Below are 60,948 nucleotides of genomic sequence, written 5' to 3' on the forward strand. Positions count from 1 at the left end.
GTTTGATCATTCCGGCCATTGGCCTCAATGGGATCATCCGGCCATTGGCCTTCACTTGATCGCTAGAACAATGCACCACCCGGAAAGAAGATGTTCTCTTTGACGAATTCACCCCAAATGGGCGTCGTTGGACGCCTGCTGGAGCAGATGAATTGTTTTATTTTAATAAGATCATCCGGCCATTGGCCTTCGCTTGATCGCTAGAACAATGTACCACCCGGAAGGGAGATGTTCTCTTCGACGAATTCACCCCAAATGGGCATCGCCGGATGCTTGTTGGAGCAGACGAATTGTTTTATTTTAATAAGATCATCCGGCCATTGGCCTTCGCTTGATCATTCCGGCCATTGGCCTCAATTTGGTTGTTCTTAAAAGAAACAACACAGCTGCTAAGTTGTTTAGACTTAGCTTTCATCCACTCATGTTAAAGCAGATGATTGGATTTAAATTTTGCCGCCTGCACATTACACAGGTGGTGGTTCTACTTTAAGCCTGTTCAACATACTTTTAGACCTTTTTCGGCCAGTATGCTGCCCTTGAGGGAGACTTGAACTAATATTAACTTCCGATGGAGAGTCTGTCAATGTGCTGGAGGATATTGAGATGCCTCCGGCTTAATTCATAATACCAAGCTCTTCAAATGGAAATAGGCGGCCATGGGACGACATTGAGACGCCTCCTGCCTGATTCATGAGAATGAGCTCTTCAAATGGAGACAGGCAGCCATGAGACGCCAAGCAACTGAGCTCAAGAAACGAATTTGCTCTCGGCTTATACAGACGGCTCTCCATTGAGATGCCTCCTGCCTTGGACACTACTCAATGCCGGGGGCTATACTAGGCGGTTATTCTACCATGCCGCATGGTTTCAGATTCAAATTCAGGAGCCGAAGGGTTGTCAGCCCATATACATGCGACAAGACTTCAAGCAACATACACACGGAAAGAGAACAAGAAATTATTGAGGTACCCAAGCGGCACCATCTCTACCTTTTTCCTTGAAGATTCTTTAGAAATGAAAGAGGTTAGCTAGCCGCATCAGCAGGCAGAAGTCAATCAGTTGCTTGCTAGGTACCCAGGCATTTCCCTAAAGCCTTGCTTGACGATACCCTAGATGGTTGAGCGACTGTTATAGTTTAAAATCAAGGGAGCTTTCTGAAGTATGCCCAGGAGCGGTGATGGCACAGACGGTTGAATCAGGCGGAAATTCCTTAACCCAATTTGGCTAGGCTTCAACCCATATACATGCAACCGGTTTTATTGGAGTATAATCATGTCATTGTAGAGTATGCAACCACAGGCGGTTGGAATGGTGAGACACATGCGACCCTCATCCAGTTTCTCCATGACTCATCTTGATGAACAACACTTGTGCTTGCAACACTTATACATGAGGCAACACTTATACAGGAGGCAAGACTTATATAGGAGGCAAGACTTATACAGGAGGCAAAACTTCAAACTCTACCAACGCAGAAAGGCGTCCAGCCCTATACTCGGCCATTACCCTTGGCATCTCATGAGGTTGCAATGACCCATATACATACGGCCAATCTGTTTGCTTCGAAGCAACGCTTGTGCTTACACTCGGAGGCCGCCTCATGATAAGGCTGACTGTTTCATGAGCTCCGCTTCAAAGACGTGATAACGCCATTAAGGGTCAGCTGATTATTGATCATTGTACCCACAGCTGGTTTCCATGGTGTGGCAAGAGTATCACCCAACCGGACAACTCATGGCTCAGACCTCATACATACAGCCGGCTCCTCAAGGATGCACCCACAAGCGATTTTTTTTTATTAAAATAATCATAATAATGATTTAATCAATGGTAAAAATAATTTTAATAATGACCCACTATTTTTGAAATAATGATTTGATCATATTATTTTTTCTTTAATCAACATGTGATTATATCTCATGATAGCCAAGCTACAAACGCAGCTCACAATCCGGTCTCACGAGCTAGACTTCAACCATATACACACAGCTGGAGGTGCGGTTAGGATTGGCCGGCTGCTATGCTACTACCTGAACGCTCCTGACGCTAGTTGAGAATTATACCCACGAACCTACGACTACGCACATACAGCCATTTATTCATGGCTTTACTCACATATGTACAACCGGTTTCCATGGTGCCACATATGTGGATACCCATTCAGATAGCTCGTGGCTTGGTTAGCGCATACACATCCGGTTTTGGTTGGTGAAGCTTAGAGCGGCAACAACTAATTAGGGCTGAGCAAAACTATCAGAAAATCCGATGATCCGCATCCGCATCCGATCCGAAAATTATGGATATCCGATCCAAAAATGATTTCGAATCGGATATTTGATCAGAAAAAATCGGATATCGGATATCCAAATTTTGGATTTCGGATATCCGATATCCGAAAAAAAGTCGAATATCGGATATCGAATATCGGATATCGAATCCGATATTCGAAGAAATTACTCATTAATAATACCAAACCCTAAATTTGAGACCCCAATATAAATACCAAACCCTAAAGTTTGACAGACACCCCCCAACCCGCCTCTCTTTCTCTCTCCTCTTCTCTATCATCAACCTTAGATCCACCTCCTTATCTGATTCTCTATCTTCTCTCTCCTCTCTTTCCTCTTACTCTCTTGGATATCCCTCAGTTCAGTAGTTCACCTCCATCAACATCTGCAACCAGTTTTTTTCCTTAAATTTTTCGATCACTTTTTTTCAATTTATTTCGATATCTGTTAATCAGTTTTTTTTTTCGATCAATTTTTTTGTTTTAATTTTTTTTTTATTATATCCCATTCGGTATAATCTAAGAAAGAGGAAGTTGTTGAGAAGGTGATTTACTGGTTGGTTTTCGGTTTTTGAAGAGATATATTCTGGGCAAAAAGAGGATTTCAAGGAGGATACTTTGGGAGTTTGGGGGGAAATATTCTAGGCTAAGCTGAGTAATAGTGGCGGTGAAGAACCGGAAGAAAAGCAGAAGAGAACAGCAAGACGGAGGAACCGAGGTGGCCTCTGGTTTGCAGATCCGAAGAGAAGAAGCTTTAAGGGACTGTTTCTGGGTTGACGAAGGAACTGAGGTGAAGCAACAACGTTTTTGAAGCACATACAAAGGACGACTTGGGGAAGAAGGCTAATCCATTGAATTGCTGCGAAATTGTGCTTTTACATTTGGGGAATTATGGAATTTATTATTTTATTCTTGCCCTTATCAGCTTAGTTTTTGGTTTTGGAGTTTAGTTAGTAACTAGATTTAGTTCATACGTTTTCCTTATTTTTCAATTATATGAGTATCTTTCTTTTACTTTATAATTTCGATTCCAATTATTGGTGAAATTAGTTGTTGGATTTAAAAAATTTCTAGTCTATTTGATCTTCTCATTTTAGCACAATTTCAATATACAAGTACTCCAATTTATCAATTTTCCTTAACAAAAAGTTAATTTTGCCATTAAATGAATTTGTAAACAACAATTTGAAAAATTTGGATATTGGATATCCGAGCTATCCGATCCGAAATTTTCAGGTATCCGGATATCGGATATCCGAAGCTTTCGGATCGGATATCAGATATCAGATATCCTAATTTTTGGATACGGATATCCGATCCGAAAGTGGATTTCGGATCGGATATCCAATCCGTGCTCACCCCTACAGCTAATGCATTCACAGCCAGCTACTCAGTTATTAGCTGGCCGGTTGATCGGTTATTAGATGGCTAAATGCTTCACAACTTAAACACCCTCAGCCAGCGTCGAAGGTGTAACACAGGCGCCCCCCATCCGGGCTATTCAAGGTTGTTTTCACATTCATACAGCCGGCTCTTGAGGCTACCCTTCACTAAACCTTTGACCCTCTTGATAACCACAACATGAGCATCTTATTGAAGAACAAAAATGTCGTATGGCCCTTGTAAATATATACTTAAGTCATTGACCCTTCACATGTATAATATATACTTAGTTAGTGTTGCATGCATTAAGGTTGACCGTATCTTCTTGTACCATAGCACAATCATGCAACCAATTAAGCTGGAGTTGCCACTATTCGCTGACCGTCTCATGAGAACTCAAGCAAGCTCTCGGCATGGTACTCAAGCAAGCTGTTGTTCTTGACAGTTGGCTTGATGACGTCTACATTATTCGGCGGTCTAACGCTTTCACACCAGAAGGTTATTTCTTTTAGAACACAGAAGGTTGTTCCCTAGACAGAGCTGCTAGTCCTAATAGACATTTTTGCCGCCTGACCCCTGAAAAGGGGCCGGGTGCATACATGACTGTCCACACGGCATGTATGGCTGTTGGAGCGCATACTGTGCCGAATGGATTATCTGAGGGCCAGAAGGGACGGCCAAGCCGCCTGACTGACCCCCTCGGTTTGCTTGTGAATGCCTCATTGAGGTATTCTATAAGCTATCTGGGTAGATCGATGTTTAAGCCGACTCAGACATTTAGGATAGGGAGGAGGCACTCGGTCTTTGACCTCGGCCGTAGGCCGCCTCCTATCAGCAAGCGGTACAGACTGCTGTGAAGCCATCTCAGTAGTACTCTCCCCACAGACGGTGCCAATGTTTTGGGGTTTTTTGATGTGTCTTGCGGGAAAGTTACAACACAGAGACTGACCTCCGACTGCCTGTACCTGCAAAACAACAGAGACTCCCGAGGGAGTTCCGCCTCCGTCGATCAAGTTAGAACGTGTATGAGGAGTATAGTGCGGAATGTAAATACTTCTCTCTGATTCAGAGAGAATTCTTCAATGAAGATTGCTCGGTTTTTGTGTGGATTGAATGTGTATTCAATGTGTGTTGTTTATAAATGAGGATGGTTCCTCTATTTATAGGGAAGGGGATCAGTTCCCCTTCTAAGGTTTTGGTGACACGTGTCAGTAGAGGGTTGGATCCCTTTGGGCCTCTCTAAGACTGACGCGTGTTAGCAGGCTATTGGGACACGTGTTGCATTAATAGTGGTCCATGTGTTAGGGGTATTTTTACCCCCAAACAAAAATCGTAAACTCAAATTGTAATATAAGACTCAATACAACACAAAATCATACAATTAGACTCAAACTTAAAATATATATATATATATATATATATATATATATATATATATATAACCCAAATCGTAATATAAAACCTTAAAACGTAGTAAGTAATTCAAAAAAATCCCCAAATCGTAGTATATGAACCCTAAATCGTAGAAAGTACTTCGAAAAATACAAAATCACAAGAAAAGAACACTAAATAAAACAGAAATAAGCTGAAAAAATCGAACGAAAAAACAGAAAATCTCAAATCGAATAAAACAGATCGCACATCGATAAATAAATTCACAAAATCGCAAAAAGTATAATAAGTAAAAAAGAATTACCTCAAACAATGACGAAAATCAAAGAATCACAACAAAAAAACTGATGAGCGAAGAAGAAAATCCCAATTTCGATACAAGAGAAACGAAAATACAGAGAAAGTTGAGGGTAGAGAGAGAAAGTGCAAAAGAGGAGATAGAAACAAAAGAACTGCAAAAAGAACAGAAGAAAGGTCATTTAATTGGAAAAATTACCAAAATGCCCTTAATGAAACTGAAAAAGGCGGGTGAAACACAAGCCGTTGGATTGAGAACGATCGATGGTTATATGTAAATATATATATTTATATATATATATATATATATATATATATATATATATATATATATATATATATATATATATATATATATATATATATATATATATATATATATATAGTTTACTTATTTAATCACTTATTTTTATTTTTATTTTGCTATTATTATGATTAGATTGATTTTGATGCTTTGATTGAGATTAAAATATTTATGTTGCTTCCAATATTTAAGCTATATTATTTTATTTATTTTTATCACTCTTTTACTTGTTTAAACAAGAATCTGTAATTGAAATGATGCATAATAAGATAATTTGGACAACCAGTTTAGGTTCCCTTTAATCCTGTGGACTTAATAAATCATTACAACGTTTAGAATTATGTGTGCATTAATATTCAACCAGCTTAGTAATATTAGATTTGAGTACATTGAATATTGTTTGTATGTCAATTGAATCGCAAATTGATATTTGTCGCAGGAAGAATTAAGTAGAGGCTAATACAGGCAAATTGTCTTCTTGACTCAATTTCGTACCATCATCCACGATCCTGCAGTCGTAGTTCGTTGACCATAGAGTTAGCAATGTCGTGAATTGTAAATGAGGTGTAACCTTCATGGATTAATATTCATGGTTGCCTTTGTCCCTTTCGTAGAATCCATGAAAGGTTTACAAGTTTCTTAAAGTTGGTGGCTCCCTCCTTTATTACTTGTCCCTAATGGTTATATTGTCAATTCCAACTTCCTATGATTGCCAAGCATATTACTTATACTTAAGTAGGCGCACTTCGCCCGATGCCTACAACAAGTAATAAAATGCGACCGCAGAAGGAAGTAGATCAAGTAATAAAATACGGAGGAAAAAATGGTAATATTAATCCCAACTTTGGGCCATATACTTTTATTAATTCCAACTATAGATCATTTTCTAATAATCCCAACTTTAGAAGGGGTTTTCTTCTATCAAGTCATGACCGGTCAACAAAAGTCAACAACTGATAATAACAGGTTACTTGACACATGTCAAGCCCTAATTAATCTGGAAAATATAATACAAAAATTAATTTTAAAAAATAAAAAAATGAAAAAAATTTAACAAACCACCAGCCCCCACCTCCCCTCTCCTTCCCCCCGCCGGAAAACACTCCCACCCAAACCCTTAGCCTGTCGAAACCCATCCCCAACCATTCCTGCCCTTTTCCAGTTCCCGGAAACCACCTAGGGGGTTAATTTTGGGGGTGATGTAAGGGAGGGGTGTTTTACGGGGTGGGGGAAGGGAGGGGGGAGTTTTCGAGGGTGGTGTTTGGCCGGTACTCCCAAGAAGCCAAAAGGTTTAGGGATGCCACTAGAATACCTAAGCATGAAGCCAAATGAAGAAAGAATTAAGCTAACGGCTTGATTGATACAAATATGAAAAGAGAATCAATTAGCAAATCTTTAAGGCAATCATACCAAAAATACACGAAGCCATGAAGGCAAGAAGATTAAATCACGAAGATTTCTCCCTTTGAATGGATTATGCAATATTTGTACAAAGCCTAGAGATTCCTAAGTATAAATAGCTAGAAACATATATACAGAATCATTCATACACTAGTACTTGTGCTATTTTACTAAACACTTAATATTAATCGAGCTATTCTAATCAACGAAGTTGTCCTTACTCAGTATTGTCGTTCTTTACTCTCGTTTCTCTATTAAGTCTTATCTCTTTATCGTATTATTGGTCTTTGTTATTGTTGATTGTTCTTGTATGATTGATTATTAATACCCCTAAAACCTTAAGAAAATTCCTAGAACCACCCCTCTAAGATTTGTCCTTAAAAGGTGGGGGATTAATTTTGGGGGTGGGGTAAGGGAAGGGGGTTTTGAGGGTTAAAGTTAGAGGATGGGGTGTTTTACAAGGTAGGGGAACGGAGGGGGAGTTTTCAGGGTAAAGGAACGCCAATCGGCGGTTTTTAGAGACGAGGAAAGGGTAGGGTAGGGTTTCGAAAGGGGAAAGGGAGGGGTGGAGGTGTTTTCTTGAGGGGAAAGATAGGGTGGGGGTTTTCTGGTGGGGATTAATACCATTTTCTAATCCCAACTTTCACCAATTTAGTTTCATTAATCCCAACTTTGGATTATTCCTCAATAATCCCAACTTTAAGGTGGCCTATCATTCTTCATACCCACCGGTAACTAAACCTGTTATATCAGGTCACTTGACACGTGTCAAGTCCTGATTGGTCTAAAAATTAAAAAAAAAAAAAAAACCCAGCTAACCTCCCTTCCCCCACCGTCCCACCCTAACCTCCACTACCACTACCCATTCCGCCGACTCTCCCCTCGCCGGAACGCCGCGTCGAAACCCCAAAATCGCAGCCTCGAAACCCACAATCACAGCCACGAATCTCTAAAATTGCAACCACCGGGTGTAAGGGAAGAGGAGGGTTGGAATAGCATAGGGACGGGGTAGGGATTAGGGGCCGTAATTGAGGACGGGGAAGGAAGGGGGGTCGAAATTGGGGACGAGGACGGAAGGGGGTAGAAATCGGGGACGGGAAAGGGAGGGTGGCTTGAAACGGAAAGGGGAAGGGAAGAAGGGGTGGGGTTGAAAACACGAACTGGAAGGGGATGGGGCACCAAAAACATGGACGGGAAGGGGAATAGGGTCGGAAACAAGGATAGGGGCTGGGGAGGGGGTTTCCGGTGGGGGTGGTCTGGTGGAGGGGGGCATGTGGTTTCCGGTGAAAGAGGGCTGGGTAAAGGGATTTTTTATTTTAATTTTAAGATTTTTGTTTGAATTAAAATCATCATCATTATTTAAAAAAATGTTCAAACAAAAAAATAAAATCTTAACTAATGACAACGCAAGACGTGGCAAATGTAACCTGTAAAACAAATTTTGGTTTTTTTTAAATAATTTTTAACCAATTAATTTGTGACACGTGTCACTTTGACAAAAAAAAAAAAAAAAACCATTCAACCGGTAACCGGTTTTTGGGATTGAAGAATGATAGGCCACCTTAAAGTTTGGATTGTTGAGGAATAATCTAAAGTTGGGATTAATGAAACTAAATTGGTAAAAGTTGAGATTAAAAAACAGTATTAATCCTTTCTGGTGGAGGGGGGGCTAGGTAGGTTTCAGTTTTTTTTAAATTTTGTTATTTTTTAATTGTTTTTAATTTTATGACTAATGAATTGCGATACTAGTTATTTTTTAAGAAAAAAATTTAAAAGAATAACCTTTTAATTAGGACACTGGTCATTTGACCTAGTAAAAATAAGTTGGGAATATTAATAGTAAATGGCCTAAAGTTGGGATTAATAAAATATATTTTTTCAAATACAAAGGGAGTATCTTTATTTCTTAGAGGTTAAGCATACCAGAAAGCTTCGTTTGGTAGTTTTGTTTTTAACTAATTTTTTCTACTTCATTATAATGAATTATGCTTTTATTTGTTTTATTAATACTTTTTTGATTATCTTTTAAATATGATATTTCCCTTCGACGGCAGAGTAATGTTAGACGATTTAATTCAAATCTGTATCATCTAAAAGATAAAGAAATCCTCCTTCAAATCACATTTTTATCTATTTTATAGAAATAATTATTAGAGGTGTGTTTTTATTGCAAATCTATAATTCAGAACATGCAACAACAAATATAAGAATACAAGCTTATATTATGCAGGTTGATTTTTTTTTTTTTGGAAAATCTATTTCTTATCTTTATAATTTCTTCCTTTGAAATATGAGCTTGTTATTTTATGTCAAAGCATGTAAGATCTTTTATTTTCATTTGGACGAAGCTTCCAGATTGTTTCCATTTAAATCACTCACGTGTAAAATATGCAAACATATGAAGATGAGAAGGTGGTTTTTTATACGAAAAAGATTGTAAAATGGTTAAAAATAATCATGTTTATTTACTAATGGAAAGATATGGACACGTGAAATTCAAGTTTACTATAGAAGCACAAGAATATATTAAGATAGTAAAATGTGTTGATGTTGTTTAGAGATTTCATAAGAGATTGCTATTTTGTGTAACAAATTCATGAATTAACAAATTACTTGAAAATGTTTACATAAAAAAAATTATGTAAAATCATTTACGATCGAATTGCAAATTTTATGATTTATAAATAATAGAATTATAATACATTTATTATAAACTATATTTTGTTTCTTACTTATAATTATTGAAAATTTATCATAGAAAAAAACACTAAAATACATTTTTTACCTTAAAAATTTGGAATTCGAATCTGAAACTCTAAGGGTATTTGTCAATCAACTCACATAATTTATGAGCCTCAATTAGACATTCTTTGACTCGGAAGAAATCTAGTACTTCTTTCAAAGGAGAAGAAACCATATTTTCACTTTGAAAGATTCAAAAGAACTAAGGGTTGAAGAAATGGACGATCAGAGAGTGAATGGTGACAAGATTGTTTGAAGGATGTTTCGAAAGGTTTTTATACTTTACCCAAGCAGTGAAGAGTTAGTTAAATTGTACCGTTTGATTTTCGTTTAGACATAAAATGATGCAAATGGTTTGTAAGAGTCAAATTTATTGAGTAACATCTTAGGAAAATTTTGAAAGGGGTTTGAAGCAATTTTCGGAATTATTTCCTTAATTAAAAATTCCAGAGTTTCCAAGACATTAATTGCAATCTTTAATATAGGTTGATATCATAAATTACTTCTCATTAACACGCAAAAGTGTATCTACTTTCCCCTCTCTCTAAAATGTTTCTTGTGAAGAATTTATTTCAACACGTTCTCCAAAAACCTTTTCTACTCTATAATGGAAGGTTCAACCTCAAGCACTACTGAGTCTCATCGAAAGGGGACCGAAAAAAATCAACTGGAGCAAAATTAACAAACAACTTGCTGAGTTGCCTCTAAAGCGCCAGGAGAAAGAGAGGCAATGCTTGGAGGAAAAAGAACGCCAAGAGCTCGAAAGATGGCAAAGTGAGGAAGAAGTAGCTCATACAATGGAGGGAAGAGCGCTAGCGCCAACTGAGAATGGGTTATGGGTATTCTCATCATGATCCTAAAGAGGACGAGGATGCACCACCTGATAGAAGAAGGAGGAACCGCCAGCACTAGAGAGACGAGGATGAGCCTGTTGTGAGAAGGCGACGAAAGAGGTTAAGAAGATCGCCACCAAGGAGTTTAGGAAGAATGGTGCTCGTAGAGTAAGGCGACAACTCTATATCTTCTGGCCAATATCAACCAAAGTTAAGAAGTCCCAAAAGCCCCAATTATAACTGGGATAATTAAGGTTAGGGTTTGTTTGGTTTGTTCTCTTTTGACTAAATTGATTTTCTTTGATGAATGTGTTAAGAACACAAACATGATGTACTACATGTCCTTAGTTTACACTTAAACTAAGTTTCACTAACATGTTTTTGGAATCATGTCTTAACTTTGTAAAAGGTTTGTCTTTATTTTGTTCAAATTGCCAGCATTTAATTAACATCTGATTTAATGCAATTATCAATAATATTTTGGTAAATGATCAGGTGATACATTAGATTTTATTACTATATTCCCACACAAATATATTATTAACTTTCAAACTATAATATATGGGTATCAACCATAATTATTATCACGGTTTACCAAGTGACGCAGACAATGATATTTATTAACATTTAATTGAAAAGGCATTGCCAATGTAAATTAAATGTTTAGTAATTATTATTTAACTTAAAAGTTAAATTATTTCGTGACGATTTAATGAAATACATCCCTCTAAATTAAGAAGTTGAAAGGGCATGTAACGACGTGTTGGATGTGGGTAATGTTACACCCTAGAAATCTCTTTCCTTTAAAATGCCTATTTTTCCCTTTTCAAAGACGAAATAGGAAATTCTAAGAAATTACCGCCAACGTGATAACAACTAAGGAAATTATCAAAGACACACAACGGAAGACTTGTTTTAAAAATCATTCAAAATAAAACTAACTTCAAAAGTAAAACTAAACGAAAGTAAATTCAAACCAAAGTCAAACATAATTAACCTACAACTTGAAACCATTATAGGCCCTTTCAAAACCCAAACCAATAATTAAATCTGTGTGTTAGTCCAACATGCAAATAAATAATATTCTAAGCAAATAAAGCACAACATATCCTTATAAGAGCTAAACAAGATTCGCTCTTCACTCGTGTCCCAACGTGAATATGCTGCATCACCTGAAATGCTTCTCTTTACTTTGTCCCCACTACTCGCCATAAGAAATGGGTCGTCATAGGACAAAGCACAAGACAAGGTCAAATAAACATGCAAGCACACAATCAGCAATGCTAAATACATAAGCATAAACAAAACACACTAACATGCTTACAATCTAATCGAGTAGGCATAAATGTCACGTGTGAATGACGGAAGTCCTACGCATAAAATAATAAAAGGAAAATACAGCGCCCTGTACTCCCATTAGAAGTTATGGTTAAATATAAAACCCCATAACTACCCCCATATGCGTAATCTCTTTCACTTTACGTTGTTTACATATTTTAGACTTGGTGATGAATCTCAATCTGCAACACAACCCATCAACATGAAACATCCAAGTAATCAAACATTCCAATTCAATTCTTGAATATTTAGTGATTAAAGTTAATTTAATGTTGAACCCTTTTTAAACTACCTCAGTGTAGAAACACCTTAAGCACATAAAGCACCACAAATCCTATCATTCGATGAATAAACACCTTAAGTGCACTTAGGCACCGCAATATATTTTATTCCTGTGTACTAGGACACTTAATAGCTCAATTCTCATGCTTCTAGTATCAATAAAATTATATGAACCATAATAAAAATTCCCTTTTAATATTCCAAACCAAATTAAACATATAGTTTAATTAATCATGCCTAGCTTTAATCATGCCCATAATAAAAGTGTGGTTCATACATAATATACCAATCATCATCAATTCCAACAATAAATCATTTCACAATATCCATGGCTCATAAATAATTCACCAAATCAATACAAATCCATATAATCAACCTAATCCAACACTTTCAACCAATTCATAGCATGAGACTAACTTGGAATCAATAAAAAAAAAATCCTAGCATGCTTCTATATGTTAAATAAATACCGAGTATGCATACGTACCTCGAATATGATCTCAAAATCGCCACGACTACACGAAATCACTCACTTGGAAGTTTCCTACAACCCACAAACACTAAGAGACATTTATACTTACTCTAATTAAATTTCAATCAATATAAATACACTTTAAAACACTTTTAAACCTCTCAAAACATGCTGAAAATTATTTATAATTGCTTAGTTTTAATCCCGGCCAATTGATGGGTAATTAAAATTCCCTAAAAAAAACCTTAGTTTAGCCTCTATATAAAAATTCCAGCAATCTAAAACCCTTAAAACTTGTTGTAATTTGTTTCAAAACCATTTATTTCAATAATATAGATCAACCACAATTAATTTCCTTCAATAAACATCAATTTAAAAACCTGGGGTATACTCAATTTGGGGCTTTTTCATATAAAATAAAATTTGAGAATTATATATATTAAACATCATTAAAAACATCATAATTCCATCTCACAATACCCAAAATTATTAATAATCAAAGCTTGATTAAAAGAAAGAAAGCAATAACAATTTTTTTTTTTAAAACACACTGCACGCACAAGAGGAGGTGGCTGCTGCCGCCCCCTCTTGTCAGTGGCTACTGCCGCCAGTGATTACTGGTGGTGGCCGTCGGCCAGTGGAACGTGGTGGTGGTGGCCGGTCACCGTGTGGTGTGCGTGTGTGGTGCGTGTGATGTGAGGGAGTGGAGAAAAATTAAGGAGAGAAAATAAGAGGAAAGAGAGAGGGTTTGCCTTTAGGGATTCTCCACCTTGGCAAAGTCTAGATTTGCTCTTAGGTGGGTATTTATACTCCCTCTCGAAAACCCTCCTACTCTAAATTTTCCTTTTTACCCTTAATGATTCCCACTTCCACTTAAAGTAGTCATTTGACTTTATTTAAAGTTCATTTGACTTTAAAATTCTTTTATAAATTAAGTATGCCCCAAAGTTTATAAATATAGAAATAAAATATTTCCAAAACCATTTTAATAATTAATTTTATGGGTTTTTATTTAAATACACCTTTTAAAATATTAAAATACCATAAATAATTCATTTCAAATTATTTAAATATAATTATAAAATATTATTTTAATTTATAAACCATATAAAAATACGAGGTATTACAGGTAATTATGTGGTTTCACCACGACGTTCTAACTTCTCGGAGTAAATAAAATGTCAAAAGTGACTATAAATAGTTGTAGTCATTTCACTTAATTTCCTTCACCAATAAGCCATTTTAATAAGTTAATTTGTCTCTTTAAATCGACTGCCACAATTTTTGTTTCTATTTTCTAACACTTGAATTCTTTTCCAAAAATCCAAATATCACTCAATGGTTGAAGATTTGGTTCCTATGAAGGCCCCAAATGCTAATGATGAAGAAGAAATTCTAAAGGTTAATCAAGAAAATCAAGATCAGGATGTAGTGATCGAACCTTACCCAGCACCTTATCAAGCGCTAACAAATCCTGACTACTTGATGCGACAATATGGTTCCATTAAAGTATCCAGGTGAATTCCTAACTCATTATATGGCCATCAACAGATGTTATAATGGATACGAAACTATAGGAAGAGGAAGAGAGGCATGTTAAATAGAAGGATTAACAAGCAATGGGGAGAGAGACCAATAATATCAAAAGACCTAGAGGGTCCTACTGTCGCCAACGCCTTTGCTATAGGGGCAAATGTCGACCTTCTCAGGAATCATATTATATTCTTTCCAAAATTGGTGTAGACGTACGATAAGGCAAATGTTGCTCTAGTTTGCAAAGGCTGGGCAAAAGAAGTCAGAGCTGTGTATCCTCCTACTTGCAACAAATTACCAATTAAAAGATTAGTCGTTTGTTCACTGTTGACTGTTGCATAATTTCAATTGGTACTTTTCAGATTTTTCTTAATTTAATTTTAATTTTGATAATTTCAATTGAATTCCCAATTTTCTTATTCTGATTTTTGTAAATTTGATGATTTAAAACCATCTCGTTCGAATTTTGATGAATTCAAATCAACTTGTTCAAATTTTGATAAATTCAAATAATCTTGTTCGAATTTCTCTTAATTTGTCCCAAAATAGTATTTTCGTCATAATTTACAAATTTGATTTTCTAATTTTCGATTTTTGTATTATGAAATTTTACGAATTTGATAGCTCTTAATTTTGGTTATTCGAATTTAACATTCTAAGTTTTACTAGATTTTTTGAGTTTAGTGTTTCCAATTTAGGATTTTCGTATTGCATGAGCAAACAGGATTAAAATGAGAAAACAGAATTTAAAATGAGCAAACACAATTCCGTTCGATTTTTGTCATATTTCAGCAGCAACAAGAATCAACAAGCTTCATAGATTATACAGGTAAATAATCAACAAAATTTATGTTAGTTTTTTTCGAATATAATTTTCTTAATTTTTGTCAGTATTTTCGAATTTACGCAGTGTTGTTTTTTATCATTATCTTGTTTATATTGACATAATCCTTTTACTTAGTTGATTAATTTTTGTTATGATTCTGTAATTGTGTTGCAATTAAAACTTGGTTTATAGTGGGTTATTAGTGCATTTTTATGATACTTATGAATATCCTGATAGTACATACACGGTGTTTGATATAATGCTTGTTAGAAATCTTGTGACTTGGTACTCTATTATCAATGAGTTTGTTTTGAATGAGTTCGTAGGTAATACTTCGGATACTTTGATGCGGAAAAAATGAACTGCCCTTTGAAAGAAGCTTTCAGACTATTCCATCATGAGCTTTCTAGCACTATTGGCGCCTGAAATATTGATTTGCATCTTCTATTTTATTGCTACAATGAGCATCATCTGTCATGAAATGTGTGGCTTTACGAATCAGAGGTGAAGTTTGTATACAACACTGTAGCCCATTGGAGTTCATTAGTATAATTGTGATTTTACCTATTAGTTACATTTTTTTCTAGGAGAAGAGGTTCTTGAGAGTGTATGAGTGATCAAAGAAGTTTTATTTTACCTCTCACCTGATAGCATGACATCACTTTTGTTTGGAGGGTTGAATGGAGGAAATTGGGTGGCTTGGGTTGTTATTATAGGATCGTGATTGGTGGTAATTTGTTATAGGATGCTATTGGTGTGCTGCAATGTGTGGCGTGATTGTGAGGACTGTAGCAACAACTTAGTGTTGGCTGGGAATGATGGCTGCAAAATTGCTGGTAGCAGGGCATGGTTGGTGGCGCAGATATTAGGATGTGTGGCCTGTTGTGGTGTTATTGCTGTTGTTGTGCGTGTGATTGGGTAAGGTGAGGGTGGACTTGTGGTATAAGGTGAGGGTGGAGTTATGGTGTAAGATAAGAGCTTTGGTCAAATGATCAAACTAATTCTTGGTTGTATGTACAAATAAGCAAAAGCAAAGAATAAATTGGTGCATAATATTTATCTTATTATTTAGCCCTCAAGTATTACAAGATTTTCTTATAAGAGATGATGCATAATATTTGTCTTATTTGGCTTGTGTATGATGTCAAATGAGCAAGCAATTATTTGCTCATTTTTCAAATGAGCAAATTATTCTTTGCTCATTTTGTCAAATGAGCAAATAATTCTTGCTCATTTGTCAAATGAGCAAATAATTCTTGCTCATTTGTCAAATGAGAAAATAATTGCTCATTTTCTTATTATTTGTTGTGGCCTTGGGCGTTGTGTGAATGAAGTGGGCTATCTGTGGCCAGGGAGGATGGGTGTGATGCTGTGTCACTAGCTGTTGTTGAGTGCCTTAGGCAGTTGGGCATGTGGTGTATTGCAGGGTAGCTGAGGCTAGCATCAAGTGGGGTGGTAAAATGAGCAACCATTAGTTTGCTCATTTGTCAAATAAGCAAATAATTAGTTACTCATTTGTAAAATAAGCAAACATTTCTTTGATCATTTGGAAATGAGCAATCGATTTTTTGCTCATTTAGCAAATGAGCAAATAGTTAGTTGCTAATTTAATAAATGAGCAAAAACTTAGTTTCTCATTTGTCAAATGAGCAAACATTTCTTGAATTATTCATTAAATCAACAAGCATTTCTTTGCTCATTTGTGAAATGAGCAACCATTAGTTTGCTCATTTGTCAAATAAGCAAATAATTAGTTACTTATTTGTAAAATAAGCAAACATTTCTTTGATCATTTGGGAAATGAGCAATCAATTTTTTTGATCATTTGGGAGTTGAGCAATCAATTTTTTAGTCATTTAGCAAATGAGCAAATAGTTAGTTGCTCATTTGTCAAATGAGCAAATAGTTAGTTGCTCATTTGTCAAATGAGCAAACATTTCTTTAATCATTCATTAAATCAACAAGTTTTTCTTTGCTCATTTGTGAAATGAGCAATCAATTATTTGCTCACTTGACAAATGAGCAAATATTTCTTTACTCATTAAATTAGAATGGCAATCGAAGTATTGTGTGATCTTCTGTTGGTTGGTTGTAAAGGAAAGGTGATATCAGAGACGCTATAATAGATGAAGCTAGATACGCACTAAATCTGAACCATGTTAATATATTTTTGCTTATGTAATTTACTTTTGAGTTTATGTCATTTACTTCTGAGTTGATGGAAGTGGTTAAGTATTATTTGGTTGTGTGGTTTTGATTTTAATGGCTGCGTGAAGAGTTGCTGCGTGGGGGGTTATGTTTGGCAGAAGCAGCAAGATTTATTTGTTATGGCCTTGGGCGTTGTGTGAATGGTGTGGGCTATCTGTGGCCAGGGAGAATGGGTGTGATGCTGTGTCACTAGTTGTTGTTGAGTGCGTTAGGCAGTTGGGCATGTGGTGTATTGCAGGATAGCTAAGGCTAGCATCAAGTAGGTGGTAAAGAAATGGTGTTATTACTATTTGATAAACGAGCAAACAATTCTTTGTTCATTTATCAAACGAGCAAATAATTCTTTGCTCATTTGATAAATGAGCAACAATTCTTTGTTCATTTTGTCAAATGAGCAAAATTCATTGTCCATAAACAAAATAAGCAAACAATTCTTTGCTCATTTATCAAATGAGCACATAATTCTTTGCTCATTTATCAGACGAGCAAAAATCTTTGCTCATTTATCAAATGAGCAACAATTCTTTGTTCATTTTATCAAATGAGCAAACAATTCTTTGTTGATTTATCAAATGAGCTGATTAAAATATATGATAAACCTATTAACTCAATTGGTAGAGCACTATGCAAATGCATAGGGGATGTAGGTTCAATTCCTATATAGGTTATCTCTATAAACAAAATTAATTTAAAAAAAAAAAATCAAATTCGTACTAAATTATATGAGCAAAAAAATGGTTTGAAATGATTTATAACTATATAAACTTTGTTACAATTAAACTCTCATACAAACTTGTGTCTCCACATTACATAAAAGAACCTACGTGGGATTCGAACCCACATCTTTTGTGCATTTGCACAATGCTCTACCCTTGAGCTAGTAGGCTAACGTATTTAAAACATTCAAACACACTCACAAATGAGCATTAATTTGACAAAATGAACAAGAATCTAATATATCTGTTTGATCAAAATGAACGCCAGAAGGAGGAAATAATGCTATTTCCAACACAAGGTAATCAAATTCAGTTTCTATCATTGAACTAACCAAGCATATTTTTGTAACAAAGGAACCAATAGTAGTATTTAGATCTCCATCCAAAAAGTCATAGTAAACCAAATTTTCTAGATTAGAAAAGTTAAAAGATAGAAAGACCAGACGAGCAAGATAGGGACGTCTACAATCAGATCCTGTTAAATCTGTAAAGCAAGATAGAGAAACACAATGCACTTCAGGTATAAACTTTGAAGCCTTCAATGGTTTGCTATTCTTGCAGATTCCTATTGCTTCTTGACTTTTGCAGAATAGGTTGTCATCAAGTCTGCCACAAATTACATGGGTTCTTAATTATTCCAGCAATAAAATGATCATATAGATACCAACAAACAACTGAATTAATTCAAGATTAAGACAGACCAAAAGCAATGTATACAGTAGTACTTACAGAATGCTGTGACTATATCCTCCTAAAATAAGTTCTTCAATGAAATTATTTCTATAAAGGCGAAGCTCACTACTGAAGTCGGTCCCAATATTGACAGTGCCATTGAGTAGGTTGTTTCTTAGTAACCCGTTGTCAGACACATAGAATTAATTTATTAGTAAAATTACAATCACTTTGTTAATTAATTTCACATTTAGCTTCTAAGACAAAATCACCAAAGTAAGGTAAAAAAGAAGAAGCAAAAGGTTAAAAAAAAAATGAGAGGGATAACCAATAAATTGAATCTACACAAAAGGGTGAGAAAGAAACAGAAACATTATACAAAATACAATCTACATATCCAGTCTTTGATCATGATATTCTTGAATTTTGTGAAATGGAAAGAAAAATGAGAAAGCAATTCAGAATCAGCATAAGCTTGCACTTAACACTTTTTGTCCTTTATCAATAGATTTATTGTTCTAATGACATATGAACTTATTTAGTATTTTCCCTTGGAAAATCAATCATTTCTCTTTGAAGCTCATAATTTCATCTTCTTTAGACTGAAGTTGCAAAAGACGACCCGTGTGCAAATCCTATAAACACCATCTGGTAAAATATTGTATTGGATGAAACAATTCTTGTCTGTATGATTTATAAATCCCAATAAACTAGAATTAAGAGTTTATAATATAATTCCACTTGGCTTTTAAAAGGAAGATGTTGTGTTTTGTATAAACTTCTAGAAAGGAGTATGTGCTAAGCATTCCACCAAAAGAATTTCTAATATGCAAATATTATAGTATTCAGTATCATAGTATGGAGGTGTTAACCTAAGAAACCTCATATCCAGAGACAAGTAATTTCACTAACAACAAGGATAGACTCAAGCTAGTCTATCCCAAGGATCTTATATCTACCATTGTCACTGGTCAACATGAATTGCAAATATATATTTTTGGCAATGTCTTTTCTCTGCTGATCATCTCTGCTGAATATGACTAACATAGCAATCACACGCGAACCAAAATTCAATAACAAAATTTAAACAAAGAAACAACACCACCAATGAAACTCACCTCCCCTACTAATCCCCTGTTCCACTATTCACACCAATATACCTCCCCTGCTCCTCTCAATTACCCACGTAGCACCACTTCACGCCCCCACAGCGCCACCACCATTTCAATTAACCAGCAGCTTGCCACCTCACCGCATCACCAGCTCCAACTCCCACGCATTCCCACACCCAATTAACAAAACCAACCAGCTTAAACCATACTAAATAAAACAACAAAGGACTAACTAATGTATATTCATTACATTGAAACTCAAATATTGCTAAGTAAAATTGAAAAACACAGCTTAAACCAAAGTCATTAAGTTAAGACATACAAATCAGTAATCCTTAGCTTAACCTCAATAAAAAAAATCGATTATCAATTATGTATAATTGATACTTACCTTCTTCGTTCGTCGTTAACATATTGAAGAATGAGTTTAACAACCCACATTACATCCTCTTCTCTACAACCACTCACAAAATTCTGTGAAAACTAATAATTGACAAAGTTAACAATCATTAGTTATCAAGGGTATATGGTGTATTTCTGTGAAAACTCGGGGGGTATATGATGAATTTTTAAAAGTTCATGGGTATATGGTGAATAAACAAAAAACTCAGGGGTTTATGGTGAAAAACCCGTTTATTGATTGATTGATTTTACTATTAATGAATAGATTTGTTTAATAAAAAAAAGGAAAAATTGCATTTATTAATCCCAACTTTGCACAATTTCATTTTATTAATCCCAACTTTGGAATATTCTGCAATAATCCCAACTTTGATATGGGCTTTTATTCCTCATACCCAATCGGTTTCTTAACCTGTTGCACCAGGTCACTTGACACATGTCAAGTCCTGATTGGTCCAAATTATTTTTTTTTTTAAAAAAAAAAAAAAAAAAAACAAAACCCACAAAAACCAGCCAGCCACCTCCATCCCACCGCAGCCCCACCGCCTCCTCCCTAGCCCCCACCGGAAACCACCATCTCCCTCTCCAATCCCACCGAAAACCACCAAATTCCCCCAAAACCACTCGCAGCCTCACTCTCTTTCCCCAAAACCACTCACAGCCCCCACCTTCTTCTCTTGAAACCACCATCAAGCCACCATTTTCACCCCTAACTTCTCCCGCAACCATTGAAACTCCAGCCCCCTTCGCCACCAAAACCACCAACGACTACAAATCTAGGTGGAAAAGAAGATAAGGAGGGAGGTTGGGGTGGTTTCGCGAGCGGGGAGGCAGGTGGGAGGGTGGTGGTTTCGCGCATGCTTGGGGGTTGGTTTGAGGCGATTTCGGGGGTGGGGGGGAAGAGAGGGGGTAGTTTTGGGGGTGGGGGAAGGAAGGTGGTTGTTTTCGTCGGAGAGGAAGGGGGAAAGGGGAGGTTTCTGCGAAGTGGCGGCGGATTCTAGCTGGGCTAGGGGGATGGGGGTGGTTGGCAGGGAGGAGAGGATTTTTTTTTTTAATTTTAATTTTTCAGTTTTTTAATTTTTAATTTTAATTATTGATTTTTTTGTTTTTTCTTAATTTATTTAATTTAATTTATTTATTTTAATTTTTTGAAGCAATTAACAAGTGACACGTGTCTAAAAAAAAAATTTAACCATTTCATCAGGTTACCGGTTTTTGGGATTGAAGAATGAAAGCCCATATCAAAGTTGGGATTATTGAATATTTCAAAGTTGGGATTAATAAAATGAAATTGTGCAAAGTTGGGATTAATAAATGCAATTTTTCCCAAAAAAAATAGATTAGATCAGAAATTAACACTTAATAAACAAAATTTCTTTATTATTATTAGTATAAGATAAAATTGTATTTTCTACGTAGTACATAAATTCGAAAAATAAAAAAAAAATACTGTAAAACCCAAGTCCTAAAACTACACACATAAACACAACCCAACCAAAACAACAAAACAGAAAGAGAGGACAAAAAGAGGGGGAGAGACGAAGAGTCTATAACGGCAGAAGCTACTGCTGTATTCGACGGGAGCCCAACCACCACCGCCGCAACCACCATCAACACCCACCACTGCACGGCCAGCCACACGCAGTCACAAGGCCGCATCAACCTAACACGGCCCTAGCTTATTTCAATTCGGATGTGCACGGGAGAAGCTCCGGTGGCGAAGCCGAAAGTAGAAATTGAAGATCAATGAGGGGCGAAGACGTGACAACGAAGACGAAGACGAAGACGAAGACGAGGAAGAGTTTGAGTTTTTCTCTCTTCGATGGTGGTTGTTGTCATATTGTTATTAGATGGCTGGCTTGCAAATGAGTTGGCAGCCAAGTCTTGTTCACCAAAAACGCAAAAATGGCGGCCCTTTAGGGTTAAAGAATCTCGGCAATTCCTGTTACCTTAATTCTGTTCTTCAGTGTCTTACTTATACCCCTCCTCTTGCCAATTTTTGCCTCAAGAATCAACATTCTTCTCATTGTATGTCTTTCTATATCTCTCGTTTCGATTTTTGTTGTGGTTAATTTTTGAATTTGTTGTGTTGATTGTTTTCATCGATTTTTGATTAATTGTTGAGTTTGGTATGATTGCATCAGTTAATTTTTCTGTTTTTTATGTATTAATTTGATATTGTTTTATTAGGTTTATTATTTGCCACCATTAGTTTATTGGATTTGTTTTATGCTTGTGTTAAATTCTCTGTTATTGTCTAATTGAGCTTATCTAGAGTATTATTTGGCAAATTCCTGTTCTTGAACACAATTCGAAATCGATTGTTTAAGTTATATGGTGGGTGATTTCTCATATTAGGTAATTCAATGAACATCTTTTTGTGTTAATTGGACTTGTTGATTTGTAATTTAGCTAATTATTAGAATTTTTGAATGTTTTTCTGTGATATTTTTCAATATAAGCTTTAGCAAGGGTTAAAGTTGCTACAATTTATTGTTTAGTTCATTGGATTTAGTCGAATTAGCTGCTGGAATTCTTTATGGAATTGATGGGTTACATATCATATGTGCAGGTGATTCTTCATCTGAGCCTGATAGAAAACGAGACTGCCCATTCTGTATATTAGAGAAAAGGATTGTTCGGTCATTGAGCCTTGATTTAGCACTTGACACACCATCAAAGATTGTCAGCTGCCTCAGGTTGTTTGCAGAGCACTTTAAGTGCGGTAGGCAGGAAGATGCTCATGAGTTCCTCCGCTATGTCATTGATGCTTGCCACAACACGTGCCTTCGCTTGAAGAAATTGCAACAGCAGCGTGCTAGGAAAGTTTCCAATGGAAGCGGAGGAGAGAGTTTTGTTGGTGGTTCCATTGTGAAGGAGATATTTGGGGGTTCTCTGCAAAGTCAGGTGAAATGCCTTTCTTGTGGAACTGAGTCAAATAAGGTCGATGAGATCATGGATATTTGCCTTGAAATATCCAACTGCAGTTCACTTAAAGATGCCATGAAAAGATTTTTTCAGGCTGAAATTTTAGATGGTAATAATAAATACAAATGCGAGAGGTGAGCTATTTCCTTCACTTAACTTATATTCATACATATCATCCACTTCTACTCTGTTTATGTGATTAACTTTTGCCTGTTTAGATGCAAGAAACTAGTGGCTGCTAAGAAACAAATGTCCATTCTTCAGGCACCAAATGTACTTGTAGTCCAGCTTAAGGTGGGTTGATTATGCTTCATTTCCCTTTTCACTTCAAATGTTTATTTGGATACTAGTAAATGAGAATGAGCTGTGCTGTGTTTTGAATGGGCAGAGATTTGAGGGAATTTTTGGCGGAAAGATAGATAGGGTGATTGCATTTGAAGAAATTTTGGTTCTTTCAAGCTTCATGTGCAAAGCAAGTCAGGTGAGCTTATATCCTTTGCTTTTTCTACTAAATACGACTTAGTTTTGTCACCTCTTTTGTAGAATAGGCTAGTAAAGGTATTAAATTCTTGTCACCTGCATGCCTATTGCTTAGTGTTTCAGACTTTGGAGATTGGTTTGGTGTTAATTAATTTCAAAGTAGGTCAATGATTTGGAGCATTAAAATATGTATTTCGGTTGCGATTGTGGGAGCACATGCCTATCAAAAAGATGTTTGTGTGTACAAAATTTGGAGTATTCAAATACATTATTCGGTTGCGATTGTGGGAATAGTTGTGATGTCACGGGAGTTGTGTTGATCATATCATGGTTGTCGTGATGCTAATTTCATTTCCATGTCTGTTTAAGATTTCATAGTAGTTGTATGTTGTTGGATAGAGTAGAAAAGTGGAGGATTGTAGTCATTAGTGGGGTGACATAGGGAATCATTTACTACATCAAAAGTAACTTTTGAGGGAAACATGGTGTGTACTATGTGGCATTCAATGCGGGGTGATCTGGTTAGGCAAGTAGGAGGTGAGTCACATAAAATTTCTTTTTAAGTTTCACTATTTCTCCTAATAATAATCAAACAAAAAGTAGCCCATGGCGCACATTTTGTGTCTCCCCAAAAGTGACCCGAGCACTACTTACAACACCTTTTGTAAGTCGCTTTGCCTGGTTACTTTGACGCGTTTTTCCTTTCGCTTTGGGAACGCGTTACATGTAATGATGCATAAAATGAAAAGATGGAACATGTTTCATAAGAGTCAAACTTAAGAGTAGGCCAAATAAGTTGTTATTGAAAACAAAGGGCCAACCCATCCAAGGCAAGTTAGTTATAGTTAGATGCAACAAATACTTTATAAATGTTTTAATTTGCTTGCCCGTAATTTACTCATGGACATGAAGGAGCTAGTTAGAAGTCTTCCAATCTTAGCTATCCTTTTTTAGTCCACACAAATATATCCAAGTTGGAATTAGTGAGTATTTATTTTGTACAAATTTACTTCTTTCTGAATATTTCTTATCTTATTTGCTAATTACCACTAGGTATTGATTGCAAGACATTATTTTTAAATGACACAACACACAAGCCAATCTGAATTACATATAGATCTATACAATGGTTATAACAAAATAATTAACAGCCAAATGCTACAATACAATGTTTAATATGATCATTGGGATATTGCTAGGCCACATATTAGCCGTTTCTTGAAAACATGAGCTCTAACATATGTGATTTCTTAAAGCTTTTTAATATTAAGAATTGCAAGCCGTTTCTTGCAAGCGTATTCCTTACCTATTTTTTTTTTTTTTTTTTTTTTTTTTTTTTATAATTATAAGTATTTAACTATCATCCTTATTTTAGTACCGTATCTTTATATACCTAGGCCCTGCCTGGATTGAGGGGAATGGAGGGTAAAATTTAAAGGGGTATGGGCTTGTAACCTTGGCCTAGATTGAGTTTAATCTTTTGGCCCTGTAAAAATTTCCCCTCAAATGAGGGTAATATATACCCCCCCTCCCCCGGTATCAGTTACCCGGTTAAATTCTAACTTACCCATTTTCTTTGTTTCCCCCGTTTTCCAACCTGTTCCCAGATTCTCTTTCTCCTCCCATAGCCATGAAATTGCAATATGAAATCATTTTGTTTTCAGATCTGGAATGTATAGTGATTTTTTTTAATTCAATAATTTATTAATTTCAATTTTCATTTATTACAAGTTTACTTCAATTTTGACCTTGATTTTCAGTTATAAAAAAATTATTGTCTTGATTTTCAATATTTTCAAAAAATTTAACTTCAATTTTTAACTTGATTTCTTCAAATTTTTTTTACTTATGAATTTTGATGACGGACCGAATTGAATTTTGAACTACTTCTCTTTTTACGCTTTTTTCTTCCTTTTTTTTTTCTTTTGATGAGATTTTTCTGTGAGATTTTTTTTTTGTTTTTCAGATTACTATGTTATAACTGTACCATAAATTTATCATACTTTTAATTTTTGGACGAGAATTTTTTAAGTGATTTTGTTGAAAAAATGTAAAAATGTGATTTGTTTGTTTTGACTTCTCAATAATATTGTGATAAATTTCATGTTTGTAAATCAGATTTTAATTTTATGATTTTATTGGATTAATAAAATTTAAATGATTTTTAAGGGAAAAAAAAAATTATAGAAGAAGAATGTGCAGGAGGCAGTAGCAGGACTAGCAGCTAGTGACTGCTCCATGTAATGCCAAACACAAGAATAAGTTTCCCTAGTAATAAGTTATCTTGTGCCAAACTTACTATAAATGAGTCCTCTTAACAGTTTCCCTCCATTAATTACTCCCCCTAACAAATCCCCTCCTAATCATTATCCCTCTAACAACTCCCTTAAATCCAGGCAAGCCCCTAACCTCATACAATTAACCCCCAACCATATTGTTGTCCACACTTACACTCCACGTTCGTCTTCTCCAACCCTTCACTATCATGCTCATGTTTTCCATCCTTCCATTCAAACTTCAACCTTAAAAAAGGAATAAAAAAAATCAGGCAACCATCTATATTATCTCCACCTGAACCTCTCTTCACCACCCCCTCTTCTATAGCACCACAGCAATGATGTCGAAATAAGTAGGGATGAGCAAAAGGCAGGGTACCAGGAATGGGAAGGAACCAAAACCATCAAACTTGGTTATGGCCTTTATGGGTATGGGCAATGTTTCGGGGTTTTCTGATGTCCCGCGGGAGAGTTACAATTCCGAGACTGAACCGGACGCCTGTATCTGCAAAACAACGGAGACTCCTGGTGGTGGGAGCTCCGCCTCCAACGGTCAAGTTAGTACTTGATTAAGGAGTAATTAATGCGGAAATTAAAGTGATTGGGTCTCTCTAGGTGAGAGTGTTTAATGTAGGTAATCTGCTTTTTTAGCGTGATTAGCCTGTTATTCATGTAATCTCCCTTAATGAGGATTAAGGGAGGTATTTATAACCTTGGGAAACGTGCTAATCCTAGGTTTAGGTTAACCTAGGGCTGATTGGGCTTCCCTCGGAAGTTGGGCCTGGTGGCCGGTTTCTCCATTAGGCATGGAGTATGCCACGTGTCATGACATAATAGGTCCAAGGTGGACAAATAAGCGGGTGCCACGTGGAAAGCCCTGACAGTTCCACTGAGGGACACTTGGCAGGACCTGATTGGCCCACGTGGCGCATTCCGATTGGTGGGAGCAAAATCCCCTAATCATTTGCCCCTCACAGGTGGCACGTGACTGGTCATGTGTTACCTGTGACAGGTGTCGCACTGTAACAGGCGACGGCCTGCTACAGGTGTCACTCGGCGAAAGGCCGAGAGATTCTCCCGCCCAAATTATGAATTCTGGAAGTGACCCTTCGCCTTCTCACTTCGCCTATATATAAGGGAGTGTTGACTTCAGTCATTCACACTTGAGAACTTTGTGAGAGAACATTCGGACCCCTGAACTTGCTCTGACATTTTGGACTCTTTCTGCCTACCGCCTGCTCTGACAAGCCGACTGCAAAGGATTTTCAGAACTTCATCAACCGTCACTCGTTCAGGTAACCGTCGGTTCTCTTACTCTTAATTTTCTCTTTATTCTTTTTTGAAATGGCACCACGGAAGCACACGACACGACCTAGGTTAGTGATCAGTCGGTCACCGGGGACGGCTGAATCTAGGACTAGGAGTGCCGCCTGCCCTTTTCTGGACCCATCTTTGCCCTTTATACAAAGTCCAACTGTATCTGTGTCTATGCAGAGCATGATGGCCAGAACAAAAAAGACTGTCAGGATCTCAAATTCAGACGGCTCCTCCCACAGGGTGCCGATTAGTGAAACATCTGACCAGGCGCCAGATGCGGAAGTGAAACAAAGCGGCTTGAAAGCCGGCAGTTCTGAGGGAGGAGTCAAAGTGACCCCTTCCCTTTTTACATTTGACAATTCTTCATTCTCTCCTGCTCCTTTTAAAGGAGAGGAGGCGGGCCCCTCCGGGAGAGGGGAGGAGTCGTCCTCTTCGGACTCGTCAGAGGACGATTCCGAGTCTAGCTCTTCTGGCCATGCTTCTTTGGACACAGAAGAGAAAAACAGTCGCCTGCAAGAGGCGAGGCTTTCTCACGCAGTTGAGAAGGGGGACGATTGGGCGGAGCCATCCGCCTCTTACCGAGAGCAAAATACCCCCTACTACAGCACGGTACCTCGGGGCCGGATCACGGCCATGCAAGAGAAAGTGGAGAGCTTTATCGCAAACCACACAATGGGCCCCGGCTTTTTAGTGTTTGTGCCGGATCCAGAAGACACAGTCGTCTGGCCGGCTTGTACCAGTTATGATAGCGCCTGCTTTGGCTGCTACGAGGCGGCCATCAAGGCTGGGCTGCGCTTCCCACTACATCCGGCTGTTCAGCGGATCTTGGATGGGTATGAGTTGGGGTTATGGCAGTTAGCCCCGAACTCCTGGGTCAATGTACTCGGCTATGTGGCCGGGTGCGAACTGCACGGGGTGGAGCCGAGCTTCGAGGCTTTCGCCCACATGAACTACCTCAGCCGGACCCCTAAGGCAGGCGGTACCGGCTGGTATCAATTGACGAGCCACAGGGGCTACCTCATGACGAGAGGTAAAGCAAACAAATGGAAGGACTGGCGGAGCACCTTCCTCATCATTGAGAGTTCAGACACAGCCGAACAAGCGCTTCAACAGGTGGAACAGGAATCCGCCCCTTCTTGCAGGCGGCCGCAGCATGCCGCCTGTTCCCCCCAAGGCTAAGAAAGAGATCCTAGTTAAAGGACTCTTCAAAGTAGAGTCGAAGGTGAACTCTACTTCAGGGGTACGAGAGCAAGTACCCCTGCACTACATCCTGAGCTTCAAATGGCTCTACGACGAGTACTTTTTGGCCGCCTGTGGCCTCAGCAGTCGGTGCTCAAGAGGTAGCCGGCCTGTCGAATACTCTGTTGTTCCATGCATTTCTTGTTATGACTTTTATTAACTTTGCTATTTGTTTTTGCAGCGGACGCCATGAGCAAAATTACCGCCTCCAAGACTGCGGCGACCATGTTGCGGGCCTCCATCATGCAACAAGCTTCAACCGACTCCCCCAACAAGGGGGCACCCTTGGTGGGCTTCGAACCTTTCACCCTCTTTTTGGAGTTGTTTATGCATATACTGACTTCTTCTTTTTTAGACGGGCGCTCCAAGAGCTTCTTCTTCCCAACAGCCGGACCCCAAGGCCCAGAGGACGACTGTTGCGAGCTCTCCTGGTTCTGCCAGGAAACATGCGGCGGCTGAGAAACAGCCGGCCACTTCTTCTAAAACTCCAGCTGGGCCGCCTAGAAGTATGAAGTTGTCCTTGTAAATTTTAGACTTGCTCCCTTTTTTACTAGGTCTAATCCGTTTGTTTATGCTTGATGCAGCCGGCCCTCAAGGGCCTGACTTGGTCGAGGTGGCCAAGTCTATGATCAAGGCCGTTCCTCCAGCTGAAAGGGAGGCGGTCAGGGGTGTCGGCACCCTTGACCTAGACGGGATTGCAGGGGTCCTTGCTGAGGTATACTTAGCATATTTTTGAGTATTTGAATTCCAGGACGCCTGTTTTCTTTTTTGTTTGGAAACTGACGCCTGTTCCCCTTTTTACTTAGGCCCTGCTCCGAGTGAACGGCCTTCGCAAGCCGCTTGACCGGAAGAACAAAGAGGTAATGGCTGCAAAAGCTATGGCCGCCTCTGACTGTGATAAGGCAATGTTTCAAATTGCCCAAAATGAAGTTATGACCATTGATATTCTTTATTATCAGGCGTAGGCTACCGCCGCTATCCGGGCTTAGTTAGAGGCGGCCCAGAAGAGGAATAGCGAGCTGGAGGCGACCATCAACAATCTTAAGACCGAGCTGAGACCTCTTCGCCAAAAGATGTCCTCATACGAAACCTTGGAGAAATCCTTGGCGAGCGTAAAGGTACGCCCGGTGACCCAGGAGAAGAGTCTTACTCAGGAGCTCTCGAAAAAGGCCGAGCAAGAAAAGAAAGAGCTGGTCCGGGAGATGATGGAAGACTCTGCTCAAATCCAGCGCATGACTTGGGGCCGCCTCTTCCCCAATGCCGACTTTGCCTCATGGGAAAAAACGTACCGCCAGTGTTCTGATATATATAATCAAGAGATCCTGGCGGCTGCTGAGGAAGAGGCGTTGGAGGAGGCGTTGGAGGAGGAGGAGCCGGTAGTGGCGCTTGTGCCGCTTGGGGGTAATGCATCAAAAGAGGATGCAGCTGAAGCCGAGTCCAGCAAGAAGAGTGCTGACCAGGCGGCAGCTGCTAATATTGAAGATCTGCCCCCTTCTTAAGTTTTATGTCTTCTTTCCACGACCTGCGTGCCGTTTGTTTTGTATTTACCCGGCCGGGGGCCGGGGCTCTGAATATTTTGCCGGTCTTTAATGACCGGCTTCTTTTTAATGAATTTTTTGTTTTGCTTCAAATTTGTTCAAGTATTCTGATATCCAATTGTACACTATACCGACTGTTTTACATGGCCGATAGTTGCAGACAGGTACGGATAGTTAGTCACGCCGCCTATGCCCCTGGACGACTGGTTGTCTGTTTCGATCAGTCGGCCATTTATCTAATCAGTATTCGAACCATTTTAAAGACTGGATCCCCTTTAGGCAGGCGGTCCTGTCATTTGTAAAATTAACCAAGTAGGAAAGTGGTTTGACCAAGTAAACATGATTGTTACCTAGTCGCCAAGTAACTGAGTAGTAGAGGTATCAAGCGGTGGGTACCGGTTGTTCCCCTTTATTCGCCAATGTTTGTTGGCTTTTAACTCATAGGTTGTTAACCTAGCAGGAGTAGTGGTTGAGAGCCCCTGTTTGCTAAAAACAGGCGAACGACTCATACCTTTTAGGCCCCATACTAAGTTTGAGAGAGTGACTATGAGTTAACTTTGGTGTTACTCAGTCGCTGTCACTCCTGCTTAAGTAGTAAAGGTACCAGGCGGCGGAGGCCGGATGAACCTTTTGATTCGCCAATGTTTGTTGGCTATTAACTCAAGAGGTACCCCTGCATTTATCCCAAGTAATACAGGCGGTCATCTGACTCAGATGTCAACTGCTACCACTGGTTTGGTTAGTGATAGAGTTATCCTTGTCTCATAAACGGCTACCTGGTTGCCCTTGGGGACAGTCGTATAGGTGCCGTGTAATTAGTTTATAGAGCAATGTTCCACCCAAAAGGGAGCTGCTCTCTGCGACGAATTTCATCCGGAGGGATGCCGCCGGGCGCCTGCTATGATGTTGGGACAGGTCGTATTAGTTTTGAAGATTTGATCAGTTGGCTTGGCGCCTGGTCTGATCATTCGGCCTGTGGCCTTGGTTAGTTCTTGGTGAACGTAGGTGCTAAGTAGAAGGAGGGTAGCCGCCTGTTAGGCACAGGGTCGGCCAGATCATTTTTAGTTAAGGGGGGTGGACGTGTGTTTGGAACCAGTCGGCCCTCTTTTATGGAGAGTAGCCGACTATTTGTCCAGACGGCATGCCCCTATGGAGAGTAAAAAACTCAATGGAGAGTAGCCGACTGTAAAGGTACAGACGGCATGCCCCTCTAAAGATAGAGTAAAATACTCTATGGAGAGTAGCCGACTGTAAAGGTACAGACGGCATGCCCCTCTGAAGATAGAGTAAAATACTCTATGGAGAGTAGCCGACTATAAAGGTACAGACGGCATGCCCCTCTGAAGAGAAAATTAAACATGGAGAGTAGCCGACTGTTTGTTAGTAGGCGTGCCCCTCTTAGTACAAAATTGAATATTAAGTACGCAAACTTTTATTAAGTAGCCCTTGACTATTTACATCATTCAAAAGAAATATTTCTTAAGATTATCTACATTCCAAGTTCGAGGCAACGGTTGTCCGTCTGGTGTTCCCAGACGGTAGGTACCGTCCCTGACCTCTTCACAGATTCGGTAGGGTCCTTCCCAGTTGGGAGTTAGTTTGCCAGACTCATTAGCCCTACCAACTGCTTCCATTTTTCTAAGTACAAAGTCCCCCACTTTGAGTGGACGCCTGTGTACTTTTTTGTTGTATGATCTAGTCATTCTCAGGCGGTAAATTTCATGGCGCAAGACAGCATTGCCCCTCCTTTCAGGAAGTGAGTCTAATGCCAGACGCATGGCTTCCCAGTTTGCCTCTTCGTCATATAGCATTACTCGAAGAGTCGGCTCGTAGTGTTCTATTGGAAGAACAGCTTCCGCACCATAAGTTAGGAGGAATGGAGTTTCTCCAGTTGCCCCTTTTTTAGTCGTCCTAATGGCCCAGAGAACATGTGGTAATTCATCCGCCCATAGGCCGCATGCTCGTTCAATCTTTTTCTTGAGACCGTCTGAGATGATTTTATTAAAGGCTTCTACCTGGCCGTTTGCTTGTGGACGGCCCACAGATGCAAAGTAGTGTGCAATTCCTTGGTCACCCAACCAGCTTTTGAGAACAGGCGTCTCAAATTGGGGACCATTATCAAAAACCATAGACATGGGAACCCCGAACCGAGTGATGACATTTTTCCAAATGAATGAAATTACATCCTTCGTCTTGATTCCCTTTACAGCCTCCGCCTCTACCCATTTAGTGAAGTAGTCGACGACAACAAGTATGTACCTCCTTCCGCCTGTAGCAGGCGTATATGGACCCAGAATATCCATGCCCCACTTAGCAAACGGTAGTGGGCTATGAATGGTAGTGAGGTCAGTAGCCGGACGGTGAATTAGCTTGCCAAAGCTTTGGCACTTGTCACATTTTTTCACCATCTCCATTGCATCTGCTTCTAAAGTAGGCCAAAAGTAGCCCTGCCGCCTTGCCCGTTGAGCAAGCGTCCTACCGCCTATATGGGAAGCACAGTAACCAGAGTGAAGATCGTCTAGTATCTCTCGTCCCTTTTCTGGAGTAACATACTTTAAGAAGGGTTGAAGGTACCCCCTTTTGTGAAGTTCTCCCTTTATTATTTCAAAACTGGTTGCTCGTTTTTTCAGTGCTGCCGCCTGTTGATGATCATCCGGCAGGGTACCATTTGCCAGATATGCCCTGATTGGATCCATCCAGGAGCTTCTGTCTAGGATTCCAATAGGGTCTTCCTCGATGCTTCTCTTCTCCATTACTTCCCAAAAAACAGTTCGAGGAGTATCAGAGGAGGCGAATGATGCTAATTTTGACAGTGCATCCGCCTGGTTGTTTTCTGATCTCGACACTTGGATCAGATGGAAATCCTCAAGGGAGCCGACTGCTTGTCGGACCGCCTGTAAATACTTGATCATGGCCGGATGGGTTGCTTCGTATTCGCCATTGTACTGACTCACTATCAATTGTGAATCGGAACAGGCGTCTATTTTTCTTGCCCCTGCCGCCTTACACATGCGGATCCCGGCTAGTAAAGCTTCATATTCTGCCTCATTGTTTGAAGCCTGAAAACTGAAGCGTAGAGCATACTCGTACCTGTCGCCCTCACATATGACGCCTGCTCCACAACCATTTGAAGTAGAGCTTCTGTCCACATATACCTTCCATACTTGGTCTGGAACTTGAGAGTCAGGGGGACGAGTCATCTCAACAATAAATTCAGCAAAGGCTTGCCCCTTCACTGCTTTTCTAGGCTCGAAAGTAACTTCGAGGCTCTGAATTTCTATGGCCCATTTGATCTTTCGGCCTGACGACTCCATGATGGTCAGTGGCCGCTTGATAGGTTGGTCTGTATACACGACGACTGCATGTGCCAAAAAGTAGGGCTTCAATTTTTTAACAGCCATGAAGAGTGCAAGACCAAATTTCTCCACTAAGGGATACCTCAACTCGGCATTTTTCAGTACGTGACTGACAAAGTAGACCGGGAGCTGACAACCGTCTCTTTCAGCAAGGAGAACAACGCTTAACGCATGATCAGAGACGGCCAGGTACATGTAGAGTACTTCTTTGGGCAAAGGGCTGACCAGCCTCGGCAAGGAATGCAAGTGAACTTTCAATTTCTGGAAGGCGGTCTCAGCATCCGGCCCCCATTCAAACCTTGCCTTTTTCTTAATTGCCTGGAAAAAGTATAGGCATTTGTCGCCTGATCGGCTTAGAAATCTTCCCAAGGCCGCCGGACAACTTGTTAACTTCTGAACCTCTCGGATGGTACGAGGCGACTGCATGTCAATGACCGCCTGCACCTTCTCAGGGTTCGCCTCTATTCCTCTCTGATTGATAAGGAATCCGAGAAATTTCCCAGACTCAACTCCAAATACACATTTCTTGGGATTGAGCATGACATGGTGCCGCCTGAGTGTGGCGAAAGTTTCTCGGAGGTCCGACAGATGATCTATCTGAAGCTTAGTCTTGACAATCATATCATCAATGTATGCCTCGACGTTTCTCCCAATCTGATCAAAGAACACAGTGTTTATCATTCGTTGGAAGGTAGCCGGGGCATTCTTAAGACCAAACGACATGACCGTGTAACAGTAACCCCTGATCAGTGACGAAGGCCGTCTTCTCCTGATCTTTCTTCCATAAAGGAATTTGATGGAAACCAGAGTAGGCGTCCATAAAGCTCATCAAAGCATGGCCGGCTGTTGAGTTGACCAGGTTATCAATTTTAGGCAGAGGGTAACTGTCTTTGGGGCACGCCTTGTTTAAGTCTGTGTAGTCTACACACATTCGCCAGGTGCCATTCGGCTTTTTAACAAGCACCACATTTGCAACCCAGTCTGGGAAGTAACATTGCCGAATGAACCCTGCATCAAGTAATTTTTTAACTTCGGCGGCTGCCGCCTGACTTCTTTCTTCGCCATGGTTCCGCTTCTTCTGCCGTACCGGCTTCTTTTTCGGATCCACAGCCAGTTTATGTACCGCCAGATCAGGACTAATGCCTGGCATTTCATGGACTTCGAATGCAAATATGTCCTTGTATTCTTTCAATAGTTTGTGAAAGTCGTCACCTAGGACTCTCAGAGCAGTCGTCCCAACTTTGACTGTTCGGTCAGGACGCGAGTCGTCTAGGATCAGGTCCGTATGCTCACCAGCCGGCTGAGGGCGGAATTCATCCGACCGCTCCTCTGCCAATGATTGCTATTTTCTGTCCTTTCGTGCGGCCCCTGTCTGGGATGCCTTTCTCTTCTTGCCGCCTGCTTCTTGAACAGGCGCACTCTCCTTGACATTGTCAAGGTCTGTTTTTCCACCACTTGACCCAGTGGCCATAACAGTGGGCTTGACATCCGAGAGATAGCACTCTCGGGCCATCCTCTGATCTCCCCTTAGGGACCCGACTGTTCCATTATCCCTCTCAAACTTGAGCAACATAAGAGATGGGATTATAACAGCCTTGGAATTATTCAGGGTTGGTCGTCCCAGAATCATGTTGTAGGCCGAGAGTTCTTTTACTACCAGGAACCGGACTACCATGTGTCGTCCTTCCCCTTTTTCGCCCAGACGGATGGGTAAATCCACTCGTCCCACTGGGTGGACGACTCCTCCTCCAAACCCTACTAAAGGGTGGGAGGCCGGATGTATGCAATCAGTCTGATATTTTAGTTTCGACAGACATTTGCTACTGATGAGATCTGAGGAGCTTCCGGTATCTATGAGGATTCGGCCAATTCTCTGGTTGGCCACTTTACATTCAATAACGATAGGGTCGTCATGCGGCCCTCTTACCCCTCCTAGATCTTCTTCAGTGATGACAATCTCAGGAAATGAATATTTGGAGGGCCGTTCTTGGTGAACGGAATTTACATCTAACCGCCTGATATTGTCTTTGTTGCCCCTAATAGTGGGGCCGCCTCCTGAGAAGCCGCCTGCAATGGTGTAGACGACTGCATCATCTGTATCGGAGCTGTCGGCCTGTTGATTCTTTTTGGCCGACTGCTTTTTTGAGGAAGTGTTCCCCGTAGATTTCTTGACATAAGTGTCAAGATTACCTTGCTCAGCCAGGCGGTCCAGATACCGCATGAGACTGATGCATTCATTGGTGTGATGACCAACATCTTCATGATAATCACAGAATTTTTCTTGGTTCCGATAGTTTGCAGAACCCTTCATGGGGACCGGCTTCTCAATTGAGATTCGTCCCTTGATTTCCTTTAGGATAAATTGGCTATCCTTGTTAAACGCATACTTTGGGGAGTATGGTTTGAATTCTTTTTTCTTTTTCTGGGCCGGCTGTTTAGAGGAATCAGCCGCCCAGACCTCTTTTCTTTTCTCGTCTTTGTTTGACGACTGTTTCTGTCGTCCTTCTCTTTTGTCGAACCTTTTCCCGTCCGACTGTTTTCCCGTACTACAAAGATCAGTCGCCTGTATATAGGCTTCCGCTTCAATCAAGGCCTCTTGAAGAGTCGCCACCTTCTTTCGGACCAAATCAAATTTGAAGGTCGACCCGTCTTTGAGACCTCTGAAAAAGTCAGTATAGGCTACTTCATCCGGTAACCCTTGAATCTGTATTCTCATCAGGTTAAACCGCCTGATGTAAGAACGAAGCCCCTCCTTCTCGCCCTGCTGAATTGTTCCTAAATCAAGGGTCGTCTTCTTCGCAGGGATGTTCATGGCGAAGTTGGAGGTGAATAAGTAAGCAAGCGTCCTGAAGTTATTTACACAACCAGTCGGCAGGTTGCCGAACCATTGTTGTGCGATTCCTTTGAGAGTCGCTGGGAAACACTTGCACCAGGTGGGATCATCCAACCCTTGAAGGTACATCAGGTTGGTGATGGTCTTCTGGGTTAGTAGTGCCGTCATAGGCGCCTACTAATACATTTTTCACTTTGGCCGGCTGAGCGGCTTCAGTAATTTCCTTGGAGAAGGCCGACGGCTGTTCACCAAGTCTAAGCAACCGTAGCTGCCAGTCCATAGGTTGGACATTTTTTGCTGCATGTCCACCAAACAGAGGTGGTTGTAAGAAATACTGTTGTTGCGGTACAAACGGTAAGTTTGGTACCGCCTGGTCGCTATGATAGCCGGACTGACGGGAGGTGCCGCCTGACTGACTCTCATGATACGACTGAGTATGCCTCATCGACGTATTTCGCAGACTGTCTTTGAAGTTTGAAGTAGAGGCCGACTCTGACAATCGGTCACTCTTCTTCTGCTCTAGCAGTAGCCGAGCGTCTGTGTATGTTTTCCTCGACCCGTCCGCCTGAATATGACGAACAGGTTTCCTAGTTCCTGGAGTAGGAAAACGGTATTTTGTGAAATCAAGGGCAGTCGGCTCCCGCTTCCTAGATTTAGGATGAGGAGTCCCCTCTCGCCCTTAAACTGGCTTCCTCTTCTGTGAAGTGGAGGGTTTCTTAGCCGACTGCTCCTTGTCCAGAGCAGGCGGCTTCTGTTTGATCAACTCTTGAATTTCTCCCTTGAAGTCCCTCATGAAGGTCATGAGTTCGTTCCTTGTGATGGGAGCAGACCCATCAGTCGGCTGCTGCCGAACAGGCGGTGCGCCTGCTGGCTCGCTTCCTGGATGAAGATGTTCCCGTTCCCTCCTTTCGGTATGACGGGTACGTCGGGCCCTTAGGGTCCCGTCTGAAGCTGTGTGAGCTTCAACTTCAAATTCATTCTTAGTATCGTGGTCCGACTGAACTTGAGGGTCGTCTAGGGGACGCCTCTCTTCAGGAGTCGGTACAAACGTGGATGCCATCTCAGAAGTACTCTCCCCACAGACGGCGCCAAATGTTTCGGGGTTTTCTGATGTCCTGTGGGAGAGTTACAATTCCGAGACTGGAACCGGACGCCTGTACCTGCAAAACAACGGAGACTCCTGGTGGTGGGAGCTCCGCCTCCAACGGTCAAGTTAGTACTTGATTAAGGAGTAATTAATGCGGAAATTAAAGTGATTGGGTCTCTCTAGGTGAGAGTGTTTAATGTAGGTAATCTGCTTTTTTAGCGTGATCAGCCTGTTATTCATGTAATCTCCCTTAATGAGGATTAAGGTAGGTATTTATAACCTTGGGAAACGTGCTAATCCTAGGTTTAGGTTAACCTAGGGCTGATTGGGCTTCCCTACTTCCTGGTGGCCGGTTTCTCCATTAGGCATGGAGTATGCCACGTGTCATGACATAATAGGTCCAAGGTGGACAAATAAGCGGGTGCCACGTGGCAAGCCCTGACAGTTCCAACTGAGGGACACTTGGCAGGACCTGATTGGCCCACGTGGCGCATTCCGATTGGTGGGAGCAAAATCCCCTAATCAGGCAATGTGTTGAAACAGGTTCCTGAAGTCGAGTGCCCAAAAATTGGAATCACAACCGGAATTTGCTATTTAAACCCAGGTCATAAATTAACGCAAGCCTATTCCTAATTAAAAAAAAAAAAAAAGATAGAATAACAATATAGGCTCAAATCATAAAATAATATTCATGCTCAAACTATATAATACATTGTTTTAATTAAATGACTATTCAAGTTTATGAAATGACATGGTATCTTGAATCTTAATCTAAATCAGGTGGTTCCAATTCTGGTTTTGCTTTTGAGGAACCCGTTGCAACTATTTCAGATTTAGGAAAATTTTGACTGTGCTGTTCACCCTTAGAAATAAGAATATCCATCACAATGGCACCTGATTATTTTGAAAGTAAGATAAAAAGACAACTTATTCCTGAAAGGGTAGATGTAATTAATTGATTATTGGGCAAAATATGGCCACCGGAATATTAACAAGCTCCCAATCACTCTTTCCCCTCTTGATTATCTATTTCTCCCTTGTCACTTAATTTTTGTTCAATTTGCTCTTTCTCTCTCTCAATCTACTTTAGGTTACTTGACCGGGGGGGGGGGTGGGGTGGGTGGGTGGTGGTGTTAGGGTTTATGAAGGGTTTTGATGGGGTGGTGGTGACTACCAGTGGTGATAATGGTGGGGGCAATGGGATGGCAGTGGAATTTGGTGGGTGTGTAAGTGGTGCAAAAATGGATGTGATGGTGGGGTTGATGAGGGTTTGGTGATGGTGGGGCATTGGTGATGGTGTTGGTTGGTGGTGGGAAGTCTGCTGGAGGTGCTACTGGGGCAATGGGTCTTGGTTGGATTGTGGCAGTGAAGTGGGGTGGGCTGCCAGACTGCCTTTCCTCTAATCACATGGATGATAACGTAATTAAGTCCTTGCATATAATCCCTTGCAATTTCTTTATAAGAGGAAGTACAATTTATGTATGAGATCAATTTCTATTTATGGTGCTTGGGGTCCTTCTGTTTAAAAGTTTTACTACTTTATAGTTTCAATTTGCGTAATATAGACAGATTCGCTACTTGGTTACTTTTTAGACTTCTGTTTAAAGGTTTGCATGTCATGAAGAGAAGTACTAGCACTCAAGGAAGCCTAACTATCTCATAATCTTCAGCTGTAAAAGCTTTTTTTTTATTTTACCAGATCAAACCTTTTTTTTATCACCCCATCTTATTATTTGCACAACAATTAACCTTGTTTCTATGTGTAAATACCTCAATATGTGGTCCCTGTACCTTTTATTTTTGTAGTTTGTAGGCTGAGATGGTTGTGTGGAAACACCTTAATCAATATAATTAGGATTGAAGATATTAGGAGGATAGTTGGAGTTTGGTTTGGGCATGTGAGACTAAAATTTAGAAGATGTGCTGGTGAGGAAAGTAGAGGGTTTGGATCATGGGGGTCTTAGAAGAAGATGATGGAAACCAAAGGTGACTTGGATGGAAGATTAGAAAAGATACTAAGAGTTTGGGTTTAAAAGTCCTATACGAACTTGATAGGAAGGAATGGAGGGATGATCATAGCAGGTCACTATAGGAGAATAAGGAGATACAGTAATGTTTCATGTAGCCGACCCCATCATTCTGGTTAAGGCTTTTATTGCTGTTGTGGGGTTAATATTTTTTGTATTATAAATATTATATTTTGTACTTTCTGTGTAACTGTCATTTTCAAAGTAGCTGTTTGGGTCTTTTTTTGTGGTTCTCATCACTCTCCATTTAAGGTTAATTTATTCTGCTTATACACTTTATTCCAATTTTGGCATACTATGTTAACCACCTTACTCCTCTTACCCTGCAATCTTTACACCTTCCACAACCTCCTTACTATTTCTTACACTCATACTATTTTTGACACTCTCTTACTTTATCTTATGTTCACCTACTTTCTTACACACAATCTCTAACTTTTTCTTACACCCACTCATCTTTTCATCGTTTTCTTAAATTACGTATATTTAGTGAGTTGATAAAAAGTACGGAGGTAGTATATACTGTGAGTTGATCATGAGGGTCTTGCTTTTGGTGCTTGTTTAGTGGTCGATGTCACTTTTTTGTATGTTTTAAGAATTGTTACTTTTTGGTCTAGTTGGAGGACAGGAGATTACATCAAAATAGATTGTGTAACTTATACTGTTTCTATTATTTGTTATATAATCTGCATGTGAATTTTGCAGGATCCTCAGCCTGAGTATAGTCTTTTTGCTACCATTGTGCATTCAGGATTTTCACCTGAGTCTGGACATTATTATTCATACATTAAGGTTCACTTCTGACCTTGTACATGCATAATTTGCGGACTTAATGAATAGATCTGTCATTGGTTGCTTATTATCTTTTTATTTGGTTTTCCTTTCTTTTTCTAATATATGCAGGATGTGATGGGTCGTTGGTATTGCTGCAATGATTCTTATGTGACATTATCAACTTTGCAAGAAGTACTTTCTGAGAAAGCTTATATTCTTTTTTTCACCCGGAATGGCCAGAGACCTGTTGCTGTTGATAATACTGCTGTGTTAAATGGAGTGAAGCCTTATAGGATTAATGGCAGCAACATGCCTAAATCTCTGAGGAGCTCTATTCCTGCAAAAGTAATGAACATGAAATCATCTAATGCACCTTCTCTTGTTAAAAGCATTCCATTTGCTAGTAAGAATGTTGATGCTTCTGCTATTCTACAAAATAAATTAAGTGGCATCACAAATTCACTTGCTAAAAGAGTTTCTGGTAGTGATAGTGGGACAGTTGATGTTCAAAAAAAGGAAACTGTGAGAAGTAATGGAAAGCCGAGCCATTCTGTTTGTAAGCAGATGAATGGAAACAATGTGCATTCAATGCAAGATAACAATGGAAAGTGTAGCAATGGTGAACATAATGCCGTTGCAAGTAGCCAGGTTTTGATAAATGGTGATACTCATCTCAAGAATGGGAATCTTGGTCCTGTAAAAGGAAGTCTCTGTGAAGACAATGGCTTAAAAAACAAAGAGACTGCCAGGAAGGTGATTGATAATGGCGTCATCCATAATGGTCAAAGAAATGAGCGCAGTGATTTCTCTGGCCCGAGAAAGCTGGAAAATGGAGAGAATGCAGGGAAGATGCTCGACAATGGTGCCCTTCATAATGGTCAGAGTTATAATTTCCCAGGCTCCAAGAGAAATTTGGAAGACAGGGACTCGTGCATTTTGTTAGCCCAAGATGCCAAATCGCGGGCTAAAGTTGAAGAATTTAAGGAACTGTATGTGTTTTTATTCACAACTCTCTCTTCTTCTTCCATCCCAAACCCCCAATTCAAGAATTTCTTACGTCACAGAACATGTGGAATGATTCTCCTGACCAACACATTCCTTTTTATATTATATAATAGCTACTTTTGAGTTATGAAATAACGTTCTTAAATAAAAACAGAGATATATGAATATTAATTGGTGATGAATAAGAAGAAAAGGATGATATGCTTATTTACAACTGAGATTGTAGTAAGTTTGTGCTTGTTGCACTCTTTGTTACTGGTGTATCTTTGTTTTGCATGATGTCTTTTGAATTTATTTAGGTTTGAGCTGAATATAATAGCGTATAGATGATAAGATATATTATATAATTTGTTTAGGTGATTATTACATGATATCCATATCATATGATGCTTATTCAGATTTACTTCCAAATCGAGTAGAGTTATGTTTTCTTGTCAATTTCATGTAAGAGATTGCTAGTACTAACATATGCTTTTGTGCACCAGTTTACTTAAATGCTGAATTTATTTCTCAAGAATTTTTCTTATATTGATATTTTACTGAATCTCCAGTCTTCAAAAGGAGGCTGCATTAGCTCTGCAAACATGTGGCTGGTCTGATAAGGTTTATGAATACATGAGATCAAAGAAGAGGGTGTGTGTGGATGCTTGCAGCTCAACAGATAACAAAGAGCCAAAGTAAGTCTTACAATTTAAACCTAGATCATTGTTCTTATCTTGAACAAGGTTGGTCAAAATAGCAAAGTTATTGTATATTGAATTGAATTGGGTGAAATGCTGAACATTTACTTTTACATTGATTGATAGTTCTTTTTTTTGACATAACTTGAACAAAGCTGTTTGCCTGCAGTCAAAGCTTTGCATCTCACATTGTTTTTAATTTGAATGAAAGTACAAAGTTTTGCATCTCACATTGTTTTTAACTTGAATGAAAATACCACTCTCTAATATTGGGCAGAGTTAAGTTGTTAGGTTTGACTCTTATAGAAGGGGAGGGCATGGTCATGAATATTGCATTGTAAATTGAAGAACAAAGGAGGCTCATAGATAAGCGACGAGAAGGAAAGATCTCAAATTTGACAGTTAGTTGCAGTAGTTCTTAGATTGTGGACAGTTCTCTTTAGTGATTTACTAAGAGGCTTGCATATGCTTCTGTGCCTTCTTCAAGAGAACCAGTGTTCACTAGAAACCCTGATATTGTTACACTGATATGTTTTATGTTCATCTTCGACAAACACCTGGATACAGTGGTACACAATAATTCCACCTTTGACGCGTCTGAGACATGGGATTTTCCCCTTAAGTTCTGCCGCTAGTGTATTGAAATGCTATCTTCTTCATAGAAGACTCATCTTCACCTTTAGGGCTGGAATCTTGTGCTTCATTACTCTTGTTTTGGGTAACCTGGTAAAACTTAGTATGTGTAATTACCATATTAAGGGGGTGTTTGGTATGACAAATGGAAATGGAGTGGAAAGGAAACAAATAAGTGGGAGGAAATGAATCATTTAACTCTTACCTTTCCATTTGTTTGGTTTAATCATGGAAGGGATCACTTAAAACGTATCTTCCTTCATTTTTGTTTGAGGAGAGTAAGGGTAATTGTTACCTTAGGTTTTAGAGAGTTAACAAATGGGTGGAAAACATTAGCCTTGAGTAATGGTAATTTACCCAAACCTTCCAACCAAACACTTGGTAACGGTAATGGTTTATTTAAATCCGTTTCCAATCAAAAAACACTCCAACCAAACATCCTCTAATTGTTTTATATGCACTCCTCTTTTAAGCAAGTGCACCTAATTGGAAAAAAGAATAATGTTGAGATATTAAATTTAGTATGGACTATGAAGATTATTACAATAAAATATGCACTCCTGTTATTTTTACCTATTCTCCTTTTCATTTTTTGTCTAAATATCATCTCCTATTCTACCCCCTCCCCCCCCCCCCCCCCAACTTTTGTTCTCTTGTCTCCTCTTCAATGCTTCTAGTTTCATTATTACTATCTCCGGCCATTATTTTTTTCCATTGACAATAAGCCCTCACCCACTAACACTTTATCTTTCTAGTTGACTAAGGCCTAAATTTGTAGAGTTGATGTGTTTGAATATCACCATAGATCTATATACTGGCTGGCAAAGACTGTGGCGATGAAATCGATTAGAGTTTTGAAGATAGAGGGACATTAGTCTACAATTTTTCTTCTAATGCTGCTCCATCTATATCTTCCATAGATGGATATATTGGCTCCCTACCCAAGTTGTGACAGGAAAACAAGGTTACAAAAACGTTGACTACCTAGTCATACATGCTTTATTGAGCATAGCACAATGTCTGTGATTTCCCAAGGCGGTTTATAGCTTTAGTATCATATTCTTCTTTATAAGACAGACAGGAAGAATTATCTACTTTTCAACAGCTTTTTTCTGAGTTCTTTTAATGGTGAACTTAATAATAGTCTTGGTATCCTAAGGGGCCTTCAACTAGGAAATCCAGTCTCACCAACTTTCTTTATGTTACTTGAGCTGTTCTCAGAAGTGTAGGCTGACTGACTGAATGCTACCTGTGAGTGGCTCTTAAACAATTCATTTTGTTTCTACCTGATTAGAGAGTAATGTTAAGGTTTGAAGTATGTTACCTTTATAGATTTAGAAAGTACTAGTTTAGATCCCGTGCATGCACGGATATTACTAAGATCCATTTTTACAAATAATTCAAAATATATAATAAGAAATGCAACAAAAACAATTGACATATGATTATGTCTCACATTTTGTGCATGAAAAAAAAATTTAATTGAATAAGTAATTGTATACATATAAGAAATTATAGGTCTCAAAATGATATTAGTTTATACATTTTTTTTGTTTGGATATTAGATTTGTTTTAATATAATTGGGTTCCTTATTGTTGATAATTTATAAATTAGACATGGACATGTTTTCTTTTATTTTCTAAAATAAAATATATTATTTGATTCAACGACAAAAATGGTAATTTAAGATATGTTAGATTTAGTAATAATTAATAAAATAATAAAAAGAATAAAATTGGAAAACAAAAAATTGGAGGGAAAACTTCTTATCAGAGAATGACATGTGTCATTTAAGGTTTCGCCTTTAGTATAGGTTCATAGATTGTTAACATACACCTTTTTATTCTTAGTAAAACGTAGATTGTATACATCTTCTGTGTTTATTGTCAGTGGTAAATAATATCAATAAAATTAGAGTGCTCCTTGTTGTGTTTAACATGTTTATTGGTCATGATTTTTTCTCGGGCTATAAATCCAGTTTGTTGCTTGAAAAGTTGATTGCATCAGTTTTGGAAAACCTTGTGCTTTTACAATTTCATTCTAAAGGATAGATCGACTCTATGAGAGAATTGGAGAAATGGAGGCCCCTTGTCTTAATGAAGGTCTATGAGACCATATGGACTTACAGTGACTACTTCTGTTCTTGAACGTATTTGTTTGTTGTCTCCTACAATTGCGTTAAAAGAGCTTGTAAGTTTTGAAAAGTTATTGGCAGAATTTTCAAGTGGCTCCATGAATATTATGAATGCTAATTTGTACTAGGAGCCTTGTAGAGGGTGCCCCTTGTTATTTGCTTCTTTCAAAATTTTATAAATTCAACTAACTTGGTCTCTTGGGTAGCAAATTTCTTCATTCTTGAAGTGTTGTGGCTTGTGAGGCTCTTTGTAATAAATTGGTCCTTGAGGTTGAGGTCTGTATGTAGGCATATATGTTCCAATTTATCATCAATTTTACGGTTCTTCATATTCTCTCTTTTTCTGTCTTTTGGGTTTTTGGGATATTAGGATCACCAAAGTGATTTTAAGAAGGCCTTATGGCCTATGTTTCCCAGAATGAGCATTCTTGCTGCTGCATGTGTGTCAATATGACACATAAGAATGAGGATTTATAAGTGGAATATGTACCTAAGAACTTGACCTTTAAATTGGACACTTCTGCTGCTATGAACCACAAATAAAAGAGGGTAGGAAGGTTGAGATGATAAAGAAGACTAGAAGAGGCAATCACTCTCTCATTTTGAGGAACTATAAGTGAAATATGTACCTAAGCACTTGACTTTGAATTGGACACTTGTGCCGTTATGAACCACAAACAAAATATGGTAGGGAGGTTGAGATCATAAAGAAGACTAGAAGAAGCAATCTCTCTCTTATCTTGGCCTCTAGGTTATAAGGTTATTGTTCTCGTAAGTTTGACTGGTTTTAATGTAACTATATATGTGTGGGTCAAATAAGGCTTCAATTAAAGTAGCTGACACTGAGTAAAAATATAATTGTTTGGATTTTCTATTTTAAGTTTCCTTGGAAGAATCTCTTTGGCTCTCTTTTCCTTCAATTTAGTTGCATGTTTACAGATTTGATAAAAAATTGTTTTGTAGAATGTAGAATGTGGTGCCTTATTTTTTGCGCCCTGATTGACAAGAGTGTCTTCCTGTTCTTATTTTGCGCCATGCGATTTAAAATGATAGTATTTTGTAGAATTTTTACCCATATTTGACATTCATGCCAAATCTTTATTATATGGTTTGACAATGGGAACCTGGATAATTTAATTTCATAAGGTCTATTTTGATTGATAGGTCATAGGTTTGCTGTACCATGTTGCTTCAAGGTTGTATTGGCTCTTGTGTCTGGTCCGTCCTTGAAGTTGGGCTTTTTAGTGATGTGAGAGTTACATATATTGAACAGTCTATCCTTATTAGTTGAGATCTTCCCTTTTACACAAGAGTTGTACAGTATGCCCTTGAAATTTATTTTTGCCAAATTTGCTACTGAATTATTAAGGACACGCTAGAGGGATTCATTTAGTATCAGAGATGTGGGTGGTGGGGGTGGGCTATGTATCTCTAATGATCCCTAAATTTGCCATTTCATATGATGAATTATAGTATCCAAAAAGTCATGGTTGTGCTATGTAATACCTCATGTCCTCGTGTATCTGAATTTCCTATGTTGGCTCTTAGGATGACCTATCTCTAAAACTATCACCCTAATATGATCTCTAAGGATGATGTCCCCATAATGTTACCTGATTGTGGTTTTGGGGTGATGTACCACTTGTCTCGAGCTCTTGCTAAAGGAGTGATGGGTTACCTTGCACTTTGTTGTGACAACTAATGGTAGATTCTATTTTAAGGCTCCCAGGTAATGTTTGGCTAGTTGCCAAATCCAGTTACAGACTTACAGTTTCTGATTTTATTACATGAGAGTAGTTGGAGCATAAGGATGTTATTGTTTGTGGTACTTATGATATATTTCTATGAGTTGTTTTGAACTAAATTAAAGGATTTATTGGATTGGGTGGGCTAGTCTTATGTTCTTTTGTTCCCCCTCTTCAGCTCTCCCTATTCTTTCTTTCTTTCTTTCTTTTTTGGTTGGTATTTAGGAGGAGTGAAGGACACAATCTTGTTAGCTTCTATTTACACTGATGCATTTTCCCTAATTTATTTCAAATAGATTTAACATGTGATTGGAACTTTTATCTTCCCCCATATATTTGTAATTTTGCCGAAATATTGATTCTTTCTAGTTCTAAATTCATTCCTTAATGGCACTAATCTTTTTCAGGATAGGGCTGTGCTTTTTGGTTTGATGTCATATTTTTTTCTGTTTTGATTGAAGTTATAATTGTGCATACAATCTAAATATGTAGTGGTATTAGTTATTTGAAAAATCAATGAAAGGTGATAAACTCTTTCATCTAGAGGTGCTGGACAATGAAAAATGATGGTTATGTTATACTGGAAATTTTATTAGTGTAGCTTCATGAGTTGGATACTCTGATGATAGAGGGAAGTGGGTAAAAATCAATGAGCTCTCTGCTACCTTTATTATATGCTGTGTGTTTCCTTCTGAGTTAGCTTATTTAAGAGTACCACGGGTTGTTCAAAGGCCAGTCAAAAGATATTTTAGATTTTGTGCCATTGTCTAAATAGTTAAATTGCTGGAGAACAGCCTATTTCCCTTATTTCTCTTTGCCGTTGTATCTTTCAGTGGACATGACTAAGAATATCCTTGCATTATACCTTGTGATTTGAGGATTGGGTAGATAGGACTCATAGGAGGGAAACTTCTGAGCTGAGGTTTGGTCTGTGCACCAGAAGATTTCCATGTTAAAAAGTGTCGCTTGAAACATTTCTATGATTGTGAAATGTGTTGGTTTTCGGAATTTTCTTCCATTCCTCTTTGGAACCAATTTAGTGCGACACTAGGCAATCGGGACGTGAGATCATCTGCAGCCTGTACTCCTTAGAATAGGGATTAGCTGTTTTGGGATAATGCTTCTCAATGGATGTTTCCTGTGCACCTTAATTCCTGTCAAAGTGTACTAGAAATGGGATCAATAGTATTCTTGTGGGAGGATTTTGAATGTCTTATTAATTTCACTTAACTTGGTGCACCTACCTCCACTTAAGCTTAGAACTGCCATGCCGGTCAATTTGGGTGTTACTTTTTGGTTTTGGGTTTATGAATTTGCACATACAATATGGATCTTGTTCAACCTGGGTGAAATAACTGGTCAAATATGGGTTTTTTTTTTTTTTTTGGTTTTTTTTTGTAAAATCCTTTTTTGACATGTTATTTCAGGATTGGGTGAGTTTAATTTGGGTCAGGTATATTTAGGTCTGGTCTTTTTTTGGTTCATGCTAGCTTTCAAAATTATCACATTTGGGTTGAGATATGATCAGTTCTCATCTCCTCAAGCTTTATTAAATTATGGGTCATGTTCAGATTGACTTATCTCTGGTTTGGGTAATCTTATTGCAATTGCATATCACTTGTCTTGAAGTCAAGTTCTTATTTATTCCTTTATTTAGAAACCCTGGGGCATGTAAGTTGTAAACATTTAGTTTAGGCAACAAGTTTATATAAGAAAGGCAATACTTCCTCCGTTCCCTGCAACATGGGTAGGGAGCACGGATTTTAAGAAGAGGAGAGAGGTAGAGAGGAATAAAGATAGGAACCTATGTGATGATGAGAGAGAAAACATGGGTAAATAGGGAAATGTTGCAATATGTGAAACTTCCTAAAATGGTAATTGTTGCAATATTTGTGGAACGGAGGAAGTACTATGCTAGGTTGCCATTATGGGGAACAACTAAACACATCAGTTTAATATGTTTGTAAATTGTAATTGATATTAAAAAAGTGGGCACTTGAATTGTTTTCTGCATCTTCCTGCAAACTATATTTAATTCAGCTTGTTTTGACAAGTCTACTCATACTTAGTAGAGTGCAGAATGCAGAATGAGTATGCTGAAGTTAAGAGATCCGAGATGTCTATAAGTTACTTTATTTGTTGGCATATTGCTGAAAAGAGATTATATAATTAGTCTTGGCTAGTATATCGCTGGCTATTTGGTTGGAATATGGGGTAAGTAATTTTCCTTGGTTACTTTAGGGTACTGAACAGGTTGATTTTGTTGGGTTTTAAAGGCACCTGCTGTTGAAGCACTCTGTAGTATCTCTATTTTATGGCAATCTGGAGGAACTTTGGTGGTTACTCAGATATATTCCAAAAGCATATAAGTTAATGCTAATTGGCTGTAGATGGAACACTTTTTCTCCCCCTCAATCAAGCTAAGCATTTGGCCAAAGCCCTAGTTGACCTTTGTGAGTCTTAGATATAAGTGTTTTTCACACTGTTAAACTAAATGTTGCTTTTAAGGTGGCATCTTATCTGTGAAGATGCAGAGTTGTTAGCGAAAGGTGAATATAGTTCTAGATGTCTTGTGTAGGACAATTTTTTGGCATATTTACATGTAAAAACACATAGGTTTATGAATAACAAGGAGCTAGGGTTCTGCGTAAATTCGTGAACATATTGGTGTATTTGACTAATAATTAAACAATAACATCCAAGCCCATGCTTCTTTCCCATGGAGAATAAAATGGTGGTTCTACCTTGTTGCCCTGGTGTGGGTCGATTTTAAATGACTTGTTTGCTGTAAAATTTCCTCAATGCTCTGCTGTGGCAGATGTGTTATTCAATTTGTAAACGTTGATTTGCTTAAAATAATTGAATGCATGCTAGGAGCATGAGTTCTTGGCTTCTTGCTAAAAGGGCTTTATGTTTGAAGCATGTTCTTCTGTGTTAATCAAAAATGGGTTTTCAGTGGTAGTTGAACATCTGATAAATTGTTTTCAGTGATAGTTGAACACCTGATGCTAAATCATGCTTTGGATGCCCTCACCTATATCCATTTTGTCTGTGATGACCTGCTATTAGCATCAGAGTCTATGATTTTCAACTTTGTGACTAAGGTGCTTTGGTTTTGAAACTAATTTTCTTATTGTTGCTGCATTACAGGAACATGTTAATTGCTGATGCCAGATCTGCGTTTATTTCACAAATTCCTGGATCTTTGAAAGGAAGCCTAATCGAACACATTAGATCATTCAGCAGCCAGAAGTAGCTCATAGTTGTTACTCTCGAATCGCATGGCAGAAGAAGGTATCTGGCACTTTCAAAATTTCATTAGCAGACTCCCATTTAATTTGGAATGGGTTGTAAACTTGTTTGTAATATTCGGGGATGCTTACTATGTGGCCTGCCCCGTATACATGTTATACAGTTGCCGGTGGATGCATATGGAGTAGACAACTATTTTCTGCCTATTCTTCTGCTGAAAGGGATTGCTACTAGTCAGATGGTAATGTTTCAGGGCTGAGATGTAGGCTTTGATGTACAAATCATGAGGTAGGTTTTGCAGTTGGTTTGATGGATATACTAGGAAATTGATGTATTCAGCTGCATGTATAATATCCTTTTTGTTCTTTACTTATCCCATTTTATGGATGTGCAACAATTTTTATCCGTAAAATGTGGCCGGAGAGATGAAATTATACCCCAGCTTTGAGGTTCTGTATTGTTCTGCTCTGGGCAAGTTGCATTTATTTTTTTTTATTTCATTTCTTCAATGCATCTACCTAAGTACTTGTGGCCTATTTTGCTCATAACCTCCAGTTATCAAGGATATTTTGGAAAATACATAAATAACACACTTGAAAATGAATATAAGCATAAAATAAACTGACATAAACATACACGTTAATTACTATTAGCTCATTACCACCATTTATTACTTACTACCTTAGTCGTATGTTTAGCAATTTATTTTCATACGTCCAGTACTTTGGCTGGTTTATCCTTCTTGTAGTGGTGCTATGTTATTTTATAGGAGGAAAATTATATAATGCTTTGTGATGGTTGATTCCCCCCCTCCAGTTCTTTTAAAATTGGCTATTAAGCCTACACGCAAGCATAAATGTTTGGAAAGAATTATAATGATAGGCTTGGTCCTAGAACATGATCTTGTTGCCATTGATCAGTACGTTCAAGCAATCATAATTATCATATTGGCTCGTACTAGAGACTCTTTTGGGCTTTCAGTACCGCGGTTTCAAGATCGTTCTCCCATATTTCAATCGTTTAAAAATAACTGCAATAGTTGAATATAGGTTCACGAGGGTAAAAAACATTTGACATGTTTTACAAGTAAGGTTGGTCGGAAAATTAATAAAATACTAAGCAAATGATTTTAGTGAAGAGATAAATATTAAACTAATTATCTTGTAAGTTATTTAATTATATAGCTCTTTTACTGAGCTGGATAAACTAATACAACATCCTAGAAGTAGCCAAGTTTAAGAAAGTAAAGAGATGAGAATAAAGGAAAGTTCTAGTGCTTTAACAACTCAAATACCAAACTCTAGGATGTTCTTCTTTGTTCTTCATTCATCCCTTTAAAATAGCAAGAATATATTTCAACACAAACCACTTTATAGTTTATATTTCATACAAATTGGAAAAGAAAAAAAAAAAAACAGGTGTGAATTTCAGACTAAGTAAGAAAAAAGCAAGAAAAATGGGAGAAGTGATACTGTTGGACTACTGGTCAAGTCCATTTGGGATGAGAGTTAGGATTGCATTAGCTGAAAAAAATGTAGAGTATGAAGAAAGAGAAGAAAATCTTAACAACAAAAGTCCACTTCTTTCGAAGATGAATCCTGTTCACAAGCAAATCCCTGTTTTAATTCACGAAGGGAAGCCTGTGTGTGAATCTATGATCATTGTTCAATATATTGATGAAGTTTGGGCACATAAGGCTCCCCTATTGCCCTCTGATCCTTATGAGAGGGCGAATGCTCGGTTTTGGGTTGACTACATCGACAAGAAAGTAAGTTTTCTCGTCTGTAGTTTGTTACATTGTCTTCACCCTTCATAAGTGGTAGTGATCACTTTGACGGAGTTGTGACATGTTAGTAAAAACACAGCATAGCTATGTAGTACAATATTAAGTATGTGTGACTAACTTAATTTCGGAATTGCTGCAGATATACAACATAGGGAAGTTAGTGTGGGCTTCTGAAGGTGAAGTGCAAGAGGCAGCAAAGAGGGAACTAGTGATGTGCTTCAAATTGTTGGAGACAGAGCTTGGTAACAACCGTTTCTTTGGAGGTGAAAATCTAAACATTGTTGATATAGCTCTTATACCATTTTACAGTTGGTTTTACGCCCTTGAAACATGTGGCAACTTCAGCCTTGTGGAAGAATGTCCGCACTTGGTGGCATGGGCTAAGAGGTGTATGGAAAGAGGAAGCGTTTCCAAGTCTCTTCCCGATCAATTTAAAGTTTATACTCACCTGTTGGAGCTAAGAAAGCAGCATCTTGCTGAGCTCAAAGGCTAATTGAATTTCATTGTATCATGTTTTTTAGGGTGCTTTTTTGTTTTGTTTTGTTTTCTTTTTTTCCTCCTTTTCTTAAATTTTTTGTTAATGTTTTTCGTATAAACTTTCTAAGTTTGAAAATTATGCTACCCTACCAATGTTTTATGTAGACAAGTTAATCGTGAAACATGTACTTAATAAAGAGGGACTAGTATGTGTGTAGGTCTTGTAAATGTGTTCCTTTAATATTAGTACAGTTTTAACTTGTTTTATTAAAAAACAGCAAGTAAAAAGACTTTTCTATGTTAATTCATAATTGGGTTTTTACTCGAATACTCTATTATAGGCAAGCAAAATGCTGAAAACAAAGATGTTTATTCATATATAGATTGTAATACATGGTCTTGTTGATTACTACATTCATGATTTTGTTGGTACATAAAACAAAGCTGCCTCTTAAGTAAGAATGTAAATTCTTACAAATTTCAATACTTCCAGTTACTCGATTCCCAAATGTTGTTTCCTTACCCCCAAGATCAGTTCAGAAATTTTGTGCATTTCAGGAAGAGAGTTCTTCACAGCTTCTCTTTGTTCACAACGTTTCGCCCAAGCTATAATCTTAGGACACTCTGCTTCAATACTGAAATTACCACAACTTTCATATGTATGAAACCAAGAGTAAAATGGAATAAGAGCGATGTCCACAAACCCAAAGTGATCACCTCCGAAGTAGCATTTATCTCCGAGTTCTTCCTCTAACAACTTCAGATTTTCAATGAACTCCGATTTTGCTGTCTCTCTTTCAGTGCTTTCCTTTGTTTTCCACAATGTTTTACTTGCTGGATAAAACTGCGTAAAACAGCAAAAGTGGTGAATTAATTACAGGTTTATAATTCACTTAATTAAACAAATGTATGAAGTATCTAATCATAAACCATTTTAGAAAAATCCATTACAAGGTATAACCACTGATTGATCTGAATTAGCAATTCTTACAAAAAAAGTAAACCATTATCATTGTTTTTTTTGGGGCTAATAGAGGCTCTAGAATTAGTATTGAAACAACGAGGCATCTCAACATTAGTAGCAAAGTAATTTTTGTACCCTGATTCAATTATTGCACCATTTCGAATTTCAAGTTTGTCAACACATAATTTTACATATTGATATTTCTTTTGTATTGTCCCTTAAATTGAGATAGTATTGTTCACTCACTCTCCTTTAACCAATACATCTATACAAATCTAACAACATCATACTCCGTAATTATCTTATTTTAAGAATACACATGTATAATTTTATAGAGCTCAATTTCCAAAGACCTACATAAGCATCTTTCAAAACTTCTTAGTAGCAAAACTTAGGTCAAATAGGATGTATTATGATTAAATTTTTTTATTGAAGACTCAAAACATTATCATTAAGCTAAAACAACACTCTTTAAAATTTTTTTTTACATAATTATATAAACTTCAGAAAATTGAACCATAAGATTAGTAATAAATAGAACGTACCTTTTTGTCAATATAGTCAGCCCAAAATTTAGATTGAGATTTCTGGTAAGGATCAGAGGGCAAAAAAGGAATTTCACCTTTCCAAACTTCATCAATGTACTCTACAATTATCAATGACTCACAAATGGGTTTTCCATGATGAATTAGAACTGGGATTAATTTGTGAACAGGGTTCATATCTAGCAACAATGAGCTTTTTTTGTCACTCATAAGATCTTCTACTCTGCAATCATAATCAGTGATGTTTTTCTCAGCTAATGCTATTTTGGGTCTCATACAAAACATGCTTGCCCAGAAATCAATTAGTATTAGCTGCTCATCTGCCATGGTTGAAGTTTTTTGAGTGTGTGTGTGGAAAAAGTATGACTCACTGCTATGTGGGTTACACACACACATATATAGCACAATTAATTTCTTTGCAAGTTACATGAATTAAATACTTTGTACGGACTTTTTTTTTTTTTTTTTTTTTAAAAGTAAGATGAATAGACATTACTCCCTCCGTGTTTTTTTTAAGGGAAAAATTGCATTTATTAATCCCAACTTTGCACAATTTCATTTTATAATCCCAACTTTGGAATATTCTGCAATAATCCCAACTTTGATATGGGCTTTCATTCTTCAATCTCAAAAACCGATAACCTAATGAAAGGGTTAAATTTTTTTTTTTAGTCACGTGTCACTTGTTAATTGCTTCAAAAAATTAAAATAAATAAATTAAATTAAATAAATTAAAAAAAAAACAGAAAAATCAATAATTAAAATTAAAAATTAAAAAACTGAAAGATTAAAATTAAAAAAAAAACTCTCCTCCCTGCCAACCACCCCCATCCTCCTAGCCTAGCCGGAATCCGCCGCCACTTCGCAGAAACCTCCCCTTTCCCCCTTCCTCTCCGACGAAAACAACCACCTTCCTTCCCCCACCCCCGAAACTACCCCCTCTCTTCCCCCCACCCCCGAAATCGCCTCAAACCAACCCTCAAGCATGCGCGAAACCACCACCCTCCCACCTGCCTCCCCGCTCGCGAAACCACCCTAACCTCCCTCCCCGCTCGCGAAACCACCCCAACCTCCCTCCTTATCTTCTTTTCCGCCTAGATTTGTAGTTGTTGGTGGTTTTGGTGGCGAAGGGGGCTGGAGTTTCAATGGTTGCAGGAGAAGTTAGGGATGAAAATGGTGGCTTGATGGTGGTTTCAAGAGAAGAAGGTGGGGGCTGTGAGTGGTTTTGGGGAAAGAGAGTGAGGCTGCGGGTGGTTTTGGGGGAATTTGGTGGTTTTCGGTGGGATTGGAGAGGGAGATGGTGGTTTCCGGTGGGGGCTAGGGAGGAGGCGGTGGGGCTGCGGTGGGATGGAGGTGCCTGGCTGGTTTTTGTGGGTTTTTTTTTTTTTTTTTTTAAAAAAAAAAATAATTTGGACCAATCAGGACTTGACATGTGTCAAGTGACCTGGTGCAACAGGTTAAGAAACCGGTTGGGTATGAGGAATGAAAGCCCATATCAAAGTTGGGATTATTACAGAATATTCCAAAGTTGAGATTAATAAAATGAAATTGTGCAAAGTTGGGATTAATAAATGCAATTTTTCCTTTTTTTAAGTGTCACACTTTAATTGTCACATAATTATAGGCAATTTAATTGACTTAAATTAAATAAGAAATAATTGGGATAGTTGGAGTATTAAAAAATTATAAATGAAAGATAGTAGGTTAATAATTTATTAAAAAGTAATGAATATGAAAGTAAGGAAATAATAAAAAAGATAGTAGTGAATTTGAGTTAGAACTATAAGAGGGGAGATATATAATATTAAAATGTAACTTTGTTGTTAAAATACGAACACATTTAGTAAGCGTAAAACTTAAAAAACACAGAGGGAGTAGAAAATTGTTTTTGCAAAAGGAATTCTTAATGTTTCAAAAGAAAAATAGTAAACAAACTAGAACTATCCCCTTCTTTTTTTAAGTGTTACTCTTAGAAGTGAATTAATCTACTAAAAAATACAAAAAAATTTAAGTGGGTAGTTGGGGTATTAAAGAAAAAATAAAATAGTATGGTTAATATTTTATTGAAAAATAAGGGATGTGATTAGTTTACAAAAAAAAAAGTAAGGGAAGTGATAGGGAAATAAATAATTAAAAAATAGTAGTGAGTTTGAGAAGGGACCATGGGACGAGAGAGAAATAATATTAAAATGGGTAAGTTTACCCCAAAAAAAAAAAGAAGTGAAACTCTTACAAAAAATATTCCACATTTGGTAAGTGTAACACTTAAAATAACAGAATGAGTATTACAAACATCAATGTCCATACTACGAGATACTAAATGACCTATATTAGCTATCCAATGGTTGTAATTTCTGCTATGAATATTTTGGTGTTGTCGAGGTTGAATGTAGATCCATTGACGAGCGCTCCACTGCTATGTCTGATGATGACTCCTCCTGTACTGAACTATTGTGAGCCCATCCTTCGAATTTGAGTTTGATGATGAAGTTGTTAGGAGATGTCTTCCATGATATAAGAATTGATGATGTGGAATGATTATGAGAAGAACGATAAGGAGATCTAGGAATGGGAGATCCCATGAAGAAAAATGTATCCACTACACTAACACATTTTATAATTAAAAGATATTAAAAAAAATTACGCCAATTTTGCTCAAGCTATTTTAAATTCAAGTTTATTCGTGTTCAAATCGGATTGGGTCACTTTGAGTATTAGGTAACTTTTAGATAAGGTAAAGTCAGATCGAGTCACTTTGGGTATTGAGTCAAAAGCGAGTTGTTTCGGGGTCTTTTGATGTGTCCTGCGGGAGAGTTACAACACCAGAACTAGTAGCCGACTGCCTGTACCTGCAAAAGCACGGAGACTCCGGTTGGTTGGAGTTTCGCCTCCGACGATCAAGTTAGAATACGTCTGAGTGAGTAAGGATGCGGAAAGTAAATAGTCTCTCGGGTTCTGGGAGATTCTGCAATTAATATTGCTCGGTATTTGTATTTTGTATTTATGACTGGGCATGAATGTCCAATAAATGAGGATTTTTCTCTATTTATAGTAGAAGGGGAGCTGTCCCCCTATTAGGGTTACTCTGCCACGTGTCAGCATCCGATTGGATCCCATTGGGCCTTTAAGGGGCTGACACGTGTCAGCAAGCTATTGGGCCACGTGGCATGGGTAATTTCACTCCAAACATTTTCCCCTCACAGGTGTCACGTGGCTTGCCACGTGGCACCTGTGACACGTGTCATGCTCTGGGAAGGCGACGGTTTGTCTCCTTCCCTCCATTTTTTTTTTCGAATTCAAATTTGAAAAGAGGAGGCGACGGTTCGCCTTCTGGGTTTCCTTATAAATAGGAACCACCCTCCTCTCATTCCACACTTTTGTAAATTTTTTAAGAGAATCTTCTTGAGAGAAAAAGAGAGAATTCTAATCCCGGCTGCTCTTGCACTCCAATAACTCCTTTGATTCAGATACATCCGGTTACCGGTTGAGTGCTTCTTTGATCATCTCACTAAGGTACCGTCTGACTTTGTCAATTTCTGCTCTTGTTTTCAAATAGAGCCCTAGCCGGTTTTACACCGTCTGGGGCATCTTTTAAGCAGTTCCTTTCATAGATTGCATTCAATAGACTCGCAGCCGGTCTTATACCGCCTGGGGCATCTTTGAGCAGTCTTCAAAAATTACATCCAACAGATCCACAACCGGTATTATACCGTTTGGGGCGTCTTTGAGCAATTTTCTTCAATACCTGCATTCATCAGACCCACAGCCGGACTTGTGCCGTCTGAGGCACTTTTGAGCAGTTTCTTCATAAATTGTTTGCAATAAACCCTCAGCCGTTCTTATACCGCCCGGGGTATCTTTGAGCGAGTATCTTCAAAATAACCTGACTGTTTGTTTTGTTTTTCAATTGTCAAATCATACACAGCCGGAATCTTCCGCTTGTGGTATCTTCAGGAAACAACTCAAAGATCCATCTGCTAGCAAGCTTTTTACTACTTCAAGGTACCATCTTTGCCCCTTGCAACTTTTTGAGTTTTCCCGGCTGTATAGGTTGTTAGAGTAATGGATTCACCCAACACACACAAGACACACCACGATTAAGAGGTCAACCAGTCCCCTGGTACGGCTGAGTCTAGGACTAGGGGAGCCACCTCTGGGTACTGGGATTCCCCTTGTTCATCTCCCTATCCGACTGTCTCTGTCTCTGTGCAGGACGCAATGGCTCGTACTAGAAAAACGGCAGTAGAACCAAAGTATAAGGGAGAAAGCTCCGAAGAATTGCCGCTTGAAACAAATCAGGCTGAGATGTCAAGGGAATCCCCAAGAGGTACCCCAAGCACCCCTAGTGATGGAATCCTAGGGTCCAATAATGGAGGTGGCGAAGATACCGCCTCTATCTCTGGAGCTGATGAGGAAAAATCCTCTGATAATGGAGGCGGTAAGGATGCCGCCTCTATCTCTGGAGCTGAGGAGGAGAAAAAATCCTCTGGAAATGAGAGCAGCGGAGACCGCCTCTACATCCGGCTCTGATGGCAGTAGTAGCAGCTACTTACACCGGTTGTTGATAGCGAAGAGGAAGAGAGACCAACTTGGAATAATAAGGGTGATCCCCTCCTAATTGTCGTCTCTGCTAAGGACCGGGCTAGCATGGAGAGGAACTTAGGGGACTTTATACGCATGCGGCCTCTAGGAGAAGGGTACAAAATTCAAGTGCCGCCTGAGATGGGGAGGATTATCTAGGAAGACAATCAGTGCAATGCAAATGGGTATTTTGGCTGCTACGAGGCGGCCTTTCTAGCCGGTCTCCGTTTCCCTCTTCATAACACCATTAAGGCCATCTTTCGAGGATACGGTATGGGCATATGGAAGTTACCCCCCAATTCTTGGGTTAACATTTTGGGCTATATCGCCGCCTGTGAGATGCAGGGCCTAAACGCCGGCTGTGAGGCCTTCGCCCACATGCATTATTTAAGCCAGAGCCCAGGCGGGTGGAGAGCCTGGTATACTCTGACCACCTATCCCCAGTACTTGATGACACTGGACAAACCGTCCAAGTGGTCAGACTGGAAGAACTGGTTCTATCTGGTTTCTGCTCCTACCAAAGAAGAGAACCGGGAGTTCAGGACCTACAACCGGAAGCCCAAGCTTCTTGGGCAAAAATGTAAAATGCCCCGAGTCCCGGATGAGGACTATAATAGGATTATAGAGGCGGGGTTCTTTGAACTCACCATAACCGCCCTCTCAACCGGTGAACTAATAAGCGTGCCCAAGAATTGGGTACCCAAACATGAGTTCCTATGAGATGAGGCGTTCTTATCCGCCTGTGGGTTAAGCACCCAGTTTAAGAAACATAGGTTGCATTAGCACCCGGCTCTATGATGCCGCTTTAGCTATTTTATGCTTTTAACCCCTTTTTTTAATCATCTTTCTCTAATCAGGCGGTTTCTTTTCTACAGTAAACGCTTTGAAAATGTTGCCCCCACACAAGATGCCTGTAAAATCAGCCGCCAAAATCCACAAGGAGAATGCGAAGAAGAAAAAGGCTGCCCAGGCGGCAAAAAATAAGGTATACACACCTGCCCCTTAGTCCTTTGCATTTTGCGTAAGTTTTTGCCGGCCGACCCTTTTGTCTGCTTTTGACTCAGGATGGGGGCAAAGCGCCTCGCTCCCTAACCAAGCTGATTCGGCCTCGGATGAGGGAGGAGGTGGCTGTTTCGAATAAGGCAAGGAACACCTCGTCCCAGACAGTTCCCAGTCGCCTGACGGTTGGGGGAAAGACTGTCAAAAATACTGGCCTGGGGTTTGATTTAACCTCCAGGAAGCAGGATGTCCCAGAGGCATCCAGAGAGGCACCGCCGCCTAGGACTTTCGACGCCTCTATGCCGGTTGAGGGAAATCAAGGCTCTCAACCTCTCTCTCAAGGTATAATAGAACCCTTCAACCCCTCTTTGCTTAGCAAGCCCATGCGGGTCAAGTCACACTACGAGTTCCAGCCAGAAGACTCTGTTGGCAGCCGACAGTCAATAGGAGGGACGTATGTAGCTTTCTCACCGTCATTTTCTGGTGCAGATCTCTCCCCTCGCTGGCTGGATGTACAACAGTACGCCCGGGCCATGCTGAAGGCCATCCCCAAAGAAGAGAAAGAAGCGATCCTAGGGATCAATACCTTCAATGCTGACCGGGTCATGGCCAGCCTGGCTGAGGTATGTTTCTCCAACTAAATGTTTCAAAGTTATTAGACCGTTTAACCCTCTAACACCATTTGTGCTTTTGTAGTCCATGCTGCGCGTGGAAGGGGTCAAGAAGGCTTACGCTAGGAAGCAAGAGGAAGTAAGACGGGCTAAACGCGATGCGTCTGAGGCACATAACGTTGCCTAATATTCCATTATTGTGCATGAATTAGAAACTAAAAGCATAATCATGAAACAGGCGGACTCCATCAAAGAGCTTCAAAAGTCCCTCAATGAGGCCCACACAAAAATTCACAACCTTAAGGGGGAGAAGGAAAATGCGGAAGAGGAGGTGAAGAAGGCGGCTGACTCCATTAAACTTTTGGAGGTAACTAGGAAGGAGAACACCTCACTGCTGACGGAGAACATCTGCTTGAAGAAGGAGGCAACTTCTGCCAGCCAGGACTTCTAAACCACCTTGGAAGCTGAACAGATCCGGCTCATTGAGGAGAATGAGCAAGACTGCGAAAACCGTATTCAAATGGCTTGGTCCCTGGTACATCCGGAGGCAGACTATGCCCCTTAGGAACTAGCCTACAAATACGCAGATCTTGCCATCTTGGCCCAGGAAACAAACCAGCCGGCTCCGGAGCCGTATGAGGTGTGGGCCAAGAAGGAAATTGAAGCTATGCAGGCGGAGATGGGTGCAGACGGGGAGGAAGACGCCCATGTTGAAAATCAAGAGGAAGAGACCCCCCCCTCTTGCTTCTGAAGCCGCCGCCAGAGATCCGACTTAGTCTTAAGCTTTTTGATTCAACTTTCCGGCCTGCGTGCCGTGTATGTACATGTATCTTTTCTTTCCCAAACATGGGTCCGGTTAACAATTTCCTTTGGCTATAAGCGAATTTATACATTTGCCGGCTGAATTGGCTTTTAATTTAATCTTTCAATTTCTCTTTCAATTTCAATTTTCGCCAGTTTCGTTTTGCTTCAAATTTTAAATTTTTTGCAATTCTTGTTTGTATGCAATATCCCGGATGAGTGAGCGTTCTAGCCCCTGGACGGTTGTTTGCGTGGTAGCTGTCCTACTCTAAGCACGCAGCCGTCCAAACAAGCATTCAGGGGATAAGCAGGCGGTCCCTAGACCTTATTGAGAGTTGTAAAATTTGGCTAAGTAGGGATAGTAAACAGAATTTGCTTATGTCCATCGCTTCTCCAACTGTTTGATAGGATTACAAGTGGTGTTTGACCAGCTATAGTACCGTTGAGTGAGGACCAGTTTTACCTGACCCAGACCATAAGTACCGGCTGTGCCACTTTTGGGCGACATGCGGTTGGGTTAGAGTCAATTTATTAGTATTGGGTTAATAACCGGCTGAGCGCCTTCAAGCGGCCGCTTGTGATGCTTTTGAGCACAAGTCGGGTATTTCTGATCAAGATTTCGGGAACCATCTATGCCACTTGGGAGCAACATGAGGTATCTCGATTTCAATTGCATATT

The 60,948-nt window shown here is 39.0% G+C and overlaps 3 protein-coding genes across 6 annotated transcripts; 2 read left to right on the forward strand and 1 right to left on the reverse strand.

The window, feature by feature from the left end:
• The first annotated feature begins 21,003 nt into the window (after positions 1-21,003).
• LOC110696389 (ubiquitin carboxyl-terminal hydrolase 25-like) lies at positions 21,004-51,510 on the forward strand. 3 transcript variants are annotated; one of them, XR_002506281.1, is made up of 9 exons: positions 21,004-22,228; positions 22,773-23,262; positions 23,347-23,422; positions 23,517-23,609; positions 39,987-40,073; positions 40,185-41,044; positions 41,612-41,737; positions 49,404-49,793; positions 51,431-51,510. XR_002506281.1 is itself a non-coding variant. In XM_021873675.1 (9 exons), the coding sequence occupies exons 1-8, from the start codon at positions 22,051-22,053 to the stop codon at positions 49,507-49,509; spliced, it is 2,016 nt and encodes a 671-aa protein (XP_021729367.1). In that variant the 5' UTR covers positions 21,004-22,050; the 3' UTR covers positions 49,510-49,547; positions 49,669-50,005. The 3 variants fall into 3 exon arrangements, 2 of the variants coding, with proteins under 2 accessions (XP_021729367.1, XP_021729366.1); XM_021873675.1 differs by lacking the exon at positions 51,431-51,510 and having other exon boundaries at positions 49,404-49,547; positions 49,669-50,005; XM_021873674.1 differs by lacking the exon at positions 51,431-51,510 and having other exon boundaries at positions 49,404-50,005.
• LOC110696393 (probable glutathione S-transferase parC) lies at positions 50,347-52,182 on the forward strand. Of its 2 annotated transcripts, XM_021873679.1 has the most exons (3): positions 50,347-51,273; positions 51,431-51,554; positions 51,637-52,182. In XM_021873679.1, the coding sequence occupies exons 1-3, from the start codon at positions 50,962-50,964 to the stop codon at positions 51,750-51,752; spliced, it is 552 nt and encodes a 183-aa protein (XP_021729371.1). In that variant the 5' UTR covers positions 50,347-50,961; the 3' UTR covers positions 51,753-52,182. The 2 variants fall into 2 exon arrangements, with proteins under 2 accessions (XP_021729371.1, XP_021729370.1); XM_021873678.1 differs by having other exon boundaries at positions 51,431-52,182.
• Positions 52,120-53,679, reverse strand: LOC110696390 (probable glutathione S-transferase parC). The gene is made up of 2 exons (XM_021873676.1): positions 53,278-53,679; positions 52,120-52,612 (listed from the first exon to the last, which is right to left on the reverse strand). The coding sequence occupies exons 1-2, from the start codon at positions 53,671-53,673 to the stop codon at positions 52,262-52,264; spliced, it is 747 nt and encodes a 248-aa protein (XP_021729368.1). The 5' UTR covers positions 53,674-53,679; the 3' UTR covers positions 52,120-52,261.
• Between the last annotated feature and the right edge of the window lie 7,269 nt (positions 53,680-60,948).

This window comes from Chenopodium quinoa, unplaced genomic scaffold, assembly GCF_001683475.1.
Source record: "Chenopodium quinoa cultivar QQ74 unplaced genomic scaffold, ASM168347v1, whole genome shotgun sequence".
Taxonomy (NCBI): Eukaryota; Viridiplantae; Streptophyta; class Magnoliopsida; order Caryophyllales; family Amaranthaceae; genus Chenopodium; species Chenopodium quinoa.

Bases quoted from the DNA above. Each gene is read 5' to 3' on its own strand.
- LOC110696390 (XM_021873676.1), bottom strand. From the start codon at position 53,673: ATGTGTGTGTGTAACCCACATAGCAGTGAGTCATACTTTTTCCACACA. The intron at 52,613-53,277 runs GTACGTTCTATT...TGTTTTACGCAG, and splicing joins CTGACTATATTGACAAAAAG to TTTTATCCAGCAAGTAAAAC.
- LOC110696389 (XM_021873674.1), top strand. From the start codon at position 22,051: ATGGCTGGCTTGCAAATGAGTTGGCAGCCAAGTCTTGTTCACCAAAAA. The intron at 22,229-22,772 runs GTATGTCTTTCT...TCATATGTGCAG, and splicing joins GAATCAACATTCTTCTCATT to GTGATTCTTCATCTGAGCCT. The intron at 40,074-40,184 runs GTTCACTTCTGA...TAATATATGCAG, and splicing joins ATTATTATTCATACATTAAG to GATGTGATGGGTCGTTGGTA.
- LOC110696393 (XM_021873678.1), top strand. From the start codon at position 50,962: ATGGGAGAAGTGATACTGTTGGACTACTGGTCAAGTCCATTTGGGATG. The intron at 51,274-51,430 runs GTAAGTTTTCTC...GAATTGCTGCAG, and splicing joins TTGACTACATCGACAAGAAA to ATATACAACATAGGGAAGTT.